The following is a 65,160-nucleotide window of genomic DNA, read 5'->3' on the forward strand; positions in this document are numbered from 1 at the left end:
CCAGTCTTTCGTAAGTCTGACCCTGGGGACTCCTCACTGCCTCCATTCCATGAGACGTCAAAAATAAAGTTGTTGACAGGTCTCGCTCCGTTCCTTTACTTCACTCGAAGTCATGGGGTCTGCTCCCCTCACCCTTGTTCAGAGCTGAAGTTAAGACTAACAAGAGTGAAGAGCAAGAATGTTGCTTTCTTCTGAAACACACTGTCCTTGGTGGGGGCATTGCACAAAAGCTTTGGATAAGGTGTTCCAGCGAAGGTGAAATTCAAACGTATGGCATTTTGAACAAAAGTTTTTCGTTTTTGTTTTTTTTTTCCCCCCCTCCTGCCAAAAGTTGCTGACTTCATTTAGGAGCAGCCACTTAAACTTCTATTTTGCAAAATCTGAAATAAACCATATTGCAACAGAGAGTTGTTTGGAGGTAACAAGGTGGCGATAGTCAGGGAATGTGATTAGAGATGAGTCCTGTTTGAAATTCTGGTTTTCAACCTGTGACCAATGATGCATGTATGTTTGGTTTTTTTTTTTTCCCCTATCTTCCCCATTAACTTCTGTTGTAACTATGTTACAGTATTTTCTGTATTAAACCAATCTGATGGGGTACCAAATGTATGACGTTTGCTACCCATTTGAAGTTTGACTTCTGGGCAGAGACTTCTCTCATGACATTTGAGCATTGTAGCTGTTAAATTACCTATTCAGGAAAAAAAAGTTGTTAAGAATATTTTTTCAAATATTGTAAGTTGTGGATGATGCCTACTTTAATAAAACCCTATGCAGATGTATCCTTGTTTTGTCATCTTTGTTTAGAGCACGCGAGAGCAGTGATGAAGGATGCTGGTTAGTGCTGAAGCCTTTTCTTCAGCCGCAGAAGTGATGTGTGATTTGAGGCACAAAGATAGAGACACCCCCTGGTCCCCAGTCTGTGCAGTGACTCTCAAGCATTTGTATGTATGTTTAACTTTCTGCTGATTATTCCAGTTGCTCTGTGTAGCAGAGAGTTCCTCACCGGCAGATACAGCGTGGTTACCCTTTAATCTTCAGTGAGCCACTAGGCAGATGTATGGGCTGTGCTTGTAGATGGCAGCCGTCCGAAAAGTGCTGGGTTTCAAATATTCCTGTCACTTCTAGATTTCTTAGCCCTTTCTCATGTTGAGAAGCCACTTGGTCTGCCTTCAGCCATGTTTCTATCTCTCTTTACATCCGTGCAGCTTCGAAATGGTAAGAAAAAAGCAATGGTGTTCTGAGGGAGGAGCTTTAAAAAACACATGCCAAGAATTTAAGATTGTAGAGTCCTCGTTTCTGCTTCTGTGCAGGTCTTGACTCCAGCTGTTGCACAACCAGTAATGTTGGTATTCGGGAGAAGTTTGTGCAACCATGAGTGAGAATGAATGTGCTCCTAATACCTTACCGTGGACCCACCCTGCCTCATTAATTGATGAATAAACGCTCCCTTCAGGTTACGCAAGGCCTTTCCCTCCTCCTATGCCTCAACTTTCTAACGATGGGAACTTCTTGTGGAGGAAGCATTCCACTTGACCGCGCTTTAATGACTAATGCAGGCATTATGTTTCTTGCAGAACACGTGAGGGTGTTACAGCACCGCGCTCTTTCCAGCTACTTCACTTTGGTAATTAGCTTGACTCTTGTTTACGCATGCTCAGTCTGGTTTCTATAAGTGCTATAGGTGATGGTGCTTCATCTAAAGCTGCTGTAGCTGAAGAGAGGATTGCCATTACCCTTCAGGCCCTGCAAAAACAACTATTCCATTTTCCTCCTTTTCCCTCCACCCTGTTCTTCAAAGATTTAAGAATATTTGACCCTGTAATCATATTCATGCAGCAAAAACAAAAGCCTCCTAACCTTTTTGCTTTTAATTCTCAGATTTACTTCTCCTCCTTGCTGGCTTGCCTTGGAGTCAGCAATTGGCTTCGTTGTCCTCACTTCGCCGTTCCCATGTAAGAGGGAACGTGCAGAGCTGAAGCAACGCCGACACCATGGTTATCGGTAGGCGTAGGCTAAAAAGCTTTAAAGGAAGGAGCTCTGCTCCTTCTCAAGGTGTGAGTGCCGATGGAGCGTGCTTGGTCAGCTTCCCCTAGGTTTTGAAGTCGGTACTGAACTACGGGCCTCTCTGGCAATGCGCCATTAATACCCAGACTGCTGAATTCGAAACAGGGCCTGGGGAAAGGGTCTTTCTGTCATCCTGAAAGTCACCGCCCAAGCGCGGGATAGAAATGCAAATCCTGCCCGGGTCTGGGTCCTATTGCAATGATTAACTCCTAAGATGTTAAACTTAATTTGTTTAAGCCCATACAGACGCAGCTGCTTTCTGCTCTTGGCTGCTCAAGACATCAGAGAGAAGTGCAGAAGAGGAACAACCTTCTTCCCTCAGTGAAACAGCGCGAGGGCTGCGGGTGATTAACCTCTGTGCTTTTGGAAAAACCCCTGCTTTTGCTCCTCAGGAGGGAGGCAGGCTCCAACATACCATTTGTCACGGGCTCTGCGTGCCTCCAGGGAGAAGTCAAGCCCAGGGAGGTGGAGAGAGGAGAGCACCAAGGTCCAGGGTTAGCCAGAGGGCAGGAGCGTGGCTCCAGGGGCTGGGATGCCCGCCTTGCGGTCCCGCTCATGTTTCGGGCAGGGTTGGGGGCCTTCCTGGCCCCCTCAGGGCAGGCTGTTTCTATTTTAGACAACCGTTAGCTGGCATTGCAAAACCTTTGCCCTTCTCCTGGAGGCTCGGGCCAGACGAGTGCTCTTCAGGCTATTTTTGGATTCATACCATAATTGTATGTGATCCTAAGTTCACCGTGGGTCTGAGCGCCTGTGGCACGCTGGGGCTGAGGGAGGGTGCAGGGGGTGCGGAGGGGTGGGCTTGCACGTACCGGCTGGGTAGCAGTGTGTCGTGGTGTAGCCCCAGCTGGCAACTAAGCACCATGCAGCCGCTCGCTCACTCCCCCCTGGATGGGGGAGAGAATCGGAAGAGCAAAAGTAAGAAAACTTGAGGGTTGCGATAAAGACAGTTTAATAGGGAAAGCAAAAGCCACACATGCAAGCAAAGCAAAGCAATGAATTAATTCCCTACTTCCCACGGGCAGGCAGGTGTTCAGCCATCTCCGGGAAAGCAGGGCTCCAGCATGTGTAATGGTTACTTGGGAAGACAAACGCCATCGCTCCTGATGTCCCCCCCTTCCTTCTTCTTCCCCAGCTTTATATACTGAGCATGACGTCGTATGGTATGGAATAGCCCTTTGGTCAGTTGGGATCAACTGTCCTGGCTGTGTCCCCTCCCAGCTTCTTCTGCACCTGGCAGAGCAGGGGAACCTGAAAAGTCCTTGACTGGTGCAGCAACACCTAAAACATCTCTGTGTTATCAACACTGTTTTCAGCACAAATCCAAAACATAGCCCCATACCAGCTACTATAAAGAAAATTAACTCTATCTCAGCTGAAACCAGGACACAGTGTCACAAGAAGGATGCTGAACGATTACTGTGTCCTTCCTGGGTGCTTCATTTATGTCGCATGGGCATGGCTGTGATGATGCCTACCTCTTCAAGCCAGGGCCAGCTTCTGGAATAAACCCAGGTGTTTAAAGATGACAGTCACTCCACACAGCAGCTAAGAGAGTTGGCACACGTGGCTGGCTTTTTCCAGCAGAGACAGGATTCAAAAGACGTTTATGCTTCAGCAGCGCCGTTGTGGAACTCAAATCTGGAGTGGGCATTGCTCAGCCAGAAAAGAAATTTGCTTCCTGCACTTGATACTGCAATTGGGAACAATTTAGGATGTTTTTATTCAAGCTGGCAGTGATTATCTGTGCATTTTTGAGGACTCAAGCCAACAGTTTGGTAAAACTGAGATCCAGCTCAGCGCTGGAGTGGTTGTCTAGTACAACCACCATCCATCCTGACCCAGGGGTTGCTTCTATGCATTTAGTATCTTCCAGTAAATGTATTTTCTGTAGTCCTTGTGCAGTCTCCCTGTGGAGCAAACTGAAGCTCCTGAGAAGATGCAGTGCACAGGTTAACGTTCAGCTTTGAGAGGATTTCATCTTCTTGCCAAAAAACGTAAGCAGCTCAGTGTCACCTACACACCAAGCTGCCCTCCGCCCCTCTCTCAGATGGGTCCCCACAGCAGAAAAGATTTAAAGCGCAGAATGATATTTCTTCTGACCTCAAGTAGAGCTCTGATATCCTGCCAAGTCCTACAAACCATTCAATATTTCCATTCTGCTTCCCTCTCCCTCCGGCCATCCTGTAAAGTGTGGTCCCACCTTGTTTATCTCTCATCCTTCCAACAAAGGTGTCAGATTCTCCAGCCAGTCTGAGGGCCTATCAAGATCTTCCTGGGAGCTGCTGGAGGCACTCACTGCTAAATGCTTTTCTAGCTGAAAGTGCCAACTTAAAAAAAAATGGAAAAGTGCTGGTTTCAATGACATTTCATGTGGAAAATATATAGATTTCCTATAAATGACACTTTTTTGAGTGAAGTCAGAAACTTCCCATATAGATTTTTACTAGAACAGGATGTTCAGTTCTATTTTTCCAGAGCAACCTTTTATCTTGAAATGTGTTTCACCTCAGAGGATTTCAGACAGTGAGTAACTCCACTCCTTTCCTGATCCAGAAGGCATTTCCCCAGCACAGAAATGCTAATTTCTCTAGCTGCCACGTCTTCCTAGGCTGCTTGGGCAGACTTCATCTGAGCACCAGGAAAAGCAGAAACCCCTTACAGATGTCAGTGCTTGAAGGTCTTATTTCTTTGTATTATCGTCGTCACTTTGGTCTTTAAATAGAGAGCAATCCCCACGCCACTGTGCAGAAACAGGCTGGAAAGATTGTTCTGGCCCTAGAGTTTTAGTCTTACTGCATGACAAGAAGTGGATATGGACAGATGGAAGACGAAAGAAAAATGGGCTTGGGGTCATGGTTGGAGATGGATAGACCTGGATGGTGAAGACATCTCTGTACATCTCCTCAGCTCTTCTGAAGGTTTATGTAAAGCTGGAAAACAGCTGCAGCAGGGGTTATTTCTTAGCACAGACATAACCCCAGGTTTCGCAGCCAAACTTTCCCAGAGGAGCAAATGAGACCCTTCACGTGAGTTAGCTCCCAGCGCGTCCACTAGTTGTGGATATCCTTGGATCCATGGCTTTGGTTGACACCATCTGCCACTGTCCTGAGGAGGAAAGCAGCTGAGGGTCTGAATTCCTCTCAGTTTGGGAGCGAGGAAAATAGCCTGGGGGCAGGAAGGGGATTTGGGGCTGGGGGGAACACCACTGTTTTACCCAGATTACGGCTGATGCCCGTTCTCATTACATTACCTGCCAACCCCATCCCTGGGAACAGGTCAGGGATTAGCCCAGAGCAAGAGCCATACCCAGCAGGCAATTTTGATGCAGTGACCCTGTTTTGTAGGGCAAAGAACTCCAATATATGGCTACATCCGGACTGTGCCAGCCAGAGAGGGACCAGGCTCGGCTCAGGTTAGTCATAGTCTGTCATGCGGGTGTCTCAGTGTCTGGTATGGGGATCCAAGAAGCACAGCAGTGTGGATCGGGATGTGTCCCTCCTTGGGGCCCCACACCGACAGGCTTGGCCATCTCCAGCCTACCCTTTCACCAAGGTCCTAGGACTTGGCCATCCAGCCAAGCTTGGGAAGAAGCATGAGGAAGCTTTAAAATATCTTCCCCTAACCAAAATGTGTGCCCCCTGGCCCTCTTAAGCTCAACAGATGTGTCCTCCACCTTGCTGCTGGTTGCTCAGCACGTCCCTGCCTTTGTTCCTGGTTCTGTGGGCCTCCCCAGCCCCCTCCTTGTCCAGGGGAAAGGGCCGGGACCATGTTCCTGGCAGGATAAACGCATCCCAGGAATTTCTCTCCTGCAGTGAGGTCACAGCACGTTGCTGGATGGGTGGGATGACCTTTAGACCAATCCTCAACAGAGGAGGTTCTTGGCAGGGGACGTCAGAGTGCAGCTCCAAGGACACCAGCGAGCCAATCATTTTTTGGCAAGAAAGAGCATTGCTGCAAGGATGATCTCTCCTTACCTGTCTGGTGCAATAGGTCCTTAATCTCTCCAGCCTTTCTGTAATGCCAAGGTAAAGACCCATCATCAGCAGAGCTGTTGCGAAAGCAACATGTCAGAGGAGACAAAGCAAAGTCCAGAGTTCGTCCACTGACCATCTGCTTCCCCTTCAACTGGCACTGCTGGTTCTTTGCATCTGAAGGCCAAGATTCATGAGATTTGGTGCATTTTTTAAAGCCTTGCCTCCGGGAGTCTTGTGATTCTGAGAGACTCTCATATGAGGTTTAGAAACAATTCCTACCTTACTAATCCTTATAATTTTAAGGAAAAAATAATCTTCTGAAAATGAATATGAACTGTATGAGCTCATATATAACAAAAAAAATATCTCCATTCAGGTAACAGCCATCTTTACCGGTGCTGAGGGCAGGAGGAGAGGGAGTCAATGAGGTGCAGATCGTGCTCGTCCAAGCCCAGGACAGCTGAGCTTCTGGTTTCCCCACCAGACCATGCAGCAGCCTCCCTGGAGGAGCTGCTACTGCTCGAGTGTGCTGATGGGAACTGAAGGGGTTTGTACGTGTGTAGAACGTGGACTCTGGCAAAATCTGGGCTCTTGCCAGGAGCAGCAGGACCCCGGTGCTCACTAGGGGTTCAGCATGTCCCCCATCACTCCACTGCACTGCGTGTCCAAACTCCCCTGTGGACATCAGCTCTGCACGCCCAATGGTTAAGGTTCAGCCCTTGATTTGCACCGTGGCCCCACCTCTTTCAGCCCTTGTCCATGAATATCACCTCCTCCATTAACTGTAGAGGACTTGCAAAGCCTCATGATGACACCAAGCAGAGGACAGGGTCTACCCAGAGGTTTTCTCATCTGCTTTCTCTGATGGCTGGCTGATGAGCTGCCAAGAAAACAGCAACACCCTTATTTCTTCATCCTGCTGACCCTCAGCCTTGCAGTCTTCTCGCTGGGTGGAAAAGCTGCCCCATCCATTGCACAAGAGCAGCAGGGTCTCACTCGAGACACGCTGTAGATGATAGAGCAGATGTTTGAGCTGCCGATGACCCACGGCTGCCCAGGAGTATTTGCTCTGTTGGCAGCGTGTCCCGGGATCAGTGCCAGGAGCAGATTTTTCACCTCCAGCCTCACCACCTGGCAACAGAGGCTGGGACGTTTGCCCAAGATAACGCTGAGCCTTTGGGAGAGAGAGGGGGGATGTTTCTCATATGTCCCCAGGCACATATTCCTGACAGTGACCCCTGCAGGTCCTCAGCCTGTGGGAGAGCAGGGCCAGCCAGATCCTCATTGCTTGGGAATGGCTGTACCTTGGTCCCTGGGGACACACCGTGGCCTGATCCAGACAGCATGTCTGTGCAAGGGTCCAGGGCAGTTTGGAGGGATTTTGACTCTCTAGAGATTGCAACAGAGCTACAGCCACCACGGTGAAGGGTATTGTGATGGACAAGGGCAGTTCCACCATGCATGGGAGGAAAAAGGTGTCATTGGGCTGGGAACCCAAGGAGGAGGAGGGACCCCAGACCACAGCCCCTAAGCTGTTTACTGGAGGCTGTGACCCACCACCATTGGATCGCCCTTGGCTGGCCCTTTTGGGGCTCAGACATGACCTGGTGTGCATCCATCTGCCACCTCCTTTGGCAGAAACACAGGAACCAAAGTCTCCCCATTGGTTGTCCCTACAGGCTCTTCTTCCATCCCATCTGTGTTCCTCTTGCTGAGCCATACAATACTCAGTGGACCACCTAAAGAAGCCAAGTGGAGAAGGCGTGAAAGCCACATGAAGGTGTGAAGGCCCCGACAATGGGGAGTCCTGGAGTTGGCCACAGTTGAAATGGGTGTGCAATGGGGAACCCAGAGGGGGAGGCAAAAAGGTGGGAGGAGGAGATGAAATTTGGCTCTCAGCCCCTGCCCTGGCATTTTGGATTTCCCTAGAAATGCTGTCTAGACAGAACATGAGGAATTGAGACCTTTCCAGGAGGTTTCTGGGACTTGGGGTGACCAGTGGGACAGGGTGATCAGAGGTCTCTGCCAGATGGCCTTCCCAAAAAAACCAACCACGCGCAGTGTCCCATCTCCACCACACATACCGGTTGGGGCACTGGTGGTGCCCTCCACCTGCTCTACTTTGCAGGGAGTGCAAAGCCTGGTCAACACCATTGGATTCAGCTTTAGGTGGGAACATTTTTCCAAATTTATTCCCACTCCCAGCAGTCTCCATCATCAAAGGAGGGGAAAAAAAATGTTTATTATGTTGACATTGGCTTGTTTCTTTTTTCTCTTCAATTTTCTGGTGTTATATATTTACTTTAAAAATTGTAATTTAAATAAAAAAAACCCAAGTTCTTTTTTATTCACCAAAATGCAGGGTTTTAATAAGTAATAATTTTCAAGGATCTTCTTAAAAGATCTCCCTCTCAGTTCAGGGCCAGGCAGCATTTTTGAAAGAAAGGCCCTATTTAAACCTTTTGAATGAAGTGATAAAAACATAGCGAGAGGAGTGCCACTCACGCTGGTGGAGACGCTGCCAGCAGCTCCACTTGGGGAACTCAAAGCCTGGATGCTCTTCCAACACCTTGCTGTTCTTGCCAAGAAGTTTCTGCTCATTGCTCTGGCCGACGTTTCTTCATGATGGCTTTTTTTCCAGGGATGGTGATTAGATATTTGCTGAGCTCGGGGCACGAGCTGCTTGCGTGCTAGTTTCCAAATCCCTTTCCATCACAGCTACCTGCCGTGCCACAAGAAGCGGTGTCACCATCTCTTCTGAGACACGTGGAGCCTGTCGCAGCTTTATTTGTCGTCTGGCCAGGGCAGGGGTCTCCATCCCTGCCGAGATGCCTGTTGAAGTGGAAAGTTTAATTTAAGGCTTGACTTGTCCTCTCCCCAGAAGCCAGTAATTAATTAGTGCTGTCTTTGGCCGGGAGGCAGAAGCGGAGGTGGTGAACGTTGCTGCTCCTCTGGGTTTGGGAGACACTTGGGTGTGCAGCGATTGCCCCGATTTGGGGTGTGTGGGGGGCAAGCAACACTGCTGGAGCAGGAGAAATCTTTGGAAAGGGTTTTTCCATGGCCAAGGGATGTCAGGGGTACCTCTGGCCCAGGTTTCTTCTGTGACCCCAGGAGATGTTGCTCAAGGAGCGATTTCAGAGAAGTGGGAAGGTGGGGGATTCTCCATCCTCAGACAGTAACCCCAGGCCAAAAAAGCTTCTTTGCATTGCCACACCCTCTCCCCTCTCCACCCTGGATTTTGAAGGCCTTGTGCATGATGTATTGCAGGGGCTGATGATGCAAAACTTCCCAAACACTGGATTTTGTTTGGGTTTTTTTGCTTGTTTTGTTTTTTTAAGGGAAACCAATGGTTGTGCACAACTGGGATACACATGTTTATGTGAAACCAGCTCTCCCCTTCCCAACCACTTTTTAAAGCAAACTTTATCACTATTTTCCCTGCCTTTTTTCCCTGTCCAGCTGTGGATCAGCATTTCAGGGTGAATCCAACATTACTTGATAACCTGAGCAGTGCAGTTACTCTGCAACACGATGCATTTTGATTTAAACTTTCTTTATCCCCTGTATTTCTTCCACATGTTGTCAAGGTTAAACTTGAGTATCTGATAAGGTGCAGTGATAACTTGGGGAGCCCTGGTCACGCTGTGGTTCTTGCAACCCCCGAAGTGACTCCAGGTGCTGTTAGGGGATAGCAAGTGCCACGCTGCCGCCGAGCCTGTGCCAGCAGCCAAGAGAGGTTAGTAGCATGGTCCCTGCCCTGGGGGAGAGGAGATTTCCTGCCCTAAGCCATGCATGATGCCTCGGAAACCCACGTGGCCCCATAAGCAAGAGGGCAGGATGGGAAGCTTATGGAGAGAAAGGAAAGTGGTTCCTGGAATAAATCCCAAGGGTATTAAAAATTGGAACTGGGTGTGTGTGTGCCAAATGTCTCCCAAGAAGGCCAAATTCAAGCAGGGAATGCAACCAGGTGATCTGCAAGGGGGGTTTGCACGGGACCAGTATTGCTTTTCCAGTTATTTTCTAAAGGACCATCTAATGGCCATAATCTGGCCATTCCCCCCTTGCTCTTCCTCAAGTTCCAGTGCCATAGGCATTTTTTTTAGCCTACTTCCTAAGGCAATGAAGCATTATACGCCTGACTGTCCGTCTGCCCTTCAGCGCTTTCCCAGCAATAATTGCATCCCATGATTGATTTCAGCCAGGCTGCAGCGAGAGCTAGAGAGACAAAAAATGCTAAGTCTGTAGAAATTTTGGAGCAGGGGAAGCTGGAAGTAAAGAGAGAAAGATGCCACAGGGTGAGCTGAACCCCATATTAGACACCACAGAAGCCCCTCCCTGGCACAGGTCTCTCTCCCTGGGACTCATGGCTGCTCTCGCCCCAAAATGTGGGCTTGTCTTGCCATCTACTGGTGGGAGCTCGTCAGAGGAGCAGGAGCAGGGGCAGAGGACAGCCAGGAGAAGGAGATTGGGAGGGCCGAGCCCTGTGCTGCTGCTGGCATCCCCGTGGGCAACCAGCCTGACCAGGAGGGAACCAAGCAAAGCCTTGCAAGTTAATTTCTTGCTTTCCAGAAGGCTTTCCTTGCTCATGTGGTCTGCTATCATCTGCTTAAACATGCTCATCCTTGTGATAGCATCATCCCTCTCCTAAACCTCCCTCAGGGGTACCTCCCCACTTGGCTCCCCGGGTTTGGCTCAGGGATGCTCCCTTCTTTGGCTCGTCTCTGCTGCTGCTCTCCCGGTTTCTCCTTCCTCAGTGCAGAGGTCCCAAGGATGAGCTGCAGGTGGCCTGGCCCACAGGGGCCACAGCGTGGATTTTGATGGGGCCAGGGGCTGTGAAACCCACCACAGGAGAGATCTCTGGCCAACGGGGCTTAGAGAAGCAAAAGGGCCTCTCCCATGTGCAAACCCCGATGCACTGGAAAGAAACAGATGTGGGGGAAGCTCAGTGTAGGGCTAGGGGGAAGATGTGTGTCCTGTATGCGTGGCTGTGCTCGGCACGGTGCTGGCAGTGCTTTGATTTGCTTCAGCATGCTTAATATGGTTTTCTGGAAGAAGCTTTGCGGAAGCACATTTCACCCGATTATTCCTTCAAAGGTTTCTGTAGGTGAACCATCACCAAAACTGGATTTTGAGGGACGCCTGAGCCACTCGGTGATTTTGTTCATGCCTGTGGCCCCGACCTGATGGGCTATAAGCAACCCCAGTGCCTTTCCCACCAGCACTTGGGAGGATGTTTGGACCAGTAAAAGGTGTCAGGAGAGGGAGCCAGAGCCTCAGATGAGAGCTGCCAGAGCTGCCGGGAAGGGCTGCTCACTGCTATAGGGGCATCCCAGACTGCACAACCACCCCCTTTGGAGCTGGTCCCTGCCACATCTGAGGATGCTCAGAGCAAGTCCAGCAAGTCAGGTCCTTCAGGGCCCTAATTTTTGGAGACACAGCCTGGCGTAGTCAGCACAAGGGACTAAGTGCCCTGTGGGACAGCAGTTTTAAGCCCTATTGGACTTCTGCCCTCAATTTTAATTGCATTGAGTGCTGTGGGTGCTATGTGCTTCGGGTGGGAGTTCTCCTTGCCCCCCTTTTACAGTGTTAGGAACCTGACTTCAGCCACCCCCTAAATACTTTCTGCGTATTTGAACATGTTGGTGTACACTTGTGTGTCTCAGCACATGGTGGTGTGTCCGTGGGGCCAGCCTGTGTGTGCACTGGTAGCCGTGGGGCTGGATGTAGGTGCGCACTAACCAGGGTGTGTTTGAGAGTACGTGTGGTGTCTGCATGAGACAGGCACCTGTGTTTTCAGGGTGTGCTGACATCAAAATTACTTGGAGTTATCTTCCTTAGCAAATGCAATCACTCTTGCTTTGCTGAAGCTGAGATGGGGTGGGCACGTGCCCTTCCAGAAGCTCAGCTGATGAGAAATGCATCTAAGGATGAGTTGAACCCCAATTTAGCAAGAGATGCCCCCTGTGCTGTTAACTTCAGCTTCAGGCTTTTACCTTCCAGTTTTCCTTCTCCCTGCTCCCTCTAAATTTAAGGGCTGCTCAGAAAGGTGTGACTACCTCATCCCAACATCTCAAGGATGGTAGGAGTGGAGCATTTCTACAGTGCTAGAAGATGCACAGTGCTGTATGGATACCCTAACCCCAACCTTACAAATAAAATCTTGTTCCAGCAAGCTCAAAACCTTACTCAGGGTAGAGAAAAGCACAGAGCTGAGTTTGGGAAGAGGTGATAAATGAGACTTGTGTCTTTCTTGGGAGGGAGAGCCTAACAGCAAGCTGCAGCCTGGTGGCTTGAAGCCTGGAGAGAAGCAGGATCCTACCATCTTCATTTGTAGGTGAAGCAGGAGAAAGGGTGAGGAGCCTGAATTTGGTGTCTGCCCCTTGAAATGCATGGACGATAGTGCTGCATCCCACACATTCACCCAGGGCTTGGCCACTGACCCTGGGGGCAGAGCAGCGTAGGGTGCTTCAGCCGCTGAGCAAGCACCGTCCTGGATCTCGTCTCCAGCTCAGTTTCAGAGCTTCCTGAATTATTGATGGCTCTGATGCATTAGTCTATAATTAGCTCCCCAGACCTTTTCCCCATGGGCTGGAGCTGGGAACAGGTTTCCTTTCTTTTTCTGTGCTTTTGCTCTCGCTTGAGCAGACTGGGGAGGGAGGAGGGGAACAAGGGATAGCCAGGGACCTTGGGGAAGGGAAACATCAGAGGAGAACCAGGAGGGATTTGAATCCACGGTGTGGTTTAACATTGTGGCTGCTCTCATTGCAGTTTTTCAGGGAAAGGGGTCTGGGGAGAGCCTGGGCTGTCCGAGGGGGTCTTCAACCCAGCTTGCATGGGGTTGAGGCTGTGCCAGGAGCCAGGAGAAGGTGAAGGGTCTTCTTCATGTGCTGGTGGGTCTACAGGTCAGAGGGAGAAAACCACTGAGCCCCAGCCAGTAAGAGAAAGCCAGACTTCATCTCAAGCAGAGAAAGGGCTGTGTTTGTACGTGTGTGGATATAGAAAATGATGGGTTGGAGGCACAGACAGGTGGCAAAGAGGCTGTCGCGCTAGCAGAGAGCAGTTCAGTGTCAGAGTGGGCTCTGCTTTAAGAGCTATTCATAGTCTAAAATGGTTTCAGTGATTTCCAGGAGGTCTGGGTGCATTAAATGTTCATTCCTCGAAACTGTAAGTCCCAATCAAAACAGGAGCACAAATTCTCTATGGTTTTGAGGTCAGAGGCAGTAGCCTTCATGTTTAACTCTATGTATTGCTTTCTGAAAAACAGGCAGTTTGAGCTGCAGCAAATAGTGGTACCTGCAAACTGTCTCGGCTCCCACAACCCTAATTTGGGGGTTCTGTAGTTACGCTGGAGACGTTCTGCTTATAAAGAGAGGCAGAACAGGAGGCAGGACAGCCCCACCGCTTTCCTCTGCTTTGCTCTCTCCTTTGAGCTATGGAGGGAGCCCTTCGTGTGAGTGCCACCGACCCAGTGCCCGGTGCCATCAGCTGGGCGGGCAGGAGATGTGCGTCTCTGCGTGAAGGGCAAGGGGACCCCCACCATGGGATGCAAACCAGAAGTAGGGGTGCTGTTAAATAATCCATTTCACATGTGCAGCTCATGGCTGGTTTTATGGGAAGGGTTTGCTGCAATAGCTTGGCTAGGGACTGCACGAAGACAAAGATCCTTTCCAGCCTGAGATCTCCCTTTTTCAGCTGGTGGAAATCTCACTCCATGGTGTCAGTGGGAAGGACAGGCAGGTAAATGAGAGCAGGATGTTTCTGGTTGCAAGATGAACTGTGAGATTGAGTACGAGGACACTGACCTCCCCTTCCAGCCCCAGAGCCTGTGGTCACCAGAGCTGAGCATGGCACAGACTTTCCTGCAAGCCCTTCCTGCAAAAGCCCCATGCATGGGGCAGGGATGAAGGCCAAGGCCAGCAGCAGGAAGGACTCACAGTAAGATTTGTGCCATTGCTGCCAATGCTGTTTTGTGTCTGGGGATGATCACAGGATCGAACAGTTGCCAGAAGAGCTCCCATTCCTACACCTTTGCTCCGAGGTAGGATCACACCACCTAAACTCATCCTGGCAAGTATTTCTCTGGGCTACTTCAAAAAATTGATGGAGATTAAGGAATTTCCCTTCTTGAATGAGCCCTCTGGTAAGAAACCCTTTCCCAATCTCTAATCCTGCTGCAAGGGACTTGCCATTTCAACAGGACTCACCTCCCAGGGAGATGCAGCAGGTCAAAGGCAGGCACGGCAAGGAACTGGCTCATCAACAGGGAGGAGGTGAGGTGTCTTCAACCCCAACAAGTCTTGGGCACCCACTTTCCTGGCCACGGCATGGTGACAGGGGCTCTGCCTCAGAGAAAAGTGGGTGCTGCGGTCAGCCTGGGCACTGGCGTGTCAAGGACCACTCTTGTCTGCAACAGCACATCCTCCGTTCCCCTTGGCTTCATGGGGACTTCAGCACCAAGACCTAGCTCAGGCCCTTAAAACAGCAACAAACAGGCTCCAGCAGGAAACTGCATCTATTTGTAGAGTTTTTGCATAGTTTATGGCAGGGCCTGACCCATGTCTGTCCCTTATACCCCTCGCACAGGGCACACTGAGCAAGGGGCAGATCGCCTTCCTCCAGGGACCCACCCTGCCCCGGTCCCATCCCCTCAGAGATACCTCTCTCAGTGCTGGGAGGTCTCTCTGTCCCTGCCACGCAGCCTGCCTTGCTGAAAGTGCTTGCTTCAAGACATACATTAAACATATATTTAAGCACATTCCCTAGAAAATTGTCCCTTTTTTGGGAAACATGGCATAATTAAAGAGTTGACTTAGTTTCAACTGCGTGGGAAGTGCAGTACTGGAGCCAGTATAAAGCTGCAGGCAGGCTCAGAGCTGTACTCCTGCTCTGCACCCACTCACCCGTTTGGCTGTGGGCATAGGTTTGGCCAGGATGAGTCCCACTGACCCAAACAACCCCTGTACATGTGCATGTGGGGTTGGTGGACTAAAAAATGGTCTTTTTCAGAGGAAGGAGGATTTTCCAGAAGACACCACCAAGACTTGGATGGAGATTAAGAACCCTGCTACCAGCCTCTCTACATCGTGGGCATCTTCCTGGAGTGCAAAGGCAAAGCTAAGGGATGGAGCAGGGTCACTGGGGAATGCAGAGCCATGGGGCTGAGCAGGGACAAAGGGGGTCATTCAGTCTATGGCAGGGAAAACCCAGGGCAGATGGGACACAAGGTGGTGTACACGATCTAGGTGTGATACTTGATGAGACCATCAGATAGCTGCCGCCAGCACTGATTTACGTGTAGTTTCTCCACCCACGGGGCTGGGAAACGATCTGAACGATCTCTCAAGGCCCTTTCCAGATCTATTAATCTGCATTTCCGAAGGGCCAAGCGAGCTTGCTAGCCAACAGACTGACCTTCCCTTTCACCCGGCGATGCAAAAACCCAGAGATGAGTGGATAAGAGAGCAAAGGGGGAGGTTTAAGTTCAGGGCACAGGTCATGGGAGCCTGTTATAAGTAAACAGGACTTGTTTAAAAGATGATATATACTGCACTAATATTGTTCCCAGTCTCCCACTCATCACTGCAAGCTAATTATACTTCCTGGAGCCATCAAACCTTCCTTTGCATCTTATATGCACTGCGCAAAGACATGGATATGATCTAGTAGCTTGTGGCTAGGGTCTGGCCCTCGTGTTTAGGTTTCTTTTAGCTTTTCTGCTGTAATTGCTCATGCAATTACACCCTAATGAACTGTGTCCTGGCTTCTGAGGAACTCTGGGTCCCTGCAATGTTTCCTTGAAAGAACATGGGGTTAATATGAGGTGAAGGCCCATATAAATCTCATGTAAGGCTTTGTGCAAATGGATGCAGACTGAAGTGGGTTTCACTAGCTGCATTTGTGCCAGCAAACAGGGTCCCTACATGCCGGGAGATGGACTCACTCGATGGATCATGGTCATCTCCACTGGGTTGTCGTACTCGCTCACACAGTTTTGGCCCACTGCTTACAAAATGAAGGATTTCTGCCTCAAATCTGGAAGGGAAGGGCTTAGTGGTAGGATGGTAGAGCAACTGAGAACAATAACTTCTTCCCCACTGTTTGCCTGTACGGTCTCTGAGAGATGGAGGTCCTTCTGCTAGGGGTCTGGGTGCCGGCCAAGTCAGGACCTGATCTAGGACACACGTCATGATGGAGAACAGCAATCTTTGCTCGTTGCATTATTTCCCATTTAACTTGATCAAAGTTCAGGGTTTCTTGGGACCACTTTTGCAGTGCAGCATCATGGTGGGCAAGGTGTGTCCCTGAGCAGGTAAGCATCTGCTTCATGCCAGCCCCAACTTATGTCAGACTGGGATCAGTGGGCCAAAACCCCCTCCTGAAATCAGTCCCATTGGAAGGGGAGCCCTCTTTTGACCTTAACGCCACCCCATAGCTCCTGAGAGGGGGCTTTCAAACACATCCTTGAGGACTGTGGGTCCTCGAGGCCAGTTCAGAGGTCCCTTGGCTTTGGGTAGCGGGTGCTGTGAAGTGCCCCTTGGCCCTCACCCAGGGTTCAGGACAGCTGCTGGGGTGTGTGTAGTCTTTAGGATGCTGCATGCATCCCTCAGCTTCAACGACATCCTACAAAAAGATGAGTAGATGCCCAGCAAAGCAGGGGATGGCTGAATTGGGGGTAACTCCTTCTCTGAGAGGAGTGGAAGGTGCTGCCGACTAATTTACCAGAGGACGAGCCCCAGGCCAGGGCTGACCCCAAGGGTGCTGCTGCCTGGAGCAGGTTGCCTGTGTGATGTTGGGGCTCAGCCCACCCTGCTGCTTTCCATCTCCTTGTGAAATGCCCGAGTGGCTCCAGCTGCAAACCCCACAGGTTTTTTTTCCTCCTCCTTCTCTGTCTTGCCTACATAATTGATCAGCAATGCTAATTCTGTCACCCCGAAACTGTCTCCAGGGAAAGTGAGCTGGGGGGCAGGTAATAAATCTGCCATTGCTCCGATCCACAGAATCAATGATGTTTTGAAAACCAATTTGCCTTGTAGTAAGTAGGATGCAGGAGCTGGGCACAGATGGCTTAATTTCCACCTACCCCCCCTGCACCCCTTCAAGCTTCCAATGCCAAAGACTCCTGAAAGCCCATAGGAAACACTCCATGCACAGATTTGGGGGTACCTGCATCTGAAAGGGATACCCGGAGCTGCTTGGGCAGGTGCTGGCAGCTGAGCGGCAGCCCTGACCCACATCACTGACTTTGCTGCAAGGTCTGACTGAAGAGGCAGTCTGCACCTCCCCGAGTGCAGAGAGCATCCTTATTATTCACAGGGATTTAGCCATCAGTAGAGGACATTTTGGGTGTGTAAATATAATCCCAACCTCAGTTTAGCTCCAGTGCAAACGTTGACTCAGAGCAGAATATAGACATATGGAAATCAGGTGTATAGAGGCATGGATGGGGATGGTTTCCTTCGTGGTGGGCTACCAGGAGCTGACCTGGGAGTCTGTAGAGTTGCACGCACTGACCCCACCACTCTCATCTCTTCTCAGGAGAAAGCTGGAGCTGAGCACAGCTGAGGCTAATTCAGACCTCTTGTTTGGGGGAGAAATTACCCCTCTAAAACCAAACCCCAAGCCCTGTTAATAAGAACAGACCACACAAGGCACAAAGAACTGGAGTCTAAATTGCATGAGTTCAGAGACCAGAGACAAACATCTTTCTTGGGCTGCGGCATACAAAACCAGGTGGGTCAGGCATGCAAAACTGTATTTTTAAACATCAGCCCTCATGGGTTAGGTCTATCTCCCCAACATCTCTGCTACGGTGTCCAGAAGCTGATCCTAGGGAATACTATAAGGAAAAGGGAAACCTAAAATATCCTTCCCCCATGGACTCTTCCAGCCTCAGCTGTAGGTATTCCTGATAATACCAGGTATTCCTGGTATTCCTCAAGGTATTCCTGAATTTGTCTGTGGTTTCTGTCTGCTTATTTACCAACACTGAATTTCACTGTCACAAAATAATCTGGTCTCCCATCAACTTCTTGTCAACTTTTAGCAGCAACAATGTCTTGCAGCAAGGAGTTCCACAGTTCTGGTAACTGGATCCATTTTGAAGCACTTTCCAAATTGAATTGAGCCTGGGTGGAAAACAGGGTAACAATCAGTCTTTGAGAAATACAGACACCTTCCTCCAGCTTCTGGGCACAGGCATTGGCTTCTCTCCCTTGAAAATGCTGCTGCCTTTGAAGCAAAGATGGGGACAACAGATCCTTTCATACCTCAGCAGAGAAAGGAGCAGGGCCACAAAGCAAAACATCCAGATTTCCCATGTTTCTGGGCCAGACAGGTGGAAAACAGGACTGCCAGCAAAGCAAAGAGGGAAACCCAAACACCTTAGGTGAAGCGTTTCATGGTGCTCTGGCCAAATTCAAAATTCTTCCCCCTGAAGGTTTTAAAATCTCTCTTCCTGAGGCCTGAAGATTGATGGGTTCATTCCTTCCTTTCCCAAGTGTCATTTCTCTTATTCTGACCTTATTCTAACAGCTCCAAGTGTTTAATGTCTGGGATATTTTCCAGATAGTTTAAACACCATCTTCAAGGGCTGACTTGATGGTTTCCTGCTTTAGTATATGTTGCAGTTGGATGTCATACTGGATGCAGGTGATTTCTGGCTGGCTTTCTCCATAGACCAGCAGCTTTCCATGGAACGAGGTCGATTTGTCCCTCCTCAGAGTCTGGCTTACCCTTTCCGCATGTAACACCTGCTTCGCTTTTGGAAAATTGCTCCAATATGCTGAATCTGAACAGCCACCAAGAGATCCCCATTCCCACCTTTGAAGAGCCTCCTGCAAGGCTCTGCTGTGACGTTTCTGGATGAGTGGTTCACATCTATTTCAGGTATTGGTGTCACCGATGTTCAAAAACTACCTGGAAAAGTTCATTAAAAAAAAAACCAAACCACCAGATGTAGCCCCGAGGAGTGAAACTTGTTCCTGGCCTGGTGACTGGTAGTAGTTAGTTTATTAGTACAGACCACAGCAGCAGTTAAAAATCATGGAATAATTCAGGTTGGAAGGGACTTCTGGAGCTCATCTCATCCTACGTCCTGCTCAGTGCAGATCTAATTAAATCAGGTCACTCAGGGCCATGTCCAGTTGAGTCTTGAATACCGCCAAGGAGGAAGATCCCACATCCTCTCTGGGACACCACCAGGGAACTAGTTTCTACTCCTTTTCCAGAAGCTACTGCCCTGTAGCAAAGCCAACTACAGTTTCCTTTCACAGGCTGGCATAGCAGCACCAACCTGCCTACCTGCCAGCCTGGGGCACGGGTTGGCAGAGGTGTGCACTTATGTCCTCTGCTTTGGGAGAGGTTTTGCTAGTGGTGTCCACACTGGCTATTTCAGCGTAGCAACTTGTCCTGGGTGGGTGGGTGTGATGTGAGATGATTGCCCCGGAGCTGTGAGTGTTATTTACACCATGCTCAGCCCCTTAGCAGGTCTGCAAAGGCCTGGAGAGACCTTCAACGACCCATCCTGGGTGACTTCCCAGTCTTGCCAACACCAAACATGAAAACGACAACCTGTTGTAAGGTCTGCCTTTCCTTTTTGGTCTAGACAAGGTGTTTGTTTGTTGGCTTTAGCTGTAATCCTTGCATGGGGTACTAAGCAGGTAGCAATGTTCTGAGTATGAGTTATCAAAGCCCATGTGAGGTGCCATGCTTTGGTGCTTGGAGGCCAAGAAGGGCCTGGCCATGCCGTGTAAAGCTTTGAGGCAGGATGAGAGCCTTTTTCCCTCGTCTGACATAGTCTCCCTGGTCTAACATAGCTCTAGGGATACAGGCAGGAGGAGGTGATGAATGCATGCAGCCCTGCAGCCATGGTACACCTAGATTTGCATGGGGAAACGTTTGCCATGGCTGTCATAAGCCTAGGCTTTGGAGGCTTCTGCCTCCCTTCGTCCAAACCACACAGAGGGCTCATCTGGCACCGTGACAGACTTCTGCAATCACTTTGTCTCCCAGAGATGAGCCTGAGCTGCATCAGGCACCATGACCTGGTGTGAGTCTGCCTCCAGGAACCACCATGGCTGTGGTTGGTGGCCATAGGTGTTAAGAGTGCCTTGAAGCTTAGCTGGCTTTGGAAATGAGTTAAATGATTCACAAGTCTGCACAAGCACATCAGAAGGATAAAACAGAGCCTTGCACTCACACCCATTCTGGTTTTGCAGTAGCCACCCGAGGTGGTCCTGCACTGGCTGGAAACATAGCAGCAGAGCAGGACAGAGCCCTTCGAGTCTTTGGGACATGTCAGGTTGGAGTCAGACCCCAATGTGCTTATATTCACCATGAAAAGGGAAATATCTCCTAGTGTTTAGCCAGAAACCCTGGGGCTAGACAACCTGGCCCAGAACTCCCTTCCAACAAGAGACATTTCCAAGGGCTATGGGAGAGGAAGGGGTGTGAGTTGCATGTGTTGGATGGGAGCCACCGACCTCCAGCCAAAGGACACTTTCTGCTCTACCGATCTGTTCCCTTTTCTTCCTCATTAATGCTACTTCCATGCTCGACAGTTGTGATTTGAATAATTTGGACTGATTAGTGTTTGCATAGCAACATTTGGAGGAAATGAAACCACACTACAGCCAGCAGCCAACTCAAGGCTCTGAAATGCTGTTTTGTTGGGTTTCCTAAAGAAAGGGGCTTACATGACCATGCAGACCTATGCCACTTGCTTGTCTGCAAGGTTAGTTCACCTTGAAATACGTGACAAATCGCAGCCACCTCTGATCTAGGGGTGCGGGTCTCAAAGATATGTGGTTCTTGCAGGTTTTTAGTAAAACTAGTTGCTGGCTGGAGGACAGGAGATGCATTACTGTTGGCACTGAAGGAAGAGCAGGGGTGGCAGTGCCTCAGGCTATTTCGTATCCACTAGAGCACAGACACAGAAGCTGGGCAGTGCCTCTGCCCTCTTGCTCAGCACCTGTATAGCTCCAAACAAGGCCAAGACATGGTATATCCACAGCCTGAGAGCCAAGGATGGGTAGGAGACAGGGGGATGGAGGAGAGAAGGGAGTGGAAGTATTGCACCTGGGAGATCAAGGGGACGTAGGAAGGACAAATAAGGGTTATGGGATTATCTGGGAGTCTTGTGCGAGTGGGTGAAAGAAGCCTAGGAGCTGTGGGACACAAACCTGAACGCTGTAAAGGTTCATTTGTTACATGGAACTTCTTTGCCTTTTTTCCTGATCAAAGACCATTTTTCAAAGGTTGCTGGGGATGCAGAAACCCTTTTAGTGAATTCTCTGCCTTTCTTCATCTCTGCAGGCAGAGAGGCCTTATCTGATCTTTTTCTGGGAATGGATGTCCTGCCCCCTTCTTCAAAGGTGCTGGTGGAAATTGTGATCCTTGAAAACATTATGTGCAAAGCCAGGAAGGTTCCTCCTCCCCAGTCTACTTTTGGCACTGGCCGTCTCTGCTTTTTACTTGTCTCCTTAGGGCTCAGCAGTTTGCTTGAGCTGGCTCAGACGACCCCAGGAGTGTCCTGGTACCTCCAAATTCCCTGGAGGAACAGTTGCAAGGGGGATATCTGAACGCAGGGGGAGATCTGAATGACCTCAGTGGAGCTTTTGAGCTCTCCCAGTTAGCAGTGGAGCTCTGAGTGTAGCAACGCTGGTGAGACACAGGATTGCCCAGCACAGAGGGATGAGGATGGGACTAGCATGAAGCTTCAGGGATCCTTCTGTGCTTTGGTCCCTGTAGTATTTGCCCCTCTCTTCCAAAATCCAGCCTGCAACTTCCCCCGCTGGCATACACCTGATGGGGGCATTTCCTACCACCCTCCCTCTCCTGTAAGCCCTAAGCAACCAGGAGAAGAAGGAGAGGAGTTAACGGAAACTGAAATAATCAAATCCCAAAGACTTCCTCCAAAGCGGATCTATTATCTGAGGAAGGGAGCAGCTCCCGAGCCCCCTCGATGCCTGCCGGGAGTTTGAGCCGAGTACTGATATTATTCAGGAGATGCTCTGATCTCCAGCAGCGAGCTGAGGGTAAAACCCTAGGAGAACTAAAGCAACCTTCCCCTGTTTACTTATTTATTTGACACTGTGTGCGTGGGCATGTTTGTTTGTATGTATAGAGATTTCTAAATGAACACAGGCTTGGATTTCCTTGCTGTTTTTCCCCCCCCCCCCCCCCTGAAAAGGCTAAAATGCACCTCTCTAATTTAGGTAGATCTGAGTGTTGTCAGTGACCACACACACCCCAGGTGCTTTCTCAGTGTCTCCGTGGATCGCTGGGAAGAGCCTGGGTCTGGCTGGGTGTCCGTGTGCTCTCAAAATGTGGGAAGAGCTGACATTTCTGCCTTTTCGTTTCCTGACAGCACATGATACTGCCAAGGAAATGCGAATGCATCCCCTCCTGGCTGCAAGAATTAATAACCAGTTTACTGAGACAAATGACACCAGCCTCTCCGTGTTCACGGCTCAGCAAACACTGATGCTTGGCTCTCGGGTACTCCCAGCTCTGCTCTGCACGTGACACAGATGGAGATGGAGAGCTGCTCCTGGGGGAAATTTTCTCCCCCTGAGACACCTATTTCCTCCATTTTCCAAGGTCTCTATCCTTGCAGGACTTCTGGGCACCGTGATGCAAGTCTCTGCCTTCCTCCATCTGCCGCTCCACTTCCCAGCCGGACCACGGGCTCCCTCGGGATGTGTTTGCACAGCCCCTTGGGTGGGGGGGCATGAGTCTCAAGGACTGTGAGGATCCGGGTGGTACAAGCAGGAGTGGACATAGAAGATATCTCCAGGGGTCACAGCATGGTCCCTTGAGCCCATGCCGGCCAAAGAGATGCATTTTAGGGAGAGCTCGTGAACCCAGCACCTCTCCGTGGGCCAGTCCCCGAGTACTTCAGTATCCTCACCCCTGCGGTTAGGGACACTACGGAGGACATCCCAGGGAGGACATCCCAGCCTAGTCTTTAACATCCATTTATGGCCCTGCTGCCCACGACTGTTTCTCGCTCTTTTCCCAGCTTTCTTATACATTCCGATGCCCATTGTGCCAAGAGATAATTTGTGTTATGTGTTTTAAACTGATCCCCTGATGGTTTCATCCCTTGCTCCCTAGGGCTTGGTGAAAGGCAGGTCTGCAGTTATCATATCCACCTTCTTCATGGCCACTTGATATGGCCAGGGGTGCCTCGGGACAGAAGACAAGTCCAGGCATTAGTTAGTTCACTGGTATGGACATAGTTAGTCTCAAGCATGTCCTCTGCTGAATAAATACATTGATGGAAAAACATTTGAGAAACATTTGTGAGAATGTGACAACTCTGAGGTTCACTGCTCTGTCAAATCTGGCAGGGATCAGGAGGTTCAAAAGTTGTTTGGAGGGAAGAGATGGATGACAAACAGAAAGATACACAATCGGCGTCATTCCCGAGAGTCATAGGGAAAAAAACACTCCAAAACCAGTTTGTGCATCAACAATCAGAACTGGTACCGAGAGAAGGAAGATCAGGACAAACGGGGAAATTTTACAAGGCATAATTAATCAGATCCACCAAATAAATCACAGCTCTGCCTGTGAGGAAGCTGGAGAAGCAGAGAGGCAGAAAACAAGGCTGAGAGTCTCTCTCTTCCCACATCCAACATGCAAATCCATCCTGAGCAATTTCTGGAGCAGCAGAAGGTCAGTAATTGATTTGGAGACCCCAGTTTCTGACTACATCACGATGCAGATGTGCTTCCCGGCCCGGCTGGTGGCCATGCAGCTCCCACTGCAGCAAATGAGCTCAGAATATGAATAGAGAGGGGAAGGAGAAGGAGCACACTCTTCCCTTGACAAGCAAGCAGCAGGGCGACAAAAACCCCTTCCATGCTGAATTAACCCAGTTTTGTCTTGAGTTGCAACCCCCTCCCTGCCTCCCTTTGACCCCAGAGCAAAACGCCTGGTCAAGGTTGCCTTGCTGGGGTAAAAGGATGCTGGCGGAGGAGGCGGGGATCACCTGGGGTTGTTTTTTGCTTGAGCTGGAAGCTGCTTGCTTTGGAAATGATGTTGCAGCTTCAACAGCCAGAGCGGCACTGGTCCTCCCCACATCTCACCCCCCAGCTCAGGCACCTTTTGGGAAGGACTGAGACTGCGATGAACCTCATCCCAGGGCTGAAACCATGATGGTGCAGTGGGAAACGGCTGCCCCTGGCTGTGATGGCTGAGGACTGGCCCAAGCACGTGCAACAGAGACATCTCCCAGCCTGGACTTGAGCATAAGCCTTTGGGAGCCCTCAAAGACCTCCTGACTCCTGGGCTAATGCATTCCTCCCCTGCAGAGCCCAGGGGTTATAGAGATTCAAGGAGGGGATAAGAGAAATTCATGGAAGGTTGGTCTATCCACAGCAATTGAACCCAGTCTTGCTCAGGAAAACCTTACGCTGATTGCAGAAGCTTAAAAGTGGGGGCCAGGATGAAGATGCACCCTCAAAATGAGATCCTGAGGAGGGAAGGTTGCCTTCATCCTTTCCCACTGAAATCCTGTGCCCACTTGGCCCTTGCTGTGATAAGGATAGCCACTGCCATTGCCCAGACTGATGGGCCAGTAAAGGCTTTTGGGGTGAGGACAGCCATCCTTTGGGACCTGGAGGGAGAATTATGGCTTTGTGTAGGGGATCTGGCAGATCCAAACCAGCTACACCTCTGATTTATGGTCTTTGGTACCTGAGCACCACAGCCTCGGAGTATAAAGCAGCTGCCCAGAGAAGTGATTGCACTGGGAGCTTTTGCAGTGGTTTTAAAAAGTTCAGAGGTCCTCTAAGCTCAGGTGTGTAGGTTTTACAACCAGCCTGCATGCTTACCAGCTCTGGATTTTGCAGCAGTGGAGTTGGATGAGTATCTCAAGAGTCACTATGAAAAACCCAGGAAAAAAAGAAAAAAAAATGTTTTCTGGTGCCCAGAAGAGCTCTGGAAGTGGTATATGCGTGGGCGCAGCCCCAGCCTGGCAGAGCTCCTGTGGTAGATGGACGCAGTGAACCGGCTCCATCCAGAAAGGGACATACCACCAAAAGGGCAGCTGGGGCTCCCTCCCTTTTTGTCCTTGAGGAGCAGTGCAAAGATCAGCTCCTGCCCACTGAGGACTTGAAGTTTGCTTTTATATAGTGCTCCAAACCCCACAGCAGCCAGGAGAAGAGATGCCCTTGGATGCAGCCAGTGCAGGACAAGCACTAACAACTGAGCAGACAAATATCTGGGAACACCACTAAACAGTAAAACAGGACCCAGCACAGTTCTTATTTATTCCCTCTTTAATTATGTCCTCTTTTTTAATGAGATCTACAGTGATACAGAAGACAGATGGGCTGGGTGAACTGAGACCATTTTCTCCCTCCCCACCCAAAACAAAAAGATGCTACAAGGAAAGGCAAGTATTTGACTGTTTGGGATGCAGAGGAAGGAGAAACGAAAAGGCGAGCCAGCAAACAGCTCCTCACTCAAGCAGGGCTTTCTGCAGCACCGGCACTTTCCTCTGTCTATCCAACGGGCTGGAGCAGGAGCTTCTGGCAGCCAGCTGGAAGGCAAGACTGAATGAAGAACATCTGCATTCTTTTCAAGTGTGTGTCCTTATCTCAGTCCCGCAGCCGAGGGGTTTTCAGAGAAAAAAGGGTGTTGGAGGGGTTGTTGGGGAGGGGAGAGGAGCTGGAGAACCACGATGCAAGGAGCAGGCTTGGGAGACTGGCGCAGAGGAGGAAAGGGGGGTTTGGGGATGAAATGTGTCATGAGGATCCATCCTCTGACAGTGGCTCTCTTTTGGGGAGGTGCTACTTAGGTCCCAAAGGGATGTGCTTCATCTCCTGTCCCCAAGGACAGCCAGCACAGCTCTTCTCCACTCTCCAACCTGCCCGCGCTGGCAAGGGCTACCGGGAGCAGTGGGGTTGTCCCCTGTCCCTGTGCGTCTCCTGCGGTCACAGGAGCACCACGCAGGCAGGGACAACGTGGCTGGTGGTCACGGCACAGCGACAGGGCGGTAACTGTATGCTTGGCCCATCTGACAGCCCACAGGGTGACACGCACCCCAGGCTGGTTTGCAACCCCACCCCGGAGCATCGGCACGTTCAGCTCTGGAGCCCGGCTCTGCCCCTCAGCGCTCTTCAAGGAAACAACCTGAAAATGAAGATAAAATTGAGCGTTGCAGTGAGCCACATGTATAGTACCAGCCCTACACACCCACGCACGTTGTGCTCACACGAGTGCGACACAACGAGGCACACACGCACACTTGCACACATACCCACACGCATGCACACGCACAGTGGCACACGTGCACGCAAATGTTGTGCACGTGCTTTGTGGTCTACGCTTACCACCTGCAAACAGTTTTCACACATACGCTGCTGTGTTCAACACACACGCACAAGTGATACACGTATGTGCACAAGCGTTGCGCTACACACACATATATGCTGTTTATTATCACTTTATTATGGTTTGAACATGTTACCTGTATACACACGCATACAAAGTCTGTGTTACACACATGAGCGTGTTCAGCATAGTCTATGGGCATGCACACACCTGTAGGACACAGATGTGTGCCAACACACACACGCACAGCAGCACACGCGCACCCATCCACACCCCGTGAGCACCGCGGCACAGGCAGACACACGCACCGTGGTTCACGTTGTGGTACACACGCACACTCACACCCAGCAGATACATCACGCTCCTGGAAGCTGATCCCCAGCCAGAGATCTCTTTACATGTCTGAGGCTAATTAATGGGTTTTGGCAGCCATGTTAATAAGTTATAATCCCTTTATAACAGTGCAGGGCATCTTCAAAACCCCAAGCTCTTTGACATGTGATTGCCTTGCTGAATGCTTGATGCCAGCTCCGACTCCTCGTACTTCACTGCGGGCATCCTCGCCTGGGTTGGCGAAGGCAGCAGCGCTCTCAGGGAAGCCAGCGTTGTACCTGGCTTTACCAGGGTGGCTTTCCTGATGCTCTCAAACCCAGGGCTTAACAAAAAGCAGTCACTCAGAGGAAGGGAGGTTTAGCACAGACGTGACCCCATCCTCCCTGGTGCAGGTAGGCAATGGCATCCTGAGCATGTCACGGTGAGAAATGCGCTCATGAACACGTAACCGGGGACTTGGAGACAGAGGAAATCTGAGGAGGGATGTTTTCATGGAGCTGGGAGTGTTACTGTCTGCATTGCAGGGGAAGAGGAAAGCTTTTGAGGTTTCTCTGGGGTCTGGAGATATCCTGCAGCCCGTGTGGGCACCCGAAAATCCTGGCCCTGCTGTCTGCTCCTGTGAATCTCCCCTCTCCATCACCCACACCTCAAATGCAGCACGATCCAGAGCACGCGGGCAGCCCTACGGGAGAGCATGGCTGGGTCCGAGCTGCAGCCAGGAGCACAGCAGCATGCCGCGGAGCAGGCGTCCCTGGCGCAGGGACATCGCCTCCTTATTTCCCAAAATACCCTGTACCGACGAATTTTGGCCCTTCAGTCTGGCACAGCCACTGGACAGATGGTCACAGGAGACAGCTCAGGTACGAAGGCAGCTCCTCCGTGCTCAAACCCCTCCCTTTTCCCTCTGCTTCCAGGCAAGAAAGGGGCCGATTAGCACAAAATCCATGGCAACCCGGCCAGCAGCCTTGAAGCCAGCTCCTCGCTCCCTCCCCTCCTCGGCACGCCTTTGTCTGCCGCTGGCACATCCCTCAAGCCCTCACTTTTTGCTCTCCTCCCGGATTTCAGAGGGAGCAGCTTTGCTTTTCCCTTCCCTCCAGGCAGCGCTGGCTGGGGACAGAAGATGCAGGTTTCCCCCTCTTGCAAAAGACTTACCTGTAATAGACACCTTTGCTCCTTTTCCTACACCGCCAGCATTACAAAACCCACGGCAATGTCCACTGACGCTTGCTGGGAGCAAGCTGGCATGGGCAAGCAAGAGCTGGTGTGCATGCAAGCCTGCAAAAACGAGCCAGCAAAACTCCAGGGAAACCTCTCTGTAAGAAGGCAGGCAAGGGCTTACGCTATCAGGATTCATGGCTTGTTCTGGAGGTGGGTAAATAACCTGGACTGCCACTCCCAACCTGATGATTTCTACCTGCAAACAACCCAGTGGAAAAAATCAGGCTGTGACTGCAAAAATCTTCTCACCAGCAACCCAGTAATTAAAAATCAGGGTGTTCCCCCTAGAAAAGACCCTACAATAACACACAGATGTAGTCACCTATGAGGTTAAGGGCACTCCCTATCAGTGAAGCAGTGTGCTTTCCCCTCTGGGACCCACGGAGGGGAACAGTAAGAGCTCATGCTCAGCCTGCAGTTTGTGAGCAACCCTGCCAAAACAAGCCCAGAGCCCACGCCTTGCACGCAAGGCTAGAGGTCTACAAGTACAGCTTGCAGAGGACAAACCAGTAGCATCAGTGGAATTTGCCACCTTTCCAAGCAAAAACAGGCTAGAGGGACTCCCAAAAAACCCTGCCTGAATCCCCTCCTGCTGAGCCCACTCCAGACATGAAATCCACGTTGCCTCTTTTAAGAGCAGCCCTTGAATCCACCCTTTTCTCCGCTCAGACAGCTTCCCCCAACAGCCTTCTCTGCGATGTATGAAAACCCTCCAGGTACCTGGACATGATGAATTGAATCTTTGCATCCCAGGAAGAGCGTCGGCACTGTACTGTTGCCAGAGACTCCTGACTTTCCCCCTGCCCCCTTAGCAATTACCCCTGGAGACTGGGGTGAGCCCCTGAGGAATCCTGTGCTGGCAAGAGCCCCCCAAATCCCGGCCAAACAGCCCAACGTCCCTCTGGCTGGTGCCAGTAAGTGATGGCAGACGAGCAGGGCAGCAGGAGCACCGTCCCCTCTGCATCGCCTTGCCTGGAGGATTCATCTTCACAACTCTGAGCGCAGCCCTGGGGGAAGGCACGGAAAAGGGGTGACTTTACAGCATGGGTTGGGGCAGGGCATTTCTCGAGTACCCGCAGGAGGAGCTCAGATGCCTGGCATGATGCACTCCTCGTCCAAGTATGCGAGCTGTCTTGCTGAAGCCGGTAATGCCGCTTTCTCTTAAAGATAAGCATGTGCTTGCAGCCTGGGCTGGCTGGAGCCCAGCGCCAGCACAAAGAGGGCTTTGTACGAGCGGGATGCACAAGGCGATGGGGCAGAGCTGCTCTCCGAGGAAACTGGAGGCCCGTAGACAAAACGAGTCCCCGGGGAGAAGCTAAAAGGGGACTTTTCTTTGCTTTGCTTTTCGCAGAGACGGAGGGGAGCTGCACATCGTAATTAACGAGCTGCAGGTGATCAAACCCCTGCAGCCGCTGAGCAGTGAAAGGAAAACAAAGAGGCGTGGGGGGGAATGGGGAGGCAGGAGTAAACACTCTCTGCAGGGCACTGCTAGGAAAGAAAGGCGAGCTAAGCTTGGAGGGGTGGAAGGCTGAGCCACGATGCCATCTCTCAGATCTGCCGGGCTTGAACTCATCAAAAGCCTTATTTCCTGTGGGCTGTGATGCTGGCGACTAGGCTTGGGATAGACTCTCCCACCGGTTAGAGCAAGGGAAGAGGAAGGCAGTGGGCTATCGGGGGAAAGGCATGCCCTCTTTACAGGAGCTAAGTCCTTGGCCAGGCTGGGCTGGATGTCTGGCCAAGCCGAGGAAACACAGGCTGGTCTGGTGCTTGGGGAGGGGGCATCTGCAAATCCCACTTGCCACAAGCACCAGCTGAAACGTTGCAGCTGAGCCTTTGGTGAATGCAAGACCTCAGATTCGGGCTTTTGTGGCTACATCTATGCTAGTGAGTAAAACAGGTTGGGAACTATCCTTTGGTCCCAAGAATCAAGTGGCATGATATAGATGATGTCATCCATATGATGACATCCACACCTGTAGCTAAGCATCCTCCCTCCCTCCCCCAGCAGGGCAGCAGTATCGGACTGCTGCTGGAGACCAGCCCGTGCTCCCATCAGTTCCCAGGTGTGGTTTGGGAAAGTGCTGCTGGTATGTGCCAGGAGCATGGGGCTGGTTGTGGGGCTTGCTCTTGGCTGTGTTTTCTGTGCTAGTTAGACACAACATGTAGCTCCATGAGCAGCACCAGCTGGTGCTGAGGAGTTGAGGGGTCCTGTGCCTGTCCCCCTCCTTCCTACCCCTCTCCTGTGCATTGGCACACACATTGGTGCAGCCATGTGGGGAGCTGGAGTGATGAACCTATCCAGATTTTAACTAATGTGGCTAAACCATGCAGAAAACCCGAGGCATGAAGTCAATCCTGCCCCACCACGCTTGGGTCATCGAATGGGAGAGAAGGAAAAAAGGCTGGAGGGTGGTTAGCGGGCAGGTAGGTTGGCACCTGGAAGGGATCCAGGCCAATTCCAGCGAGAGCAGGACTGGCCCTGTTTCTAACCCAGTTTTCTAAGAAAGAAAAACTTGTACCATCAGGGTCTGTCATCTGTCTTTAACTACCATCCTTGCCTTCCTCTCGCTAACTTTCAAGCTCATCAGCTGTCCTTGATCAATGCCTGTCCACGTCCATCAATGTGCTTGACCTGCTGCTCATAAACGTGGAGGAGCAGAGGGTAATTGTGGTCAGGAGTGGTAGATTGGTCTCTTGTAGCTGTGAGATGCATCTGGAGAAGGACTTGAGAAGTCAAGCTGTGGATTGAGGACTCTGGACCTCAAGAGAGTTGACTTCAGCTTATTTGGGGAACTGGGAGGTTGCTATGAGGGGAGAAGGTGTCCAAGGCAGCTGCCGGATTTTTTTAAAGAAAACTTATTCAGAGCTTGGGAACAAACCCTTCCTTTGCACATGAAAATCAGGAATTTCAGCACAAAGCCTGCTTGGCTAATTAAGACACTTCTTAGTGAACTGAGCTGCTAAAAGGGAGCATACAAGAAATGGAAATAAGGAGAGAAAATGAAAGAAGAGCGCAAATGCATTGCTTGGGTACTTAGGGATAAAAGCAGAAGGGCTAAAGACCAGCTGGAGCAAAGGCTGGCCAGGGATGCTAAGAGTAACAAAAAGGGGGTTTGCAAGTATTTTAACAGCATACTTCAGGGAAAATGTAGGTTGATTGGTGAATGGGGGAATAGCCTAGTGATGGATGATTATGGAAAAGGTTGAATGCCTTTTTTGCCTCAGTTTTTATAGGTCAGACTTGCTCCAAGCTTCTGCATATAACAACAGCGTTTGGGAAGCAAAACAGCCACCAGTGGGGGAAGAAAAAGGTTAGGGATTATTTAGTGCAATTAAACGTATTTACACCCATGAAACTGGATGAGATTCATCCTAGTGCTCTGACAGAGCTCTCTGATGTGATTGTGAGGCTGCTGCCTGTCATCTACAAAAAACCACGGTGTCTGGCCTCTGTCCACCCATCAGGTGTCTCCAAGCATTATACGTATCTTAAGAAAGGGAAAAAGGAGGATGTGGAGAGCTACAGAGGTCAGCCTCACCATGGGCCCTGGAAAGATCATGAAGCATGTCCTCCAGGAATTCATTTCTGGATATATGAAGAGCAAGAAGGCAGGGACCCAGGGACCCCAAGCTACAGGGCATGGTTCTGTGGAGGCTGGTGTACAAGCTGCTCTGCAGAAACAGATGTGGGACTTCAGGGAGAGAGAGAGCATACAAAGGAATCTGCTTTTCTTCTTTGGTGGCAATGACTTTAAATTGGGGCCAGGAAGAAGGCCTGCATTTTGGGGGTATGAAGAAACCCCTTAGTACTAAAGTCCTGGTATTAAATCCTTTTTTTGTGCCAGAACCCTGAAACAGGGAAGAAACCACAAGCAATGGGGCAAATTTCACCTTGCACTGGGGTACATAACAGATCTCAAGGCTTGCATGCACTGAGATCAGTCCCTGCCTTTGCTCATCCGAAAGGAATAGCTGGACAACCATGAGGGAAACAAAGAGACCCTACAGGAACCTGGACCTGCTGTGGCTGGTTCAAGCTGAGCAAGCCCAGCTCGCTGGCTCCCAGTGTCTCTGTATGTTTTGCCTTAAACAGTCATTGGTGAAGGCACAGAAATGGAGAGAGAAATCCAGCGTTTCCACTCTCCTAGGGACTGCCCTGAACCATCTCATGCCCTTTCTGGTCTGGTTACTCTCAAACAAGGCTCATCTCAGGAGAGCCTTCCTCCCTCTGGATAAGAGATGGAAAAAATGAATAGGAAAATGGTGAAAAACCCAAAGAGGGACTGTTCCCAGGCAGTGTGGCTGCCTATATACAGCCCCTTGCTTGGAGCCTTCCTCTTTGTCCAGGGCAGGGGCTCAGCTTGGCTGTTGTGTGGCATCATGGCTGATCCCACCCAGGGGACACAGCAGGGGATCTTTCATTTCCTTTTGGTGGTTGGCTTTTGCCTGCAGGAGGGATTTCCAGGAACACCACAACACATCATCCTTCGGAGAGGTGCTGGAGGCTGCCGCCCCTTCCCGTAGGGCCCCTGGAGCATCCTCCCTCCGCCATCCTCTCCTCCAACATGGCAAGGAACCATCTGATAAATAATTCCCTTTTTTTTTTTGCTGATTACATCTTGTTACCAAGATGTCTAGGGAACATCCTGGCATCCCTGGAACCACTGCTCAGAGCAGACTGGCAGCTGATTAAGATAATTAAGATTTTATAGTCACCTATCTTAACAAGCTGGCCAAGCTTTCCCATGGGGATCTGAGAGGACTGGTGTCCTCTACTTGTGTTGGGTGGTCTTATAAGAGACCCAAGCAAGGAAGAACAACTTCTTTAGGACTTTGCTAGGTTTTGTGCTGTGGCTATGTTTGTGCTAGCAAACCAGACAGCTGAGGAGCATTTCCAAGCGCTGGAATTCAACTGTTCAGTGGTCATCACAGTCCTTGGCATGGTTTAGGCATGGGACAAAAATCTCCAGGCAAGGTTTGGGAGCTTGCCTGGGTCAGGGACATTCCTAAGATGCAGTTTGGCTGTCGCTTCCTGTTCATTAGTTAATAATATGGACTAGGCCAGACTGGTCACTTGGCCTTAGGTTGGAGAATGGATCCTGGTTGCTGGTGGAGATGCTTGGTGTTCCCCTCCAAATGAGTGATCCTACCTCTGGGTGGGAGGTTTGTATGTCATGAATCAAGAGAACTTTGTCTCTACAGCCTTGGCTTAAAAGTGCACTAGGGAACTGTCCCTTTGCAAGACTACGAGTCATTAGTGATTGCTGCTTTATTAGAAAGGTTTATTGCACACTGTCCTGACTGCATTTCTTCATGCAGACGTTGCATCTCTATTGGTGAACTGAACAGCACCAGGGTCCCTCCTCTGTCCATGAGACCAACTGGTATGGCCCAGACAGGTTCATATGGTTAAACCTTCGTACCCCAAAAGAGGTGGCTGCACACAGATTGCCTATTGGGGATGGTCCCTGGCTTACACTAACTCCTGAGCCATACCTGCCAGGAGTCAGTCCAGACCAACATCAGGCTTGCTGACAATCGAGCAGGCAGAGCTAACCCTTGGCAAGCCACGTGCCAAAGCCACCAAAGCTGGGGCTGGAATTGGCAGCATGGGAAGGGGGACAGGGCAGTCTAACAAGCTGGGGGTTTCACAGGATGAGCTTAATAGCATTAAGAGCTTGATTTGGTTAAAAGCCTTGCAACAGGCTTCCAATTTTAATTCACTTGCAGGACAGGCTTTTGTCTAAAAGCCCAGTCCCAGCAGCTTCCAGGGTGACAAAGGACATGCTGAGCGTGACCAGGTGGTCACATCTGAAAGGACAGAAGGTCCTCGGCTGTATCTCAGACTGAGCAGCCACAGCTTGGGCCATCCCACATCTCATTTTCCACCTTATAATCAAAGGATAATTGTTCTAACTACCTTTCTGGTGAGTTAGGAAGGAGCTGACCTTTGCAGATCTCCACAGAGCACTGTTAACAGCGTTCCTGCTTCCCGTTGAGTTGCCTCCTTAGCTACCCAGGCTGCAAGCTGAAGCGTTTGGGGGAAACTCCCTCTGCCTCCCGAAGCAATCCCCATCCTAAAGAAAACCCCTTGTAGCACATGGCACTTTTTGAGCAGCTCCTTCCTACCCCCGTTGTTCCCGGGGAGGAGAAACAATGATCTAAGAATGCAAAGCTCTTGAAACCCCTCCAGAAAGCTGCAATTTATGAGCAGCCTGTTCCAGCTGGCAGAGGGAAATTGTCAGTGGAACAAAAACATTGTGTAATAGCCCCCATCCTCCTCCTCCTCCTCTCTGAGAGTGGGGGCAGGGAGGGAGACAGCCACCAGGGAGAGGGGGTGTCAGGGATGGGGCAGCAGTTAAGCACTGGGCATCTTCCACCAACATCTCAGGGCTTGGGCATTGCAGACCTCTTGCGGTGGCTGACCCAAAGGTTTGTAGCACATTAAGATGCTGAAGGCAATGGTGACCAGGATGGTTTGTCTGCCCCAAGGCTCAGACCACAGGCACTCTGCAGCATCCACCTTTTGCAAGGATGGGGCAAGCCCAGGTCTCGGCTGCTGTGAATGATGGGTGCATGGAGCTGGTGTCTTGGCCCTTCTTTATAGAATAGATTGAAAAGATGAGAGATGAAAACCTGAAATCAAGAGTTTGCCCCTAATCTGATCATCGCCTACTTTAAAATCCACATCCAACCATTGTGGGTTGGGGCCCAGCTTCACACAAGTGAGTGCGGTTATTTGCGGCTCAGGGGTGTCCCTTGGTTGGAGGGAGGTGCTGGTGTTATTCAGCTTTCCAGATTTCCCGGGTAGCATGGAGACCGGTGAGGATTTCTGGGAGTGGTTTGCACAGATTTTGGTGCCGCTCCTCCTTTGGGCTACTGCATGGCTCCTCTGGATGGCGGCTGGGCTATCAGCAATGCCCGAGGGGGGATTTCTCCCTGAGGTTTTGGGATGTCTCGCTCCCTTGTTTGCACCTCCTCAGACATGGCACTTGGTTGTAAAGCATGCAGTGAGGGAAGCGAGTCTGATTCTGGTTTCGGTGTGTAGCCTGCCGCCTCCTCCTTGCAATCTTTTTTTTTTCTTTTCCCCCCTTCTGTCTTCCTTGATCTAAAATAAAACCCGCTTAGCAGACAGTAGTCTGTGAAAAAAACCCACAAGGTGCCGGGAATACTCCAGCTGGGTTTTTTTTTCTAGATATACATATTAAAAAAAAAAAAGGTTAGACTGTGAGAGCTGAAATACCGTATAGCAGAGGCAATCTGAAAATTCAGTCTGTAAGTCCTTAAACATGTAATTCCCTGGCTTTCCCGATGTAAGTGGGACTTATCGCGGCATTTCTGTGATGATATGTCTATTGAATTTCATTAAGGGCTATATGGAGGCAATTGTGGGAGATGTCAAAATACAAATCACTCACTGATTATACGATAGCACTTCCCAGTGCCAAAAGAGTGAGGAATGAGACACTCTCCTAGGAACAATGACCCTTTTCATCATTGCTGCATTGGGGCTGTGACAGACGAGCAAGGTCTTGTCCATTAGTATGTCGGGGCAGACCATGCCAGGGAGCATGACCGCAAGTTAAAATGTGTACAATTGTTTTGTGCTTCCTCTTAAATGACCCAAAGGGAGTCAGAAATCAAGCTGGGCCAATTTGTTTTTAAACGATTTCTTCATGCTGAAAAATATATAGAGCTTTGGGCTGACTGAAACTTCAGGGGTTGGGTCTAGCTGGATGAATGGCTGATACCCACTGAAAGAGAGAAAGTGGAAAAGTTTCATTAAGGCTATTTCAGGGAAAATATTTTGACCGTTCATTACAAAACAATGTTTGAATGAAAATGAAGTGTTAATGGTTTCAGTTTTAAATTAATATTTTTAGAACTGTTTTAAGTAGAAGCAAAATGTGACCAATTAAATACTTGACTGACTCCCCCCATCCAAAATTTGCGAAAAAATGTGAGTTTTTTGGGGCAAGAAAAAATAATCTGGAATTTGGTCTTCTAGTTAGCCTGAAGAAATCCGTGGTCTTCCAGTCTGCCATCTAAATTAAAAAATGCAGTTAATTATTCACGTGGACTAGTCTCAAACGTGCTCTTTAATTTCAGCGAGAAACATGTCTCGCTGCTGAGTGGCTGTGGACAACCCTTGAATCAATGTCCAGGAGATTCCTGCTTCAAATAGATGGAGCAGCAGCCACCTCCACGATGCCGCTGGTGCTCCAGATGGAGATACCATGGCCTTGATTCGGTGGTCCACACATGTGGTTGCATTAAAGGGTATTTTCAGGATGAACCCCAGAAGCGTCAACCTTGGTTGCCACCAGCCTTTCTCTGCAGGCATCGTAGGTCACCTAGGAAAGGGGACGTGGCTCTAAGCCACTTGTATGAGCAGAGGAACCAACACTCGAGGGCATGAATCATCTGATTGCAGACAGCTGAGACCTGGTGGCTCCTTTCTGGGAATTTTGTGGTGGGAGCAGCGACCTGAACTCATGTTTCTCAAGGCCCACCCAACCTTTGGATGACTTGTTTTTTTTAAACAAAGTCTAGCAAAAATCAGACATACTTTTATTTGTTTTTCTTCCCTAACCTGATATATTTTTAAGTGCCTGGACCCGCTTTTGACTCAGTGGCTGACTAACAAAACAGCACCTAACATAAAAGAGTGTTTTGGTTTTTTTTTTTGGCTTTCTTTCCCATACATTTTTGTTCAAATATGTAATAAGTGTTCCCACCTTAATTTCTTCCCATCTCCTCCAGACTGCTGGAGCTGTAGGGGTGTCCCAGTGATGTGTATGGGTAGAGAAACCTGACCGGAAACCTTGCACACCTGTAAACCCTGAACACACCAGACTGGTGCTTCCCCGACTGCTCTCCCGGCAGAGCTGGAGCCACTGAACACAGTGAGAGACCAGAGGCAGAAGTCAATACAGACATAATTTTATAATTAAAAAATTGTGCATTTCAACGAACAGTTGGCAGTTATAACCATCCCCCATTCCCCTTAATGCAGAAAATACATGTCTGGAACCCAGACGTCTGATATTTCTAATGCCACATATAGTGACCTCCTAAGACTGTGCTTGTACTAACCTCCTGCATTCGGCTACCAGACAAGAGCCCAAAGGCAGGTCCACCCTATAGCTGACTCTAGCTGATCCTGGGGAGAACCAGTCCCCCTCTTCCAAGGCATTATTTTCACTGAAAAGTTGTCATTGCTATCTTTTGATCGAAAATGCCTCTGAAAATCAACATGTGGGACATGAATGGATTTATTTTTTTTTATTAAAAAAGTAAACAAAGAAAAATTTTAATGAGATTTTGTTTTTTTTTCTTTTTCAAGATGTCCACGGGGAAATAAGGCTATTTCTCTACTAGTAAACTGAACGGCATCGTGGCTGGTTGTCTTGTCCAGAGGCCAACTGACAGTCTGGCCACAATCCAATTAAACCTTCACTGCCTGGGCAGCACAAGATTCAGCACCCAGGCATGGCACTGATTAACTTACTGGTAGAGATAGAACTCCAGTGCCCAAAATACCTCCTTCCTTCGCAGAAAGAAATAATACTCAGTGAGCTTTGAAGTGGAGGGGGAGGCATCACCGAGGGGTTACGTACTATGGGAAATAGAGGACTGATCTCAGCTCTAGAGTCCCCTGCTAGTCCCCAGCCCCATGTGGCTATGAACCCCTTTGTGATGTTAATTTGTTCCTCCCATGGAGACCTGTGGAGGCACACAAGTTATTTGTCTTCTCTGCATTGACCTAAGCTCTCAGTCTTGAAGCCTCATTGCATCTTCCCAGGCATGGAAGAGTCTCATAGGCTTCTGGTTCACATCATGTTTGGGAACAAAGATGTGGGTCCACCACTCAGCCTCCTAAGAGAGGCATCCTGCGGGCTCACATGCACACACACAACAACTTATGCACGCACACAGCTTACAGACACAGTCAGGTACAGGCACGTCAACACAGCCGCACAGCTTTCAGCTCAGCGCTGGCTTGCATCTCTTGCTCGTCCCCAGGGCTTGGGCTGGTGCTGCGTGGACACAATGTTCACTCAGCTGCAGAGCTCTCTGCTTGGGCACGTGGCGGAGAGCAGAGTTGGGCTGGGGAGATGGGTTGAGAGATTGCACCGCTCTGACGTGGCCAGGAGAGATGGTGGCACAGGAGGGAGAGCCTAGAGGCACCCACACTCCCTCTAGACAGACTGTTTTGGATGCTAGGTGTCCCAGGATTGCCATGGATAGATCTCTTGAGTCCCTGCCCTGTCTGGACTACACCATGGGTGTCTCACGTACAGGCAGGTGTGCAGTGGTGTGCACCGAAAGGCAAGAAAATACAGCATCCATCTTACATACTGCCAAGCCGGGAGAGAATCCCATGTATTTGCTGCAGGTCCAAAGCTCACGGCAGCAATATTTCTCCCTTTAATTTTATAGTCACACTTTATGTTCATTACACAAAAGTCCCTTTTCTCCTCTTGAATTTCCTTTCTCTGATGGATGTGTGTTGCTACAGAGGATCCAGGATTTGCTGGTGCTGCTGTTGGGGGAACGTTAGCCTGGGGGTGATTTATCTGATATGAGATGTCTTGGGTGTAGGTTACCTCCTTTGCCTTACTGCTTGTGGGGGTAACCACACAGTGTCTTGTGGCCACTGCTGACAGCAAGATCAGGAACACGTATTGCTCTGGGTATAACTTCTAGGGCACACAGGTGACTTCTGGCTGGCTGGAGTCTCTATATAAATGTGTCCATGATCTGTCCATAATCTATACCACAGGCAAAATTAAGCTAGAGTACACTGGACTCAACAGAGCAAGTCAACAAACACATCTCACCACTTCTTAGAGCTGCATACCATTTAACCCACAGTCCCTCACCTGCTGGGAGGACTCCGTTCCACTGGAAATCATCTTCCTACCTGAAATAGCCCCAGGGACCCTGTGCTTGGGCCAGCAGAGGCTGAGGATTGATGCCCAAGGAGACATCCAGGGAGGAGAGTGACTCTGAAGAGACAGCTCTAGCCTGGCAGAAGGTAAAGGAGAAGGAAAAAGGGATTTTGCTTTGCTTTGTGGTTGGTCTTTGACACACACCCCTGTTGATTTCTGAGTACAAAGAGCCACACTGGAGCTGCGTCCTCTTAGTTACTTGTGGGGGGAAGAGAAGGAGAAGGGACTTTGCAAAGGAGCAGGCTAAGCGCACATGTTGGGTTCAGATGCTCTCCACGCTTCCTCCATGCAGGTCTTGTCTTCTCAACGAGCATCTCTGTGCCGTCTCAGTGCCCAGCTCTGCTGCTCTACCCTGCCACCAAGACCAGCTGTGGGTTCCCTGTTTGCTCCTGTTCCCTCTGCCCCTCTTTGGCCTTTTTTCGCCCAGCCATCAGGCGGAGAGAACCCTGGCACTGCCCAGTCCTCTCTCTCTTTCTCCCCCATCCTTCCCTCTTCTTCCCCCCTTCAGCACAGCGAGAACCGGCGGGAGTTGATGTTCATCTTGGTGACCCCAATGAGCTTGAGTGGCGTGGAGAGGCTGAAGGAGCTCACGAGGGGGAAGTCGCAGAAGAGGTCGGAGAGCTCATCCCTCTCCTCCAGCTCGTACGTGGCATCGTTGAGCATGCGCTGGTGCAGGTGGCAGGTCTGCTCGATCTTCAGCTTGTTGATGTCGCTGCGAAGGCGCATGAGCTGCCTCGCCAGCTGCTGGTCCTGCAGGCGCATTTCTGCCTGAAACACAAGACGGAGGGTGGGGAGGGAAGAGGGGATGGGCAAGGGCACAGCAAATTTGCTCATCATGCTGCAACCTGCTAGAGGCTGCACCAAATCATAGGAAATGTAACTCATCTAGAGATGCTACCCCACTGCAAAGAATTAGGAGGGAGATGGGGGTCTTCCAAGCCAGCAATGCATCCCAGTCAAATACCAGCTCAGGATGGTGAATTTTTAGCGTTCAGGAAGTCTGTGCCTGCTCAGGTTTTCAGGAGCACCAGGAAACTGGAATTAAAGCCAGCCTTGCCAAGGCTATTAGCTTAGGTATCCATCAGCGCAGGCTTCATAGCCTCCATCTCAACCTTAAGCAAAGCCCAAATTAATTTTGTTCATAAGGGAGCAGCCACAGTGAGAAGTAGCAATTAGAGGTGGAAAGGACCAATTAAAACAACCCCAGAGAACCGATCCCCAAATACTTGGCCCGGGTTTCCAGCCTGCATAAATCAGGGCTGGTTCACAACAGCTGGGAACATGGCCCTCCACACCCCCCATGGCTCATCTCGCCGATTTGAAGTGACTCTCAGGATGGAACCTCCATGTTTTCCCACAGGAGAGAGAACAACTATCCCGCAGGCTAATGAGCTACGTGTTTTGGAGGTTTTTTCCTCCCCTGGCACCTAACTTCAGAAGGTGGAAGATTCAGAAGTGATGAAAGAAAAGAGCTTTTTTTGGTTTTTTTTTAAATTCCAATTTATAATTAAGCAGAAAATTTATTGCCACAGGATATTGGGGGTGGTGAAGGAAGGATGCAAACACTTGGTGCAAGAATCAGCCTTTGTCTGGGGAACAGAAGCAGGCAGAGCTAGAACAGCAGATGCCAAGAAGACAATCCCCACATCTCACCTCACATCCCTCCTCACAGAAAAGCAACAAACCGCAAGCAACAAAGAAAAGACAGTGGTGGGAGAGAAGTCGAACAACTCAGCAAACCTTGCTGCTTAATCTCTCTGTAACTACTGGAGAAAAGGAGGGAGCAAAACTGGCTGGAAAACAGTCCTACATGTGCCCCGATGCGATGTCCTGCCTCTTTCCCTGGTGTTGCCTCCATCACAGGACATGAACTGGCAGTGGAAGGAGCACCTTGGTACCAAGGCTTCTGGTTTTGTTTTGTTTGCATTTTTTTTTTTCCCTCTCAATATCTCCCTGGGTATGTGCTGTCCTTATCGACTTCTCAGTGCGTGAGACAATGCCCTGAGCTCATCTCCAGCTGCACTGTGGAGCTGCCCTGACCCCAAATCCATCCTTTACCTGGCTCCTTTCACAGAATCACAGAATCACAGAATCGTATAGGTTGGAAAAGACCTTTAAGATCATCGAGTCCAACCGTAAACCTAACACTACCAAGACCACCCCTACACCATGTCCCTAAGCACCTCATCCAAATGTCTTTTAAATACCTCCAGGGATGGCAACTCAACCACTTCCCTGGGCAGCCTGTCCCAATGCTTGATAACCCTTTCAGTGAAGTAAAATTTCCTAATATCCAGTCTAAACCTCCCCTGGTGCAACTTGAGGCCATTTCCTCTTGTCCTATCACTTGTTACCTGGGAGAAGAGACCGACCCCCACCTCTCTACACCCTCCTTTCAGGCAGTTGTAGAGAGCGATGAGGTCTCCCCTCAGCCTCCTGTTCTCCAGGCTAAACAACCCCAGTTGCTAGATGCAACCCCAACCTCATCACACTTGTGCTCCAGACCCTTCCCCAGCTCCGTTGCCCTTCTCTGGACACGCTCCAGCCCCTCAATGTCTCTCTTGGAGTGAGGGGCCCAAAACTGAACACAGCATTCGAGGTGCGGCCTCACCAGTGCCGAGTACAGGGGCACGATCACTGCCCTAGTCCTGCTGGCCACACTATTTCTGATACAAGCCAGGATGCCATTGGCTTTCTTGGCCACCTGGGCACAAATTGCATCACTTTGATTTGCATCACTAGTTTCTTGGCTCCCTGTGGTTTGAACGAGCTCAGAAACAGACCCAGACTACATCTACAGCAATACATTAGTGCATTGCAACAAAGTCTCTCCACTTGATTGCAAGCAAGGTCCTGGCACCGTTTGAGGTGAGGCCAGCTCTCACGCTCCCAAGCAATTCCCCATAGGCACTCTTCAGGAGTTAAGGCAGTGGGATGCATCCTCAGTAGGCATTTGGGATACAGCCACCTTGTCTGGATTTTAACAGCATGGACGTGGCCAGACCATACAGTTTGCCTCCAGGCCTGAAAATCAACTGTTTAGTTTACAGGTCCAGATGTAGCTCTGGGGTGGGGGGTAAATTTATTCCTGATCTGGTGGCTCATACATGAAGCTGCAGCAGGGAAAGGAGGAGGGAAAATTCCCTTCAAGAGGCTCCACAGGTGGCCCTGGTATTTCTACATGAGATCTTTCCCATGCCTGATGCATGGGCTGCTGCAACAAGGCCTTCAGCCAGAGCAGCCTTGGGGTTGCTCTAGCTTGCGGCACAATCCCTCCTTCTCCAGGCAATGCCTCCAAAGACGTCAGGATTGCCCCTTGCAGCATTGCCAGTCTCACAGCAAGGTGAAGCAGCCACCTTAGGAGGTTGAAGGGTTTGGAGGGAAGCCTGGCTCTGCTCCAGCTGTTTTCTGCAGCTGTTGGGAAGCCCTTTGCAATGCTGTGCTCAGAGCCTAAGCTGAGAGCTGGCATGAGTATAAGGAAAGTTAATCCAAGCCAAGCAAGGCTTTTCTCACTCTGGCACCATGGAGGACCTTGCCTGATGCTCTTAGCTAGCAATTGGACTCCAGCTTGGTTGCCTGTGCATACAAATCTCAGAGTGAATCTCTCTCTTTGTCTCTCATGAAATCTGGCAGGGTTGTAGCCATCTACCTTCTTCAAAAAAACACTGTTTCCTTGCAGACCTCATAGCCTGTGCCCCCAGCAGAGTAATGCCACTCGGCAGGTTTTTCTTCTCCCACGTGAGTTGCAATGAAAAAAAAATCATTTTGTTGATATTTTTCCCTGTTTCACAATGAATGCTGCAACTTGACATTTTATCAGGAAGGCAATTGTGGGCATTATTGGACTGACCCTTGGTCATTCTTTCTTGACAGTTTATCAAGCTACATAAGGAATGTCAACAAATGCTTTCATTAAATGCTTTGAGGAATGTAAAAAAACCCAAACAAACCCAAAAAGGGTTTAAAATGGCCTCTAAAATTACGAGGCTATTGTGGAGAGGGATGTGAGTTGGAAATTGCTATTTTTCCCTTGCAAGCCAGCTTTCCACTTTTTGACCGGTTCTTGCTTTTGAGGAACCAGACTCTTCCACAGCCAAGTGGCCTGTAGGGTGGAGGCAACGTGGCATGGGGCAAACCCACCACCCATCTACATTGATCACCGAGGCTGTGACACCATCTTAGACACAGCCTTGCCTGGCTGTGCTCTGGGGCTGAACAGGGAAGCAAGGGTGACCTGTCAGACGTGCACCATTAGCCAGGGCTGTCCCAGGGGGATAAAGCCCTCTTCTGCCCTCCGGGAAAGAAAGGTAGATGGGTGAGGAACAAAGCCTGGCAATGGTTGACTAAAGGATGACATGCACAACGAGGAGATGGCACAGGGGATGAGGGCTGTCACCGCTGTGCCCCTTGGGAGACCCCCTCGGCTTCTCGAGGGCTCAGGAGTGCCTTGCATGGTGATAGGTCCCATGGAGGCAGGTCCATGGGGTGATGGCTGGGTGGGGACCAGAGCACTAAAGGCCCCACCATGGGCAGGAAGGGTGGGCTGCTCTGCAGGGCACAGCCTCTCTTGCTCCTCCTGCTCATCGCCAAGACTTGGCTTGAGATGCAAACACCCTGCCCTCCCTCCATGGACTTATCCCGTCAAACCTTGCTTTGTTCAAAACCAGTCAGAATATTAGCAGAATTTGGGTCTGAACCCAGAAATCCCCATTCTCCTTCTCTTTCCCAGCAGTTCCTCATGAGTACTAGAAACATTCAATCCATCCCATGCTGAGGACCAAACAGTCTCTAGAAATGATTAATGATCTCTTTTTAAAAGGAGCACTGTCGGGTCAGCAAAACTCCACAAAGCTTCCTGGAAAGAAATCATGGCATTACAGGGGCCACATCATGGGAAACCGTGGGTTTTTGGTTTACACAGTTCACCCACAGGGCCAGTCACCACAGTGTAACTCAACGCACCACTTCATCTGTGTGGGACGACCGCATGATCCCACACACTCTGTGCAATGTCCTGGAGAAACCCATGGGGAGCACTCAGCAGAAGCCATGCATTTTGCTTCCTTCGAGTCTCACATGCCGAATGCAGGAACAGCCTCAGGTATGTCTTGCTCAGAGACAAACCACACACAAACCACTTTTTAACACACTTTGCCTCTTTCTGCATGCCCAGCTCCAACAGGCAAAGAGCTACCTTTCATCTGCATGGTTGGAGCACACTGTTGGGATGGACAAGCTGCTGGTTTGATCTTCCCTGGGTGGAAGGGGGAACCAAACCCAGGTCCTTCCTGGCAGAGGAGCGACTGCAGCTCCCAGGCTGAATCACAAAGCTGGACCACAGAGGCCCAAAGTCTTAGGAACCCAGGAAGGATTTTCTGTTTGGATTGAGCCTCAGAGTCTCCCAGGGATGTTTAATATGGGGGAGGGAGAGAAAGTTTTGGATGCATCCTTGCCTGGTGTCCAGTCTAGGTGGCTTAGCCCAAATAGGTAGAAGTAGCTCAGAGTGTTGCCTTGACTTGTCTTCAAGTTTGCCTTAACCCTATGGTCACAGAGAGGAAGACCAATAATGTTCCCATTGCCAGCGGTCCATCTCCCTGCGTTGTTAAGGGGGGATGTATCAGCAGAAAGAACCTCATGGCATGGAGGTGTGGAGCTCCTTGGGACCTTCTCCCAAAAGAGGAGTGACCCATGGACAGCATCCCAGTTTGTGGCCCATAAAGCTCAGGGTGATGTCTGTGGAGAAGTGGCTGCTCCCATGGAGCTAGTCCTTTTTATTTCCAAAAGATGAAAAGGAACTTAAATGTAAACTGGTGCTTTCCTAACTGAGTGCAGCCACTTGAATTCAAGCATGGAGAAGCACAGGCCAGTTATTAGACCCTTGCCAAACACTTCAGAGAAGTCAGTTAAGTCTGTGTTTTGGTTTGAGGCTTCATCTACAAAGATGCTCAGATGCCACCCTGCCATGGCTAATTTTAGGTGCTCACGCCCTTGTGGTGCAACCCACAGCCCCACACGAGGTATCTAATCTCCTTCTGCAGTGCCTGGGAGTTACACACCAACAAAGTCCAGGATACCTTTGCCAGCTGACACATGCAGACCCTGACGTGGGTCCCAAATCTCACACTTCTTCAGTGTTGAGTTTAGTCTGTCTTGACTCCTTCAGAATTAATCGTATTGCCGTTCCTGAGGGAGGTAGTTACCTCTGCTTTTTGTTAAATTAAAGGGTGCTAAAATGCTTCCAGGATTAGGAATGTTGTACCTAGCAGAAAGCTCACTGCCAGAGGAAAAGCCTGGCAGCTTAGCATCTGAGTGAGGTAAACAGAGGGACATCTCAGTGGACTTGCATGTGGGCTTACACAGGAGAAGAGCACATCATTTCTCAGAGCTGCAGTTACATCTCTGCTATGTTGTATCCTACGTGGGTCCTGTTGTGTGATAACTCCTAAACTGTGCCACTGTTCTAGCAATTTAACAGTAGAGATGACCCGGCTCTGGTGCCTGTGCCCATGACCTTTCACTACTTTAAATAAAAATACAGAAAAATCCTTCCTGGACCTGCTATGCAGCAGAGGACTCCCAATGCAGGCCAATATCCATCACCATATCCATGCTCTGGGCTCCTCCTCCTCTCCACTTCTGAACAACCACAGAGTGATCTGCAATGAGGCTCATGTCAACACTGCTTTGGTGGCGCATCATTGTTTAAATTCACTTAAGTACTTGTTCAGCCAATATCAGTAACCCAAATAGAGATAATAGCGGTTAATGTTTAATAATAGATGTCTGACCAACAGGACATAGGTGTTTTATGATTTCCCAGGAGAGAGCATCAGACATTTGTGTCCCTTTTCAAGAGTCTTTCCTGCATTCTGGCTCACACACCTCAGATTTCAGTGCCAAACATTGGTGAATTTGAGATGGAAAATGTATTTTCCTACTGGGACGAAGTCAGGACTGTCCTAAGATGTCCCAGTTCATAGCAGAGTTTTGTTCTTTAACCACATTTAGGAGGAAGAGGACTTTGAGGGCTTAATTTTAGAACTTGTAAAACCTGACAAATTTCAAAAACAAAGAAGAAAATACAGTCTGACCACTGTGATCCTGGGGTCTGTCACCATGCCCTGGCTGTTAGGGCTCTACTTTCAGCATTGATGAAGAGCAGCCACACTTGACAGGGCAAAGGCAAACACGAGGGCAAAGAAGAGGCAGGAGGAGTTGGGGAGAGAAATGTTCCAGCCCCGGGGTGGTTCAGCACATGCTGAGTGCTGCAATTTGCTCGTACACCTACACAGAGCCTCTCAGCGCAAAAACAAGAGCAGGAGTTTGCATGTCTGAATAAATCACCTTCTCTGGGCCAGATTCTCAGCAGGTCCCAGCTGACACGGCTGGCTGGAGCTCAGTGGGCATATGTCAGTCCTATAAACCAGGGCGAGGACTTGATGTGCAGAATCAGGTCCTGGGAGAGGTCATGTGGGGTGAAAGACCAAGAACAGCAGATACACAGTAAGACCTTGGGCTTGTCCTTCACTTCTGAACATGAGGAGCCTGAACCTGGCTGAACCTGAACCAGAGCAGACTCTGGACACACGGAGGCAAATTTCTTGCAGTGTTGGATGACCCCTTTTGTGTGAACTGGGAGTAATGCTTCAAATTTTACAGGTAACTTTAATTTTAAAGCTGGGCACTCCTGGACTGTCACTTGACCAAGCACCACCAATGCTGTGGCCCATTTTGTAGCACCATGGCCAAGGAGAAGTTTGGGCATATAGGTACTACTAAATTCACTTTGCTGCCTCTACTGGTTTTGGCTGGGATAGAGTTAATTCCAAAACTGGGTGGTCTCATACAAATTGCCTGTTGGGAACAGTCCCTCACATGTGCAAACTCCTGAAGCTCTAGCTGTTTGGCAGGGTGCTAGCTGGTACAAGCCAAAACCATGCTGGGGCCATGCTATTGAAATAACGCAGCCTAAACACACTGGTAGCTGTGATGAGGGTTGCACAGAGTGGGTGATGGAGCTGCATGCCTGCATCATTGCATTTCATTCAGTAAGGACATGGGCTGGTGTCCTTCTTTGCTGGGTAGAAATCTCCACATACACCAGCTTTTGCCCTTTCATTGGATAGATTAATCCTACATACTCTAAATTGACTTCTCATGAAGGACGGTGTAGAGTGGAGGAGAATTCACCCTGCAGCAGAGGACAGCGTGGTGGAGGCAGATTTCACCCCAGCTGGGACTACTGGATCATTTTTGGATGATCTTCAGAAAGCTGCCTGGGATATTCACACTTGCTTGGGTGGGTTGCATGGTGCTCCCAGGTCTATGGTCTCCTACGTTAAACCAGACCAGAAAGATTGATTGCCACTTAGGGTGACCTTACCCAAGGTGTGGGTTGCTGGCTGCCTCGAGCAGGGTGCTGTCTGAGGGATGCTGCTCTTTCTGGCTTTGGCTCCTGCCTTAAGTAAATGTAGAAACTTAGACATAACCATATCCTGCTCTGAAGCCTTCCCGTTTGCTTTACTATCACAACATGGGGGTAAACAAGGAAAAATCTTGGCTGTGTTGGGATGTGTGGAAGCTTGTTTGTTTATTTGAAAAGAATCTGGGTTTCACCCTCAAAATGTAACACGAAATGCATCTTTTTGTTCCAGCATGCGATGGCCTCGCTGCATTCTCACTGTTCGCTGGCAGCTCTTATCCAACAATAGTGCCTCCAACATAGCTATTTAGCTGTGTGGTCAGTCAAATACATGCTCTCTTTTGGGGAAATTGTTCTAAATTACATGAGTCACTTCCAGATCCAGCAAAGACTGGTATAATTAAGAGGCAGGAAAATGGAAAGTGAGGGACAATTAGGGTTTGCCTTGACCTTTTTCCTCTTTTAACTTAAACTTTGAGTTTTCATCAGATGGTGGTTTATATACCACACCCCAGTCTAAAGGGTAGAATTGGACTCTGAGACAATTTATACTTCCATAATGGGCAGAAACTGAAAGAACAAATCAAACCTTTTAAAATCCGGGGCTCTGAGAAGGAAAATCTGCTTCTTCCTGTCTTTGGGCACCTTGAGACTTGGGTTTTACATCAAGTGCACTGTGAATTTAAGATTGCATCACAGATGCAAGCACAGACCCAGATTCAGGTCTCAGATCAGGAGCTGAGATTCTCCAGAGCACTAAGTGATTGTAGGAGATCAGCTCAAAACTCTTCGTAATAGCCCTCGATTCCTGAAAGCACTGCACTTGCCTTGTGAAAGCCATGGTCCTGAGAAACATCTCAGACACCAAAACTGTGACATCCAGAACCACCTCTGTAACTTCTCTAGACATCAATCTAGCTGGGCAAATACAGCAAGAGCAACAAAAAGTTGGCAAATAAAAATTCTCTGGCGCAAAAGTCACAGAGAACTTTTAAAAGCTATTATTCATTGTTGTGCATGAGAAGTTTTCCTCAAAGGCTTTCAGTGCTTATCAAAAGCAACAGGAACACAGGATTTTGCACAGGAATTTGCACAGGAGCATTTTCACAAGTGCATCTGAACTGCAAGTGATGTCCCAGCTCCCTGGGACCCTGCTGAAAATATTTCTTCTGTCAATACAATTGCAAATGCTGGTGGGACTCACAGGCAAACTTCCAATTAGGCAACAGAAACAAAGCCACGTGACATCAGTTGTTTCCAGTCATGTGGGCCAAATAATAAAGATTTTCCATTCCAGTGAGGAGAAGGAAAGGATCACTGGAAGTGTGGTCTTGGTGTCTGCTTGCTCCTACACTTGTGAAGAGCACCGGGGCCCGTTCTCCAGCCCTGAAAACAGCTGCCGAAATCTGGTCATGTCCATCCTATTGACCTTCTGTGGCCTCCAGAAAAGATGTGCTGCATCCACACTTCCTCCTGGGAATTATCCCCAGGCTGTACTGACTCCTGAGCTGGGTTCGGAGCTACTTAGGTCAGCACTAGTTGGCCCAGGCCAAATTTGTGCCAAAGACCATGATAGCAACACAATATATAAAAGATGAGCTTCCAGCACCCATGCCCTGGGTCTGTGTATTTCCCTAGCATAGATGTAGCATTTTTGTCTTGTTTTCCTCTCTGTGAAACTACCGGTTCATAACTACCAGAAATAAACATATGTGAAAGAGAGGGCCCAAGGCTGGGATGGGAGGATGACAGAAATGTGGACTGGCTTCTAATGAAGCAGGAGCCAACAGACAATGAACCTGTAAGAGCTGGATGAGGAGGGGTCTGAGATAAGGGTCTGGCATCATGCATACAGCAGAAAAAGGAATATTATTCATTAGATATTACATGGTCAGAACAAGGAGTTTCCACAACAGTTTGAAACAAAAGGAAGCACTTGGTCTCACGGTGCAGAAATGACTTGGGGGAAGCAGGTTACCACGAGACCTTATAGAGAGTCATGAGTTAAAAAAAAAAAGAAAAGGGAGAATTAGGCCAACACTTGGAGGTTAGATCTGCTAATGCATGTTAAATGCAGCGGTCAGCATACAACCTCCCTCTGGGGGAGTTCCTAAACCACCGACAGCCACAGGCTGCAAGGGCAGATCCAGGGGATGGATCTAGTCACGCTTCCTTGCTACGGCCCTGACGAAGCACCCCTTCATGATGCCCATCAGAGAAGGGCTATCGCACCAGCAGTGACCATGTATTCATGGTGTGCTCATACCTACTGTATTCATCTGAGTGTTGAGATATAATTACAGAAGCAGGGGCGGGGGCAAACTGCTAAAAAGTCCTAACCAGTGCAAGCTACCATATTTCCCCAGCCTGCTGGATGCCAGCAGGGATGCTGAGATGGACTCAGCTCCTTCTCTGAGGTTATGGGTGCTCTGACATTTGCCTTTTCCCTTCTCTCGGCTGCTCTTGCTCCCACCAGCTACAGAAAATGCAATGATTGATTGTTGCCTTTTCACCTGAGGCTGAAGGCAGGTAGGAACAAGGAGTCGCTTGTTACCTCATTCTTTTTTTTTTCCTCCTCTTGAAAAAGTGTGCTATCTAACAGGGACAGGAAACCACTTACCAGTTCCTTCCTGAGCCACGTCAAAGCTTCGTCGATGCTCTCAAAGCCACCTATTCTCCCTGAGGTAAGAGTCACCTTGTCCTGGGCAGGGGTCCCATTGAGATGCAGCTGCACCTTCCTCAAGGGGACAGTCTCCCCTGTGGCCTTTTTGGCCTCGGTCACCTCCTCCTCCTCCTCCTCTCCTGCCGGCTGGGGGCTTTTCCATGCCTGCTCCTCCAGCTTCGCCTTCCACTCCAAGTAGGATGGGCGCCTGGTCTCCAGTCTCAGCTTCTCTGTCAATGCCTTGAGGCTCCTCAGGTGGTCATCAGGAGGAGCAGCACCTCCAGAGCCAGCATCTGTGCTGTCCAGTGCCTCTTCTATTTGGATTTTGGGTAGAGACATCCTCTTTGGGAGTCAAATGGCATAGGGGTGTGCTGCAAAGGGCCAGGGATGGAGGTGGGAAACTCTCAAGGCTGGACCAGCTCCTGCAGCGTGCCAAACACAGCCCCTTGTAGGACAGCTGGGGTGGTGGTGGCTCCCGCTCATGCACCACGCTGGCCCTGGATGAACACCTGGAAGAAAAGCAGATGGTCGGTTTCCAGTTTGAGAAGGAAAAGTGAGCGAGAAGGGAGAGACGGCTCCTGCTGCAATGGAGGGAGCGAGGGCTTTGGGTGAGGCATGGTGCCAAAGTGCTCTTGGGGAGTGTTACCTCACCTGAGCTATCTGACTGCTTTTGGGGCAGGAACAGACAGGCTCTGGCTTTTAGGGAAGCTCTGGTTACCTACATCTCCTGTCTTGACTCAAGGGGCCATGAAAGGGTTGTCAAGGAGGACAAGACACATTCACAGACCCCCCTCTGGAGCTATATCACACAACCCAATGTCCTCTGGAGACAGCAATGGCTGTTGCTGGGGGTCGGGGTGTCTATGTGCGCTGTTTTGCTGATTTCCTGGCTGGCAAACCTACATCTTCCCACTTGGGCAAAACAGGACCAGTTGAAGTAAGACAACCCAAACTTCTCCCAAGAGTTTGAGCCAAAAGGAAAGCTGGGAAAAAGTGGCTTCCCCCCCCCCCCCCAGTTTTACAGATTTGTGTTTAGGTCTAGGTTTGCTAAAGATGCCCAATCTGCAGCCAATTCAGCTCCCTCCTGTCCAGCAGACTCAGGGCAGGGGCATGGTCCCCAGCCAAGTGTGAGAGTAACTGGGGTGCTGGCATGGCTTGGGTTCAGATGCCTGCGCCCAGGGAGACTTGTGGTTTCCATCACTGGACACATCCAGTCTCGCCACTGGGAATGCTCCTAATGGTCACCTTGAAAACATTCTGATGGAGGACTAGCACAGAGTCCTGGGAAAACTCCTAGCTCCTCCTGCCAAAGCTGGGGCTACCAAACCTGCCTCCGTGGGACCTGGTGGGCCAGAGGACTCTAACAACTGCACAAGAGTTAAGCTCAGGCAGCTTCTGCATTCCTTTGATGGTAGGATCAGATAAGAGACTTTCTCAAGTTCATATGCTCATCTGTGGCTGAGCTAGGAATAGATCCAGAGCTCTCATCTACACGTTGAACACAAAACAAAACACTTCTTTGCCTGCCTGGTAACATGCTTGGAAAGACCAGCCAGGACATATGCAGCTTTCTATCTGGATGCACTAAACCACAGCCATAGGAGTTACTCAGCCATTCTTTTCCCTGCTGTTTGCGCCCACAAAGACATGTGTAACTCTGAAATCCAGACCATAATTATGCCTCTCGAACCTTTTCAGTAAGAAGATTCAATTTAAAATAAACACCAACGGAGAGCAAGATGTATCCCACAATTGGGTACAGGCACATGAGCTGAACGAGGAGTTGATAATATACACACAGACAGTCTGGGGGTGGAGAATTAGTCATGTTGCGGTCTTGTTCCTGCTCCTATTTATGTTAATGAGAGTTTTACGGTGAGCGGGAGCAAACACAGATACTATATCAGGTTGAAGCCAACAGCTCTCATGCCTGGAGCAGCAATAATTTTCCTTCTTCTGTTGAAAAAATAGATTGTATGGAGGGGAAAGCAGAGGGCTGCCCTGTCAGAGAGTCGGGTCCTGCACCAGCTCTTGCATGGATGCTCTGCAGAGCTGAGGGCATGACGATGAATTTCACTTGCCTCCAGCTCCAGCCCGCTATAATCAATAAAGAGAAACACCTAACGACTTTAAAGACCTCACTTCTGAGCTTTTTTTCTGTCCATTGAGATGCAGATTGCTAGGGGTGGCCAAAACCAGCAGCTCAATAGTCTGCTGCAGCTCCGCACTGGGCTACTGGATTAGGTAACCCCTAGCAAAGACAATATTTTTATAGTAAGGCTACTTTTCTGAATGCCACAGCTACAAGTCAGAGCCCCCACAAACTCTTTCGTCTTGTGTCTTCAGCATGTATAAAATCCTCAGGGAAAGGTGGGAAAGGCCCTTGCTATTTGAGCCCTGGTACAGCTCAGTTAGCATTTACAGCATTGGACCATGAAAACAGGACAGCAGTTTGGAGCCTCCCCTTTGTCACGACCCCGCTGCCATCTCCCCCTCCCCGTCACTACCTCCCGGCAGCTTTGGAGGGATTTGATTTTTCTACCCTAAAAGGGGCATTGAACCAACCCATCCTTCACCTCCTCCCCGGTGCAACACAAAACTTCTCATTCACCCTGTAGGGGCACCCCCTGTTCCCCAGCCTGTACAAACTCAAAAATGACAGAAAGGAGCCACCTCTAATTTCCTATCAATATCCTGGACTTGGGTCAAAGACCTGCAGTAGGAAAAGAGATCTGAAAGTGGTAAGCGTGTGAAAAATTTCTGTGTGCGAGGCTGTAATACAAACCTGTTTGCTGCCTGAGAGCTACCTAATTCCCAGGAACAAACCTGGCCTCTGGATCAAATCAACAGAACTCTCCCAGTCTCCCTGCCCCAGGCTCAGTTTCCCCTTAGGCTGGCCTGTGCAAGGGAATTTAAGGGATTAACCCTTGATTTGTCTTCATTATCACACTTGCCAGGCTCAGGGCGTTCATGCCATGCCTAATTAGGGGTAACAGGAGTTCAGCACCAAAATGGGGTGAGGGTCTGCTCCCACCTCTGTAAGACCTTTTCCTCAGGGGTTTTCCCCTTCCCTTGCGTGAATCCTATCAATCCTGAAGGCACAAGGACACATGAGGTCACTGAGACAACAAAAAACCCTTTAATTTCTTCGTTGGGTTAGCTTTCTATCAGAGAAATCAGCTTAACTGACCTACCCTGCGAGCTGTAATGCAAAGGGATTAGCAGAAGCACACAACCAGGATGGAGAAATAACAGGACTGTCAAACTGGATTGGGCGTGACGTCCTACCACACCAAGACCCATGGAGCTGGCATGCCCTGAGGCTTGGCTTTTGCATGGTTGCAGGTCAGCAATGCAAATCCTGCCCTCTCCCACGCCAGACACACCTTGTGAAGCTCATGGGGTGTCCTATGCTCTAAGAAACCAGGTCCAGCGACACAATCTGCCACCACAACTTCCCACTGCAGCCATTCCTCCAACCCCGAAGCAGACGCAGAAGGCCTGTCCCCATCACACACCCTCAGACATCCCTCCCCATGCATTAGAGCGAGGGATCAGGAGACCCATGTGAACATCCCCTGACAAACCTGGTGTGATGGGGCATGTACTAGGAGGCACAGGGAGGTGTACAGGGTTGTGACAAAAGCTTTGTTTTATCATCACTGATGATGGATAACAATAAATTCAGATGCTGTTCGTGGTCAAAAGGGAGATGGCACAAAACAACGCTAGGCACAGCCTTTTACCCTGCGGGAGTTTTACGTGCCTGAGAAGTTTTATACGTCTGTACCTTCCCCATCTCTGTGCCCTGGTCAGCTTTGAACATGAGGCATTCACAAAGCAGCATTGGTTGGTATGTGCTAGCACAGGTACAGTCTGTTAAATTAAGGGCTGTAAATAAGAACACACAGTGCTTTGGAAGGTCACATGCTAGGGAGCAAGATGTCTAGGAGAAGAAAGAAAAAAAAGAAGGGGGAAACACTCAGGATGGAAATGAGAGGGGAAAAAGCAGAATAAATAAAACTATCAGCCAAGGCAGAGGTGTGGGGAGCAAATTATTCTGCTCTCTTCACTATTCCTGGTGGACTTCAGCTTACTGTAATACAATTTTTTATTGCAGAGGAGCAGCAGTGATTGTAAAAGTCTATATTACTTTGCTCATCTAGTCTCTGAGAAGAAAAAAGGGTCTCGGTATGAGATAAAGCCCAGGCCGAGGGAATTCCTTTTGCAGGATGAAGGGTTGCCTGCATAGCACTTCTGGCATGGGTTAAACAGGGTAGAGGTAATGTTTCAGCCTGTTAATGACCTTCGAAAAGCACTTCAGCCCTTTTTATGCCTCAATTTCCCTCTCACTGAGTAGGCAGTTCATGTAATTGGCCTTTAGGAAAAAAGCTCTGAGGATCTTCAGAGACGTACAGAGATTCACCTCTGATATCTTCAGGTCTCTCCATCTCATCCGGGTCCCCATGCTCTGACTATAATCAGTGCAGGGACACCCTCTATGATCCATGGAGTTTGGGGTGCAAATCCCCTGACTGTTTGCAAGGCATTTGCTCCAAGGGTTTGCATAGGTGTCACCCTGTGGACCATGCAGACATCCCTTGATCTCCTACGAAAGAAAACCCTGAATTGCACCTGCTAACTTCATAAATGAGCTCTGTAGATCCTAGTGAGTAAGGAGGACCCTGAGCCTGAAACAGCGGGCTGGAGAAATACCGAGGTGGAGCAAGAGGTGAGGGGACAGAGCCCGGTGTGCATACCCCGTGCAGGGAGAGCCGTGTTTGCTTTCCTTCTTGGCACAGCAAAAAGACGGGGACGGGGTGGGGATCCTGACCCCGCGGAGGTCTGCAGCAGGTTGGCAGCGGGGCAGCGAGGAGGAGATGCCTGTGCAAGGGGGTTGCCATAGCAATGGAGTAAGGGAGGACTCTGGCTGCTGCACGGTGGTGGATGGAGGCTCCAGAGCATCCTCCAGACAGCGGAGATGCCGAAGCCCCGGGCAGTGAATGAAGGGAGGAGAGACTCATCTGGGTCAACACTGCAGCTCCTTGGAGCTGGTGATTCCCTTTCAGGGAGGTTGTATGTGAATTGTGCCTTTCCCCATGCCAAAATGACTTTGCTCAGGAGAGGAGCTGCTGTGCCGTGTGGGCTTTGGTGAGCTGGGGCTCTTCCTCACCCTGGGGTTCCCTGCCACAGCCCCCCCAAAGAGCACGGCTGCTCTGCACAAGGCTCCTACAGAGTTGGACAGCAAATCACTCCTCTGGCCGTCCCACAGAGTCAGAGGAGAGCCAGATATTATCCAGGATTTGGACACCCGATCCCTTTCTGTAGCACCTGAAATCTTCTGCAGAAAACTGATCTGGTTCCCAAATGCCTTTCTTGCCTGTCCCAAAGTGACCTTCAGCCTTCCTCCCCCCAAAAAGAGAAGGCTCCAGCAACCTGAAGATCTGCCCGATCCTGAAGCCAGGACCCCCTCCAGGCAGAGGCCCCTGCTGAAATTGGTGCTGTCAGGAGCAGATGCTCTCTGCCTGCTCGGAATGGTTGGGGCAGGATGGAAGGGGGTCTGTCCATGCAAGGCTGGCGAGGTTATGGAAGAGTCCCCAGCCCTCAGTTGGTGCCCACTGGACCTAGTGGCCATGGAGACCTCCTGGCCACACTCATGTGGGCTGTGAGCTCGGCCTTTCTTCCAGGGGCAAGACAAAGACATCAAAGTGTCTAAGCTGGGCATCATAAGCATGAGCGCAGGTCTGGTGACTCTTCCTTAGACCCCCTTGCAGGGCTGCCCACGTTGGCTGTGTCCCTCCACACACACAGAGACCTGACTTCCAGCCTAACACATGACAAAAGCCCAGGGCTGAGTTTCCGTCCCCGGGTTGATCCAGAATGCAATGCCCTTGCAGGGGTTTGGAGAGGTGGTCACAGAGCTGCCCCACACAGTGGGCTGAGATACCCTGCGTAATGGGATCCTGAGTGCACCTGGATATTCCTGCCCATTTACTGCCATGAACAAGCCCCTAGAAGACCTCCCAGATAACTCAGCTGCTAAGGTCAGCAGCAGGGAAGCAGCCCTTCAGATGTAGACGTGGCATTCACAGATACACAGGGACAAGAAGGAAGAAATGGGGATTTCCATTCATGTATGACCTGGAGTAGGGTGAGGCTTCACCCTGGCACATCATTCTGCCCAAAAGACCCCCGGACAGACCCCCAAACAGTGCAATGAAGGGAGGAGGGGAGAGCAGTGGGTGACTGCAGCCAATCCACCAGCCGACAAGAGGAGCCAAGCAAAGTGCAGAGTTAACAGGGGAGCAATCTGCACTCCCTGCCCTAAGGTATTTCTCCCAGGCTGATCTCCAGCATCACTGGTAGAGTCAGAACCTGCTTCAATAAATACATCTGCCCCTTCCTGCCTAGCTGCATGTTGTCCCTCCTGCCTCCCCTGCACAAAATCAAGCAGGCTCCTTTCGAGGAAGCAGGACGGAGATTGCTGACTGCTTCAGATGGACCCTGGCAGCTCCATTTTCAGACCAGCTCAGCTCCCATCGATCGGCAGATTTCCAGCGGTCAGGGGGAAATCCTGCATGAAGATGGGCATTGCCAGATATTTGGCATTCCCGCAAACCGGTCTTCCAGTGAGTGGGAAGCATTTGCAAACTGGGAAGCAGGAGGGGGTCAATGCTCTCAGCCCATCAGCCAAAACCAGGTATAATTACTCTTAGAAGGAAAGGGATTAAGCAGCAGCAGCAAAGGCAAGTTTACACCCTCTTGGTGAAGACACCCTGCCCACCCTAGTTATCTTCTGGTAAGGCCTGTTGAGGTGAAGAGAGCCATGGATTTTGGGCAAGGATTGCTTCTCCATGCACTGCCCCAGGGTCCTAGCAGGTTCTGGGACCTAATCCTGGAGATGGCATACCTAACCTGTCCCCAGAGATGCCCCCGAAGGACCTGTGGTTTGGCAGAGCCACTTCCTTCCCTTATTTTCCCTGCTGCCACCCCACACACAGCCACGTTTCAGCCAGGAAAGAGCAGACAGAGCAGGCAGGGACCTCTGTGCCCGTGCAACCAGGGTAATGCGAAGGGCTGGGACTCCTTGGGAATGAGCCAGATCAGGCTGAGAAATGCTCTCTTCCCAGGAGACTGGCACAGGGAGTTATTTTTCCCTAAATGCAGCATGGAAGGCAGGAGGGTATGTTTTCAGAAAAAAACCTCTTTCCGGCTTTGCTGGGCTTCATTCTGCCCAGCACTGAGCTCACCCCCCGCAGAGAGAAATGCCAGGGCCAGTTCACACTCAAGACCCTGAGGCTCCCAGTTAAAGTGATCGGGGGAGCGGGGTCAGCCCCCCAGAGATCCCCTAATCCCCTTTGCATGCTCCCTGTCCCATCCAATTACCCGCCTTGGCCGCTGCCCGAGCAACGATCATACAGCCTCTGTACTCAGACCTGTCTTCTCCCAATGCTGAGCTGCACTTTGTTATTTAATATTATTCCAGGCGAGCTGGTTGCAAACAGACCCTCACTCCCTTCCCCCAGAAAGGCTACATTACCCTGAGGTTGCTTTTTTTTTTTTTTTTTTTTCCCCTGCAGTGTCTCTGCTACATTTTGCAAACACCTAATGGCTGCGGAGCTATTGCAAGCCCAGAGCCCGGGAGGTGCCGGATCCCTCCCATTCTGCTTCAGTTTTGTGTTGTACAGATCCCCCCATGAAGAGGTACCACTGCAATGGGCATTCGAAAGCAGAGGAGACCTGAGATGCAAATAACAGCAACAGCCCCAGTATGCTGAAATGATGGCTGGCAGAGAGAAAACCCATAGCAGCTAAAACAGGCTGTTCCCACTGAAAAGTGGGGAGTCCATAGGATACAGGGGATGAGCAGACAAAGCCGAGATAACATGGTACCAGCCAGACACAGGTCCTCACTGGAAACAAGGCACTTGGTTTTCATCCATTTTATCCCCCCCCCCCCTTCCACTGAGGTCCCTGATATAGAAAAGCTCCAAAAGGCAGAGCAGTGCCGAATAATACAGGAAAATAGGGAAGGGTCTCTTTAGCCCTGCACGGGTGCCCGTTGTGGGAGAGGTGTCAGTCTGCGTGGTCTGGAGAGGGTGCGGGCTGCACGATTCGGGTGGTGTGGGTGCAGAGGTGTGCATTGCACTGGGGTGCGCTGGCTGGGGTTGCACAAGCGCTTGTGCTGGGAGGGGCGTGGGCTGACGGTATTATTTTAGCAATTAGCCCCAAGCTATTATAAAGGGCTCTGAAGAAGTTCTGGGTGATTTCCCCCCCCCCCCCCCCGCCTCAGTGTTAACGTGAGCTGCAAGGGCCAGACCTGAGCAGGTGGAAACCCGCTCTGCTCAGCACACAGTGCCTGCTTCAAAAACCAAAGGTAGCTACGCCCTGTGAGGCCACCACGCTTTATCCCATTATGCCTGCACTGCACAAGCTGACAAACCTTTCCAGGGCTCTTGGAAATCTCGGGGAGGGGGCAGGGGGAGCAACAGGTGATCGTCCCAAAAACCTGGCCAGACTCTTCCCCGTTACACCCCAGCCAGTGCAGAAAAATCCCCCTGAAGGTGGTGAGTACCCCCACACCACTCCCAGCTGAGAGCAAAATCCACAAGCCTCATCGTTAAAGAAGGACTCAAACCCTGCCCTGATTTCCAGCCCGTCCCAATCACTGGGGAGCCACCGTGCCGGCCATCTCCAGGGGCTTTCAGCAAGGCAAGGCAGGAGATTGTGGCTGAGGGGGACACACAATGCAATCCCCCAGCCCCACCACATCGTAGCCTGCACACCAGACCCCAGTGCTGAACTTCACAGCGCATGGGGTCCCCATCGCTCCCACCCCGATGCTCCCCAGGGACCTGGTCCTTGCTGCTACCCCTTTCTGTGGGGCTGGAGAAGCCGGGGTCCCCTCCAGCACCGGGCGTCTCTCAGACAGCTCCTGACCTGGGTGCAACGGGGTGTCCCCAGGGTGGCTGTGCTCTCCCCCAGCCCCAGCATGGCCAAGCAAATGGGAGCAACAAACTTACCGGGGACCAAGTCAGAGGGAAGACCGCACGGACATCTTGGCTCCCTCCTTCCGCCTCGGGTCTCCAACTTGGTATTTGCAGAGCAGTGTCACCAGTGCCTTCAGGAGACTGTCTCATCCTCCTCTCTGTCTCGCTTCAGAAATCTGTGTGTGTGTTTTTTTTTTATTTAAGGGACTTTTTTTTTTTTTTTCCCCAGCGGTTGCGTCAGGCCTGTTGCCTGGAGACAGGCGAGCTATTCCAGTTTGAGCTTTTCAGTCCAGATTTCCTCTCTCTCTTTCATTCATACCACCAAGCCCTGAACCTACCTCCCACCAAGCAATAACCCTGGAGAGACCTGAAAGGGAGGAGCTGCACAGCCTGGGTCCTAAACATCCTCCGACTCCGGCACCCAAACGAGGGAGGAGGGGTAACGATGCCCTCGGCATGGGTAACAGGGATGAAGGGGTGCTGTCGAGGGCAGGGACCCAAAAGGCTTGCAGGAGATGCCTGGAGAGCTGGTGTACTCCCAGAGGAGCCTGTGGCTCTTCCCGACACGAACCGGGGCTGGTGTCCCGGCGGTTGCACACCACGGAGAGCTATGAGCCCTTCTCCAAGGAGCCTGGGGTCCTCTGGCACTCGGGAGAGCTTTGGGATAACGTTTTCCAGATGCCACGGCTTGCCCAGGGGTCAGTGTGTGTGTGGAGGGGAGTTTTGCAAGGCTGCATCAGCATCTCCGGGAAGCCCTGGGCTGGGTATCTCTGGACACCGTGGCTAGTACTCGCTTGCTGGCACCATCCATCCCTGGACAGAAACCAGCTCAGAACCAGCCTTTGCCTGTCTCTTGTACTGGGAAAGCGCCTGTTGCTCCCACGTCTCCCCCAGTGGGGCTGGAAACCATTTTAACTGCTTCCAAGGAGGGACTGATAGAGGCATGTGCCCCAGCTGCTGGCTGACTCGGGCCAGAAGCAGAGGCAGGGGACAGAGAGGGTTTTCTTCCTTCACCAGGAGCTGAAGGTTAACCCCTCGAAGCCTGGGGACAGCTCTCAAAAGCAACCCACACATCTGTCCCCACGTGCAGCTATTGCACATCTGGTGGTCTCAGGACCACTGGCCGTGTTTGTGAACCTGGTGGTGCGAAGGGTTAAGTGTTGGCCATCGACACCTAACTATCCAGGCCCCTTCCCACATTCAGCTTTTGTGAGACAAACCCGCTCACAGCCTTCTTTTTTTTTTTACCCTTCCCTTCTCCTGCCTAAACTGTCCCTCTTCTCCCCCGTGGGCATCAGGGAGAGATTTACAGCCCTCTCCTGAGTCCAGCATCCCAACAAGGGCCTTACAAACCACATCACAGGGCTGGGATTTCCTACCTCCCTTCAAATGCCAGCCATACTGGGGGTGCCCCAGACCCCCCCCAGTAATTTGGATGCTGTGTCTGTGCAGCACCGAGCACAGGGGGAGCGGGCGCCCTGCGAGACGCAGCAATGCACACTCTGAAGAGTGAAGAACAGCATTTTCATATTTCTGATGTAAATGCAATTTTTTACTTATTTTTTTGCTTTGCCAGCACCTTTTTTTGTCAGATTTCAGATGTGGATATGCAAACTCAGTCTGGTGATCATCTTTCACTGTGCTGCAGGCAGTCACCCCACGGCTTGCACCCGCCCTTCCTGGGGCTGCTGATGATGGAGAGAGAGCAGGGAGATGGAAGAGCTGTTGCCTTCATGCTAAAACCATCTGACACAGACCTACAGCTGCATTTAGGCTCTTAGCAGCAAATGGGTCGTTCAACATTTCCTGCAATATCTCATCGAAACAAAAACTGGGTCCATGCCGATGAACCGAATGGTGTCAAGGAATGGGCACGGGCACAGGAACCTGGTGAAACATAGCCCCTGGTCTGGTTTTGACGTGGGGCAGGAAATCCTGGGACATGGCTCAGGAATGAGCAAGACCAGGGTCCCTTCCCCACAGACAAGTTGGATGCAGCCACCCAGATTTGATAGCCAAGAGCATTTAACTGCTCGGACGTGGGCAGACAGGGTCAGTTGGCCTCCAGGCCAGAGACACGATCTAGCATGGGTTAGTTTACTAGCAGAGGTGTCACTACCGAGGCTGGACATCTCTCTCATGGCAGTAACAGACCACACACTGTTACCCGCTCCCTCTTCTGTAAATGTTTATTTTTAATTTAGTTGTGTAATGGATTTCAAATGAGCTGCCATAAGACACCAGTGAGAGACTGAAGCCAGGGCCCTCTGAAGTCTCCTCATGGGTTTTGAATGTTTTTTGGCTTGAATTTGTCTCATTTACGTTGTCTTCACCCAAAAGACCCGTGGTGGGGAGCTGCTGAAGAGCAGTGACGCTCCCAATGATGAGGTTCTAACCCCAACCACCTGCAGCAGGCACCTGAGATTAGGTGTGATGAGTCAAAATAAACCTGTGCAACACTAACACTGTCCATACCTATGGCTCCGAATTTTTCTTTTGCTCAGATGAAGTGAGGCCTTTCTGTTGCACTCAGAGATGCAGAAGCTGCCAGTTCCCGGAGTTACGTCCCACAGCATCCCTGGGCACAGCACCTTTTCCAGAGGACACCTGAATCCTGGGGAACACTTGGATCCAAGCATGGGTCCTTGCTGGGATGTGGTTTTGCAAAGCCCAAGCTGGGAATTGCCTGCTCCAGACTTTCGTGGTAACCCAGATCTCCTGTGCCAATCTAAGCACCACGAATGCTATAAGGTAGATGTGCCCTATAGCCCGCTAAGTCTCATCTGGACCTTCTGAGCTGCCTCTGTATCACCAGAAACAGGCAGAAATGGCCATTCCTCTACCATAACAGCAGCAGTTCAACACAGCTCAGATTGGAACCATCTGCTTCTTGCCCTGGCTCCTGGCTTTGAGGGAATTTCTCCTTGTACGCATCCTGCCAGCAGAGCATGGAGGAGCTGGACCTCCCAGCAGGGCAGTGTGGCCATTCTGTGGGACCAAGTGCTGGGAGCGTCTTGCAGGAACATTGATGGTTATTTCTCAGTCGGTCACCAAATAAATGCATTTTCCCCAAAGCAAAGTCCCTGGGCCTCAGCCTGCCCAGGCTGGGATGGGGAAAAGAGGCTGTGGTGCTCTCAACCATCGCCATCCCATCCTGGCCAGGTGCAGCCTCCACTCCCTGCACAGGGACTTGTATCGGGAAAGTCCTCTGACATCGCTGGAGGCCACTTGGGAGCCAGTCAACCTGGAAATGTGGCAGAGGCACCTACAGAGGGCAGCAGGTCTCCAGCTAATGCTGTCCCCTGGTCACCCCAAGGGAACTGATGCAAGCACAGACCTGCAGAGCGTTGTGGTCACCTGGCTGCTCATCTCCATGGATCACTGAGGGACCTGGGACTGGCCTTTTTCAGTATTGCTCTGTTGTTTAGTCTGGGTCAGCTTGTTTTTTCCCAGCTGAGATGGCACAAGGTTTCTGAGCAACACAGGGGAAATAGCCCACTGCAAGGACGAGCCCTCTGCACCCATAAATTTGGCCCTGCTCTGCTTCTGGATGATGCTGAGCATCCACCCCTCACCCTGCTTAATTGATGTGCATGCCGGGACTGAGGAATTGCCTTTCCCATGGAAAGGGTTGTCCACCCCTGCCTTCAGGCCCAGCCTGGAGTGTGATGCAGATTAATTGACAATTACTGGTTTGCAGCACAGGGAGGAATTGGGCTTCTGGGAATCTGGAATAATGTGGCAGAAAGCACTGGGGCTGTTTCAGTGTAAAACAGGTGCAAGCAAGGAGGAAGCTGATTTTTGGGCCATATATCCTTCATGTAGATGGAGGTAGTGATGTAAGGATACAGGGGAAAGACAGTGACACGTGAAGTGCTTCTAGAACAAGGCAAGGGGCTGTAAATATTTCACCACTATTTGGAACAGTTATTAACCTTGACCCTCCTCATTCAGATACCATCCCTGTGAGCCATTAGGTTTATTTCTCAATATTTTCAGAGGCTGGTATTTTGTTTTCCTTTGAATTTCCAAACCAATGGTATTGCTGGTCCATCCATCAACCCCCCCCCACCAAATAACTTGTAAACTTTCTGGTGAATTCTAGCTGAGTTTGGTAAAGGAGAAGATGTTTCAAAGATGAAAAGAAGTGGCTGAGCAGAGGAGTGAGGAGACTAAGTCCACTAGAGGAAAAGCTGAACAGTGAGCACCACCAGGGTGTTAAACCCCAAAGCATCGAGAGGAAATCAGATTTCATAAGTTTCACCGTCATGGAACATTGTGATGTTTTTTGCATTGTGTGTTGCCTCAGGGTATCAGCGATATTTTCTCCACGGGCTTCTCCAAGGTGAGTCAACATGAAAGACAAAAGCGAAGAACAATTGTGCCTGAAGTCCTACTGAAATCATGGTGGGAATTTTCAGCCCACCTGTTTTTTCATAGGTAAAAACAAATAAATGTGGTGACTCCAGAACTAACTTTGCAAGTGTGTATATTGAGTTAGTGAATTATTCCTCCCTTCACCTCCAAAAAAGTTCCCAAGCCCTGAAGAACTAGAAATCATTTCCAAAGGAAATCAAAACCTTTTCCAATGATTTTGAAGTGGTGCATTTGTAATGACTTTCTTTTGATAAACCTGCTAATCCAATTCATTGCAGCAACCCATAGTTTACTTCTGAGATTTAAAATCTCAGGACTGATATGTAGTTTTTTCCACCGCTCTACTTTGCTAGAAAAAGGACTTGAGTTCCACTTTCACCCAAAATATTATTTGTAAATTATTTTCCAGAACTGCTAGTGAACCCAAAATTCCCCTTCCGATCTTACCTGGCTACCTAGTAAGGTGTTTTCATGGAAAAACACAAGAGTGGAAGCACCTTGGGTGGACACCATCTCCCCAAACTTCAGTTAAAAAATTCTGTGTTTACGCTCAACTCATTTCCTTAGCTTCCTGAGCCAAGGAAAGGAAAAGTGAGGAAAGCCCATCTCAGATACCCGCTTTAGGTTGGGATCAATGAATGATGAAGAGACAAGCTGTAGCGTCCCTGTCCTTGTCACCCGCCTCTGTGTCAGATTGAGTTTCTGCTCACTCCCCTGACAAAAGCTGGGAGAAATTGCCTGGATTTGTAGCTGATTGTCAGAAAACAAAGTTTCACTTCAACCTTTGGTGGCTCGACAAACTGAGTCTGGACAATAGCTGCAGCTCAGGGTAAAAAATGAAAGACAAAGAATTGTTTTTGACTTTTTTTTCAGCCCAGCAGTTTGATTTTTCATGTTCCTGGATCAAATTGCCCCCTTTTCGGGGTATTAAAATGAAAAAGACAACTGAAGGGTTGTTGCTTGTTAGATTCTTCTGCTTTTTTTTCATGTTCCTGGACAAAATTGACCCATTTGGGGGGCATTAAAATGAAAGCAAGTGAAACGTTGTTGCTTGTTAGATTCTTCTGCTTTCCTGTTTTTTCAGCGTAGTGAATGAACCATAAAATCAAACGTTTGCAACAATCCCGATGACCACTGTTCCAGAGAGATCCATAGTTGGGAGGTTGTCCCTATCCCCCAGAGAGCCATCAGCAGGAGGCTGTTATCTCAGCCAACAGTGCTGCCTAAAACTGCAGGACTGAGACCCAAGATTCAATCTTCTCTAACATAAAGCTGTCATCCCTCATCTCAAAAAAGAGTTGATAAACAGCCCATCGCTCAGCCAGCCTCAGGCAGGATCCTTGTTGTCCTGTTTGATGAAGCTTGGGCTGACTTGCCTTTCTGCTTGTCTTGATGTGACAGAGGCTCTATCCAAAATCCAGCAGGATCAGCAGGCGACGCACATCAGCTTCCTGGCCTTCAGGTGGGTTGGTGGGTCTGGAACCCTGCTGATGAAGGTGGAAATGAGAACGATGGAGCTTCACAGTATTGCATGGTGCTCAAAGACCCTTGGGGATAGCAGGCACCGAAACACCCCAGCGTAGTGAGATCTGAGCTGATCCCTGCCCACAACAGCTCCAGGTGGGCACTGGGTGCTCAGTCTGGGCAAAGCTTTTTGCAATACAGCAAGTAGCTAATTGCACAAAATAGAGGGAAGGCAGATCTTACAAGATCTTACATACAAGCGATAAAGAGATATCAGGATGTGCTGTCAGCTGTCTCCCATAGCTCTCTTCACCCTGTGCCCTAAATGGCATCAGCTGTCTTGTACTCGTTGCCG

The 65,160-nt window shown here is 50.1% G+C and overlaps 2 protein-coding genes across 3 annotated transcripts in view; one reads left to right on the forward strand and one right to left on the reverse strand.

Annotated features, from left to right (window-relative positions):
• Positions 1–782, forward strand: part of LOC140650223 (L-threonine 3-dehydrogenase, mitochondrial) — a 12,856-nt gene extending 12,074 nt beyond the window's left edge. For both annotated transcript variants that reach the window (XM_072858269.1, XM_072858270.1), the window contains one exon: positions 1–782. This exon is cut by the window's left edge and continues 2,230 nt beyond it. The gene's annotated coding sequence lies outside the window, so the exon portion shown is untranslated.
• A 36,121-nt stretch (positions 783–36,903) lies between these two features.
• On the reverse strand, positions 36,904–59,152 carry FAM167A (family with sequence similarity 167 member A). Its single transcript, XM_072857753.1, has 3 exons — positions 58,998–59,152; positions 49,933–50,483; positions 36,904–39,658 (listed from the first exon to the last, which is right to left on the reverse strand). The coding sequence occupies exons 2-3, from the start codon at positions 50,311–50,313 to the stop codon at positions 39,395–39,397; spliced, it is 645 nt and encodes a 214-aa protein (XP_072713854.1). The 5' UTR covers positions 50,314–50,483; positions 58,998–59,152; the 3' UTR covers positions 36,904–39,394.
• Positions 59,153–65,160: the final 6,008 nt, after the last annotated feature.

The sequence above is a fragment of the Ciconia boyciana genome, chromosome 3 (assembly GCF_034638445.1).
Source record: "Ciconia boyciana chromosome 3, ASM3463844v1, whole genome shotgun sequence".
Classification (NCBI taxonomy): Eukaryota; Metazoa; Chordata; class Aves; order Ciconiiformes; family Ciconiidae; genus Ciconia; species Ciconia boyciana.

Bases quoted from the DNA above. Each gene is read 5' to 3' on its own strand.
- FAM167A (XM_072857753.1), bottom strand. From the start codon at position 50,313: ATGTCTCTACCCAAAATCCAAATAGAAGAGGCACTGGACAGCACAGAT. The intron at 39,659-49,932 runs GTAAGTGGTTTC...CTTGTGTTTCAG, and splicing joins CGTGGCTCAGGAAGGAACTG to GCAGAAATGCGCCTGCAGGA.